Source organism: Heloderma suspectum, chromosome 6 (assembly GCF_057233095.1).
Source record: "Heloderma suspectum isolate Gila_16-S chromosome 6, 16-S_ref, whole genome shotgun sequence".
Taxonomy (NCBI): domain Eukaryota; kingdom Metazoa; phylum Chordata; class Lepidosauria; order Squamata; family Helodermatidae; genus Heloderma; species Heloderma suspectum.
In genome coordinates, this window is record NC_139463.1 from 112708311 (window position 1) to 112780399 (window position 72089).

Sequence of the window (72089 nt, forward strand, 5' to 3'; positions counted from 1 at the left end):
AAAATAAAAAATAAAATAAAATATTCTTATAATCAACTCTTGTCATTTATTCTTCCCTTCTCCTTTCACATGTAACTTGTAATCAGTTACACCACACTGGAAGTTTAGTTCATCCCTTCTTACCAGTATCATTTATCTAGGGATGTCTGAAAGTCACTTACCTTTTCGAAGGGGGTGATTTGCGGTGGGAGTAGGCGCTCCGTCCCTCCCCCCCCCAAATTCCAGCCAGGGGGGGAGGCACTCCGTCCCTCCCCCCCGAAATTCTGGCCGGGAAGGAGGCGCTCTGTCCCTCCCCCCCGAATCCTGGCCGGCCAGGTCTGCAAATGGTTTGCGTCCCTGCAGTCAGCAGTGATAGGCTACGTTAATGTTTACGTACCCTATCACGGATGATTTAAAAGAAAAAAAAATGCAAGTATGAAAATGGCGGCGCCCATGGGTGCCGTCATTTGCATTCCTTATTTTGACAAGTCTTAGTCTATGTAAACATTTATGAAGATGAAGACGACGAAAATAAGGGGAACGCAAATAGCGTAGCATCTACGCTATTTGCGTTCCCCTTATTTTCGCCGTCTTAGTCTACGTAAATCTTGACGTAGACTAAGACATATCAAAATAAGGAACACAAATGGCGGCGCCCATGGGCGCCGCCATTTGCGTACTTGCATTTTTTTCTTTTAAATCAGCCGTGATAGGCTACGTAAACATTTACATAGCCTATCATGGTATTTTTTAAAAATCTAGCCATGATATGCTATGTCAATCTTTACGTAGCCTATCACGTTTTTTTTTTTTTACTGGAAATGGCGGCAGCAGCAGCCGGTTGGAAGATCGGCCGCCGCCACCACCGCTGCGCCGCCGCCGCACCACTGCCGCCGCCGCCAGGAATATTCGCCCAAGGTAAGTCCCATCCTGGGGGGGGCGGGGGGGCAGACCGTTTCACCACCGATTTTGGGGGCCCGAATGTGCTGGCATTCGGCCTCCCCAAGATTCGTGGCGAAATTCTCTGACATCCCTACATTTATCTAGGGATGTCAGAGAATTCCGCCATGGATCTCGGTGAGGCCGAATGCCAAACTCCGTGGCAGAACGGCCTGCCATCCCCCCACCCCCCCGTGGATCCCCCCCGGGATGAGACTCACCTGGGGCGGATCTTCCGGGCAGCGGCGGCTCTGGTAGCGGCTCCAGCGGCGGCGGCCAGTCTTCTGACCAGCTGCCGCCACCGCCATTTCTAGGCTTGTGTAAAAAAAAAAAAAAAAGACGTGCTAGGCTACGTAAATTTTACATAGCCTATCATGGTTGGGTGGGTTTTAAAAAAACAACAACCGCGTACGCAAATGGCGGCGGCTATGGCCGCCGCCATTTGCATTCCTTCTTTTTACCATCTTAATCTATGTAAATATTTATGTAGACTATGATGGGGGAAATAAAGGGGAACACAAATAGCGTAGCAGGCGCTATTTGCATCCCCTTTTGATTCGCCATTTTAGCCTACGTAAAGATTTACGTAGGCTAAAACGGTGAATGAAAAAGGGATGCAAATAGTGCCCTTTATGCTATTTGCGTTCCCCTTTATTTTCGTCGTCATAGTCTATGTAAATATTTATGTAGATTAAGACGGCCAAAAAGAAGGAACGCAAATGGCAGCGGCCGTAGCCGCTGCCTTTGTGTATGCGGTTGGTTGTTTTTGTTTGTTTGTTTGTTTGTTTTACCCAGAGCCCTCCGCAGCTGGAAATCCGGCTGCGGACAGCTCTGGCCTGGCCAGGCTGGGCCTGGCCGGCTGCTCCGTGGAGCTGCCGCGGAGCACAGCCGGCCGTTCAAGGATTCCGGGGGGAGAAACGAAGAGCCTCCCCCCCACCATCAATATAATCCGCGAAAGGTAAGTCACTTTCGTACATCCTTACATTTATCCCATCTCTGCTGGAGGTTATACTACCCTACACCAGTTTCCATGGTGTGCATGGCCGCATGTATTACACAATTATGTCCCCACCCCATTCACACAATATGACAAAAGAAATATTCCTGAGTTTTTTAAAGAACAACATTAATCAACTCAATCCATACAAGGATATTGGATAGTAACTGAGCCAGCAGCCTGGCTCTGAATATCCTGACAGCTGAAGGAATACAATGGGTACCTTGACTGTATTAAAAACAAACAACTATAGGTGCAATGTAGTTTGCAGATTCAAGGGGATTTTTATATTGAGAGTTCCTTTTAATAGTGTATTGAAATGTAGCCATAAATAGTTGACTTCCTTAACCTGTGCCAAGGTATTCCCCCCTCAATTTCCAATGAAACTATTTCCACGACTATGAAAAAAAAAATCTTGAGATTTTATACAATTGTTGATTGATCTTTTTTTTAATCACAATACTCTGAGAAAGGCCACAATACTCATTTTAAATCCAGTTGGATTAAAGATAATAGCATATCATCATCTGCAAATAACAACAATGAGATCTGCCATAATCAAGGTTTTGTGTGGTGTCCTACCATCTGCAACCCTGGAACCAAGTTATATAGAAATACATTACATTTAAAAATAAAATCCTATTTTGTAGTGATGTATGAAAGTCACTTACCTGGTCCCGCAGCTTGCTTCGCGGTGGGGGGGAGGCGCTTCAGTTCTCCCCCTGAAGTTCAGGCCAGGGGGGGAGGCACCCCGCCTCGCCTGGCTGAAATTCAGGCCGGGGGGGAGGTGCCCCACCTCACCCGGCCAAAATTCAGGCCGGGGAGAAGCACCCCGTCTCCCCGGCCGCGAAATACAAAAGTGAATTAAAAAAAATAAACAAACACCCGTGATAGGCTACGTAACGATTTATGTAGCCTATGACGGCTAGATTTCCAAAGTCAGCCATGATAGGCTACGTTAATCGTTACGTAGCCTATCACGGGTGACCTTGAGAAAAAAAAAAGCGCGTACGCAAATTTGACTTTGACTTTGGAAATCTAGCCGTGATAGGCTACGTTAATCGTTATGTAGCCTATCACGGGTGTGGTTTTTTTTTTCATTCACTTTGTAATGGCGGCATCGGCAGCCAGTCGGAAGACTGGCCGCCGCCCCCACCCCCGCTGAAACGCTGCCGAAACACTGCCGGGACCCGCCGCCGAGAGGGACATTCAAGGGAGGTAAGTCCCATCCCCGGGGGGGGGGGCGGGGGGGGAGAATTTCACCAACAATTTCAGGGGGCCGAATGCATTGGCATTCGGCCTCCCCGAGATTCGTGGAGAAATTCATGGCCATCCCTACTATTTTGTCATGATCTCATTTGACAATTGGCCCTTTTGACCTCAGTGGGCTTGAAGACCTGTTTGCATTTACAAATTGTGATTCAGAGACAATGTTCATCTATCTATGTAGGTTTTCCCTAGTTTATCCAACAATAGTTTTCTAAAAAGAGAATCAAATGCCCCTTTCAAGTCAATAGACATGTTAACTATTTACCCTCCGCTTGGTTTAAGGTGTTTTGTTGTTAAATGGGCCAACACTATACAATGATTCAAGGTGGGTTTATTATGAAGAAATCCAATTTGTTCTTCCAAGATGTCATAATTCTCCATCCACATTAACCTGTTTTCAGACAAAAACCTTATACGATTAATGAACAAACAAACAAACAAACAAACAAAACAGCCAGGCAGGAAATTAAAAGCTGAGGCTGATGCCTTGGCTGACGTGCACTTTGATCAGAGATGATGTTGTGAAATGTAAGTATTTGTGCTTGCTTACAACTTAACCTTCATGCACTGACACTTTTCCTTGGTTCGTTAGGGTCAAATTCAATTGGAGAGGATGAGTGTCTGGGATTAGCAAGATGGACCACATTGTCCTGGATCTGTATTACCATATGAAGCATCTGAGCCTTACTGTTTTGCGAGTGGAATCCTCCCATGAGTTGACCCATACCACTTTGTTGCTTACATCATACACTAAATAGTGAGAAGGAGAAGGAGTCCTCTTCGAGCTGTAAGGCTAGGATGCTTCATAAGGCAATACAGGGCAGGACAATTTGGGGCATCTTTGCTGACCAAGGAAAATAGTGGGTGCATGAATAGGGCTAGATTCTTAAAACCATCTTAATGAGCGTGCCGAGTGTTTGAACACACATTCAGTATACTATGAGAACGTACCCCTAATTTGAGTCAAGATCCTCTCCTGTCCTTCCCCATCACACAGAAAGTAGAAGCAAGGATTATGACCCTCGTGCTACATTTCTGATTTCAGAAATATGGTGTGAGGCCTCAATCTCTATGCTGCCCCAACCTGTGCATTCTATTCCCATCCTTCTAAAAATATCTGATGGTAAAACTGAATGTTACTTTAAAGATGTAACTCGTTTTTTTTCCTTCTTTTTTTTTACTCAAATGTAAGCTCATAACATCTCATGTGATTCAGGACCCTAAAGTGGTGGGTAGGGGTCTTTGTCCTTTTGCCCTGTGCCAGCAATTTACATTTACAAATGGGTCTCCTTTTGGCAATGTAATTTGGAGGCATGAGCAGGGGCCTGATCCATATTGGGACAATAGTCCATGACAGACAAAGGGGAGTATCCCATGTTATTCCTTTGTAGTATAGACCCACTGAAATGAATTAGACTTAAGTTGGTCATGACTAACTAGAGTCCCATTCATTTCAATGGGTCTAATCTAGGTAGGACTAACATTGGATACTACCCAAATTCCCCCTACTTCTCCCACTCGATGTTATGGTCCTGCTCTCTGTAGTAACATGTATTCTGTCCTTTTGAGGTCACATTCCATCAATAAAGGGGGGGGGGGAGCTTTGCCCATAGAATACAGTTGAATTCTTCTCAGAACACTGGAGTACAGGCAGCATTTTTCATCAGAGTGAGACTGAGACTTGCTACTATAGGCTTTCAGAGGGCAGAGAAACCTTAATCACTTTTGAAGTGCTGCTCAATGTAGGGATGGACGAAAGTCCCTTACCTGGTCCTGCAGCTTGCTTCGCGGTGGGGGGGAGGTGCTCCGTCCATCCCCCCGAAATTCTGGGCAGGGGGGATGCGCCCCATCCCTCCCCGCCAAAATTCTGGCCTGGGGGGAGGCAGTCTGTCCCTCCGGCTGTGAATCCTGCTGTCCTGCCGGGACGCAAATGGCGGCGACAGTAGCCGCCGCCATTTGCGTCCCTGCAGTCAGCCGTGATAGGCTACATAAATGTTTACATAGCCTATCACGGCTGACTTTGGAAAAAAAAAAAGCACGTATGCAAATGGCGGCGCCCATGGGCGCCGCCATTTGCATTCCTTATTTGGGCATGTGCAGTCTACGTAGACATTTACGTAGACTACGGCGAAAATAAGGGCAACGCAAATAGCATTCCCCTTATTTTCGTCATAGTCTACGTAAATGTTTACGTAGACTACACGTGCCCAAATAAGGAACGCAAATGGCGGCGCCCATGGGCGCCGCCATTTGCGTACGTGCTTTTTTTTTTTTTCCAAAGTCAGCCGTGATAGGCTACGTAAACATTTACGTGGCCTATCATGGTGTTTTTTGAAAATCCAGCCGTGATAGGCTACGTAAATCTTTACGTAGCCTATCACGTTTGCTTGTGTGTTTGTTTTTACTTGGAAATGGTGGCGGCGGCAGCCGGTCAGAAGACTGGCTGTCGCCGCCACACCGCCGCTGCACTGCCGCCACGCCACCACCGAGCCGCCGCCGCACCGCCGCCGGGAGCTGCCGCCGCCAGGGACATTCGACCAAGGTAAGTCCCATCCCGGGGGTGGCAGGAGGGGTGGCGGACCATTTCTCCACCAATTTTGGGGGGCCGAATGCATTGGCATTCGGCCTCCCGGAGATTCATGGAGAAATTCTCCAACATCCCTACTGCTCAGAACTTCACCAAACCAATTAAAGGCACACCTCCTTGATAAACCTGAATAAAGTATATCCATAGTTTTCACCAACATTTGATAGAAATATATAGTATGTGGAGCTGCAGCTAAGAGTAAAAAGGACAAATGTGTCCATTTTAGGAATTTTTAAGTTGTTGTAGCTGTGGAAATTATTATTGGACCATGTTGATATTTTGTCCATTTGTAGACCTCATTGAATGAACTTGAGCACACTCTGGGAGAGAGCGGAGGACAGGAAGGCCTGGCATGCTATGGTCCATGGGGTCACAAAGAGTCGGACACAACTTAATGAATGAACAACAACAACAACAACAAGACCTCATTGATGCCAAGTTTCAAGTTATTAGCTCAACGGGTGTCATTTTTATAAGCATGGGAATTTTGAGACTCACGTTAACTAAAAGGGCACTCCCATGCCCTTTTAAGAAGTCTGGCCTCAATTAGAACTTTTCCCTGAAGTTTTCTCTAAGTTTTTGTATTAGATCATTCTTTCTTAAATGACTCTACTTTTTCTGAGATAGATTTTTTTTTTGGTCCTTCATTTCAACTTAATGTATCACTTGTTGTCCTACAGAGGACCAATAATATCATCTCATAGGCTGCAGAATGAATATAACTCTTGAGTAGATTATTATCAACTGTATAATTATCTAATTGACATGTTTATTTCTACCTTTCTCCTAAGCTCTTCGGAGATTCATTGCACTTCAGGAAAACAAGGAACCAAGAAAGAAGAACATTATTAATGTCTACCACCGCCACAACATTTAGAGTTAGAGCTAGAGATAAGCAAGGCTCTGTCAGTGGGATCATTGATACGTTATGCTGTATGGTCTGGGCTCCAAATCAACAAATGGTAATGTGGGAACTGGTCAACTGGTGTCTAGAAGGAAGATTTCTATCCAAGATGGTGGTCCTTATGGTGTCAGTATTAATGTTGCTGCTGCCTCAGGTAGCATACAATGCTTCATTTGGTAAATGTGCCATCAGTGACCACCTTCATGCTTTTCACAAGTATTATCAGCCAGGAGATCTCATCCTTGGTGGCATCATTTCTCAGATCTACACATTTTCAAGCCTGATAACCTTCAAAATACGTCCCTCCGAGGAACTCTTTGATGAGCTCGTGTAAGGATTTGATTTCCTATCCACATCATGCATCTCTCTCTCCAGATAATTTTTTCAAAGCCCACTTGCACTTTCATTTCAGGAGGCAGGGCCCTTTTCATATGCTAGTGGTCATAGAAGGAGCAGCAGTAACACTATCAGCAGCAGCAGGAAGGCAGTTCTCCCTCCCTGTGTGCATATTATTATAAGAAGTAGTAGCCACAGTACCACTACCATGATCATCCTCTGAATTAGTGGCTTTGGCTGCCTATTGCTGCCAGACATCCCTAGACTGGAGCAATATGAGCTGTGCATTACATATATAACAAACACGTTTAGTATGTATAAATGTTTAATATTCATATTTATGTTTAATCTATGTATTAAGCATGTATTAAATGTAAGAAACCAGTCATTCTGCATCAAGCTGCAAGCACCGCACTTAAACAGATATGTAGACTACTTTGTAGGGATTCAGAGGAGGGCAACAAAAAGGGCAGGACTGGATTTTATGGGCTTCTGTTATAGGAGGTACTATTGCATTGAACTTTAGGAGAAGATTCTTCACTGTAAGCAATGTTTAGCTATGGAGCCAATGACATAGTGGTGGTGAGTTCTCTTTCACTGGGTGCCTTCAAGTAGAGATTACACAGCCATCTGGTGGGGTGGGGATACATTAGTCTTGAATTCCCTGCACTGAGCACCTTGTAGTTGGCCTATAAGGTCCTTTGTATGATTTTGCATTGAACTGAAATATATCAAATGTCATATATAGACACGGATATAGTGTAATGCAGCACACATCTCTCAATGCAGGGTATTGATTCAGAACTACCAGCACATCCTGGCCTTAGTATTTGCAATGAGAGAGATCAATGGACACCCCCAGATCTTACCCAACATCACCCTAGGCTTCCACATCTATAACACCTATTTTCTGGCAAGCTGGACCTATCTTGCCTCAATAGAGCTTCTATCCACACAAGCAATGTTTGTTGCTAATTACAAGTGTAATGTTGAAAACAATCTAATAGCTGCCATTGGAGGACCTAACTCTGATGTCTCTGTCTTCATGGCAAGCATTCTGCGCATCTACAAGATCCCACAGGTAGGTTATGCATGTGGGACATGGGTGTTTAACAAACCATTTACACTTCCCTCGCTGATAAAGGTGGTCTTTCGGAGTTGCAGTTGTTCTGGAAATAGAAGGTGTTGTGATTTCAATTATAAGCATTTCTTTTTCTTTCTTTCTTTTTGCACATGTCTTTTTCTACCATAGGACAATATGTATTTACATGGTGCCCATGTTGTATGAGAAGAATTGAAGAGGGAAAGAGTGCCATGAATGACAGTGAAGAAGGGAGAGAGAAGCTCTGGTGTGCGAGACAGTAGAATTTACTGTGCTCAACGTGTCTCGGAATACTTCCTTCCTCAGGAGCCTATACAAACCATTTGATCTCTTGCTCTAAATACATGGATGTTCTTACTTTTGGTTGCTGGCAAATGCTGTAGTTGAAGTCTATTGCTCTCAATTAATTCCGTTTACCCGAGCGCCATAGCTTGCCTCTCCTTTCTTCACTGCCCATGTTCTATGAGCAGAACATACACATTATAGCTGAAGAATATTAATACTATTACATATACATAAGGGCTGATTTTGTTGTTGTTTCTCAAACACCACTTCCCCTGCCCAAAAGTCAAACTGCAGGCTTTTTATGAATCTGTGGAACATTTCAAAAGAAGTTCATGATATGGCATGTATTTATTTGTCTGTGCTTGTTGTTGTTGTTGTTGTTCAGTCGTTCAGTCGTGTCCGACTCTTCGTGACCCCATGGACCATAGCACGCCAGGCCTTCCTGTCCTGCGCTCTCTCCCGGAGCGTGCTCAAGTTCATATTCATTGCATCCGTGATGCTATCTAGCCATCTCATCCTCTGCCGTCCCCTTCTCCTTTTGCCTTCAGTCTTTCCCAGCATCAGGGTCTTTTCCAGGGAGTTTTCTCTTCGCATTAGGTGGCCAAAATATTGGAGCTTCAGCTTCATTATCTGTCCTTCCAATGAGCAGTCAGGGTTGATTTCCTTTAGGATTGACTGATTTGACCTCCTTGCAGTCCAGGGGACTCGTAAGAGTCTTCTCCAGCACCACAGTTCGAAAGCATCAATTCTTCGGCGCTCAGCCTTCCTTATAGTCCAGCTCTCACAGCCATACATTACTACTGGGAAAACCATAGCTTTGATTAGATGGACCTTTGTCGGCAAGGTGATGTCTCTGCTTCTTACTATGCTGTCTAGGTTGGCCATAGCTTTCCTCCCAAGGAGCAAGCGTCTTTTAATTTCATGGCTACAGTCACCATCTGCAGTGATCTTGGAGCCCAAGAAAGTAAAATCTGTCACTGCTTCCATTACTTCCCCTTCTGTATGCCAGGAAGTGATAGGGCCAGATGACATGATCTTCGTTTTTGTAATGTTGAGTTTCAAACCAGCTTTTGCACTCTCCTCTTTCACCCTCAACAAGAGGCTCTTGAGATCCTCTTCGCTTTCTGCCATTAGGGTGGTATCGTCTGCATATCGGAGGTTGTTGCTAATTCTCCCGGCAATCTTAATTCCGACCTCTGATTAATCCAATCTGGCATTTCTCATGATGTACTCTGCATATAAGTTAAATAAGCAGGGTGACAATATGCAGCCTTGTCGTACTCCTTTCCCAATTTTGAACCAATCGGTTGTTCCATGTCTGGTTCTTACTGTTGCTTCTTGACCCTCGTACAGGTTTCTCAGGAGACAGGTAAGGTGGTCTGGTACTCCCATCACTTTAAGAATTTGCCACAGTTTGTTGTGATCCACACAATCAAAGGCTTTAGCGTAGTCAATGAAGCAGAAATAGACATTTTTCTGGAATTCTCTTGCTTTCTCCATGATGCAGAGAATGTTGGCGATTTGATCTCTAGTTCCTCTGCCTCTTTGAAACCCAGCTTGTACTTCCGGTAGTTCTCGGTTCTCATACTGCTGAAGCCTAGCTTGTAGGATTTTGAGCATCACCTTGCTGGCATGTGAAATGAGCGCAATTGTGCGGTAGTTTGAACACTCTTTGGCGTTGCCCTTCTTTGGAATTGGAATGTAAACTGACCTTTTCCAGTCTTGTGGCCACTGTTGAGTGTTCCAGATTTGTTGGCATATTGAATGCAGCACTTTAACAGCATCATCTTTTAGGATTTGAAATAGCTCGGCTGGAATACTGTCATCTCCGCTAGCTTTGTTGTTACTAATGCTTCCTAAGGCCCACTTGACTTCACTCTCGAGGATGTCCGGCTCAAGTTCAGTGACCGCACTATCATGGCTATCAGGGACATTCAGATCTTTCCTGTATAGTTCTTCTGTGTATTCTTGCCACCTCTTCTTAATCTCATCTGCTTCTGTGAGGTCCCTGCCTTCTTTGTCCTTTGTCATGCCCGTCTTTGCACAAAACGTTCCCTTGAGGTCTCCAATTTTCTTGAAGAGATCTCTAGTCTTTCCCATTCTGTTGTTTTCCTCGATTTCTTTGCATTGTTCATTTAAGAAGGCCTTCTTGTCTCTCCTTGCTATTCTCTGGAACTCTGCATTCAGTTGGATATATCTTCCCCTTTCTCTCTTGCTTTTCGCTTCCCTTCTTTCCTCAGCTACTTGTAAACCCTCATCAGACAGCCACTTGTCTTTCTTGCATTTCTTTTTCTTTGGGACAGATTTCGTTGCTGCCTCCTGAACAATGTTACGGACCTCCGTCCATAGTTCCTCAGGCACTCTGTCTATCAGGTCTAATCCCTGAAATCTATTCCTCACCTCCACTGTATATTCATCAGGGATATGATTTAGGTCATACCTGAACGGTTTAGTGGTTTTCCCGACGTTCTTCAATTTAAGCCGAAATTTTGCAAGAAGCAGCTCATGATCTGAGCCACAGTCAGCTCCGGGTCTTGTTTTTACTGACTGTATGGAGCTTCTCCATCTTTGGCTGCAAAGGACATAATCAATCTGATTTCGATATTGACCATCTGGTGACGTCCATGTGTAGAGTCGCCTCTTGTGCTGTTGGAAAAGAGTGTTTGCTATGATCAGCGTGTTCTCTTGGCAAAACTCTATTAGCTTTTGTCCTGCTTCATTTTGTACACCAAGGCCATGCCTGCCTGTTATCCCGGTGATTTCTTGACTTCCTACTTTAGCATTCCAGTCCCCTGTGATGAAGAGGACATCTTTTTTTGGTGTTAGTTCTAGAAGGTGTTGTAGGTCTTCATAGAACCGATCAACCTCAGCTTCTTCGGCCTCAGTGGTTGGGGCATAGACTTGAATTACTGTGATGTTGAATGGTTTGCCTTGGATTCGTACTGAGATCATTCTATCATTTTTAAGATTGTACCCCAGTACTGCTTTTCCCACCCTTTTGTTGACTATGAGTGCTACTCCATTTCTTCTAAGGGATTCTTGCCCACAATAGTAGATATGATAGTCACCTGAATTAAATTCGCCCATGCTTGTCCATTTTAGTTCGCTGATTCCCAAGATGTCGATGTTCAATCTTGCCATCTCATGTTTGACCACCTCCAGCTTACCTTGATTCATTGATCTGACATTCCAGATTCCTAAACAATATTGTTCTTTACAGCATCGGATTTTCTTTTCACCGCCAGACACATCCACAGCTGAGTGTCCTTTCGGGTTTGGCCCAGCCGCTTCACTCTTTCTGGCTCTACTTGGAAATACCCTCTGCTCTTCCCCAGTAGCATATTGGACACCTTCCGACCTGAGGGGCTCATCTTCCGGCGTCTTATCTTTTAGCCTTGTGGTACGTTCCATGGGGTTTTCTTGGCAAGAATACTGGAGTGGGTTGCCATTTCCTTCTCCAGTGGACCACATTTTGTCAGAACTCTCTGCCATGACCTGTCCGTCTTGGGTGGCCCTGCACGGCATAGCTTATGGCTTCACTGAGTTACACAAGCCCCTTTGCCACAACAAGGCAGTGATCCATGAAGGGGATTTGTCTGTGCACATGCTATTTAAAGAGGGGTCAAAGATGGCCATGAACTGCCAACACTGTGGTTAGGGATGTACGAAAGTCACTTACCTTTTCGCAGCTTGGATTTGTGGTGGGGGGGAGGCGCTCCGTCCCTCCCCCCGGAATCCTCGCTGGGCCAGCTCCATTCCATGGCAGCTCCATGGAGCCGCCAGCCAGGGCCATCCGCAGTCAGAGTTCCAGCCATGGCCAGGCTGCTGAGGACCCAAATTGCGGCCACCATAGCAGCCGCCATTTGCGTCCAGCAAAGCTGCCATGATAGGCTACATAAGTATTTACGTAGCCTATCATGGCAAGCAAGAAACAAAAACAAAACAGTGGACGCAAATGGCAGCGGCTATAGCGGCCCCCATTTGCATTCCCTATTTTTCACCATTTTAGCCTACTTAAATATTTACGTAGGCTATTATGGTGAAAAAAAGGGGAACACCAATAGCATAGTGGGTGCTATTTGCATTCCTCCCCCCCCCCCGTAATAGCTTACGTAAATATTTACGTAGGCTAAAATGGCGAAAAATAGGGAACGCAAATGGCGGCCTCTGTAGCTGCCGCCATTTGCGTATGCTTTTTTTTTTGCTTGCTGTGATAGGCTACGTAAATACTTACATAGCCTATCACAGCTATGATGAAGAAGCGAATGGCAGCCGCAGATGCGGCTGCCATTCGCAAGTCAGCATGGACGGCAGCAGGTAAGTGCTGCGTTTCGCACCCATTTCGTGGGGTGGGGGGTGGGGGCTTCATTCCGCCACGGATTTCGGGGTCCCAAATGCACTGGCATTCAGCCTCACCATGATCTGTGGTGGAATTCTCTGACATCCCTCACTGTGGTTCATCGAAAGACGCATGTAGAAATACATAGCTTGAGTGGAGAGCCCACTTGGTATACAGCATTTCCTCCTTTGAGACAGATCTACAACCATCCTTGGACATTCCAATTCAACCACAGCAACTTCTTCCTTGTTTGATTCAAAGCTGGTTATCCTAGTGCTGATTTTATTGATCCTCATCCCAATGCCAGGTAAGGATTGATTGTCATCATGGCCTTGCATGGATCAAATAAAAAAGTAGGGGTTGGTGTTTGGATGACAACCTCCAGTGAGTGCATAAAAAGGTGGTGTGAAGGTTTGAGGCTTACAGAAGCAAGGAAAAGAAAAAGGTCAGACCTAGAGGACTAGAGGTTTTTTTGGGGGGAGGGGGTATCCCAGTGAGGAGGAGTTTCATTTCCTCGGTTAGGTTTCAGCTTCATTTCCCCAGTTAAGTTTCATTAATTCAGGTTTGAAACAGTACTTTTGGGTTTAAGAGAAAAGGGTATATAAAGAGAGTGAAAGAGCCAGTAAGAGCAGTCAGGAGACCAGAGCCTGAAGAGAGAGCAGGAAGAAGCATCCTAGAGGAGTCTAAGTACAGTTAGGGTAAAGGAACTTGCATTTTGCAGCTTTTATTTTCTTTTAGGGCCTTCTGTATCACTCAGATATATTTTGTAAATATCTATAGTATTATAGATTGGCTTCCTTTAGATTTACCAGTAAACTGTCATAATTAAACTCCAAGTGTCTGGTGTGCCAATCACCTCACGCCTACAGCATAAACCCCACATTATTGGGAAGTGTAAGTTTAAAAGCAGGAAGGTGGGACTCTTAAGGAGGCAAGAGATCCTTAAGGAGTTGCTCTTGGGGTCCAGGTCATAAGGGAAGCCCTTGACAGGTGGAAAAAACAGGGACATTCAAACAAACATTGGGTACTCCACTGGAAAACTGTAGTTCCTTAAATTATGGGATAGTCAAATAATAAATATGGCAGCTACTGCTTCACATGTTGAAAATGGAGCCTACTGGTCATGATAACAATATACTAAGTCCAAGATTCAGCATGGCTCTGCATAGGGATATTTGAGGAATTTCTAGCATTCCTTTCCCCATACAAATCTCCACCTCCTTGTCTATTGTGTGGATCAGTATGCAGTTCTTCTTAGGAAACTGGCCAGTGACAATTGTATGAGGTGGTCAGAAGGCTGCCTTTTAACATTTATTTTCTTCATTTGGGAAACTTGGAAATGTGACTGCTGCTATGAGCATTGAAAATGGACCCCCAGTGCCCTTGGAGGTGTCAGGATGTGATGATCCATCCTTCAAAGGGACAACATACAGAAAAGAAAAGAAAAGAAAGATTATTTATTTATTTATTTATTACATTTATATCCTGCCTTTTTTCCTCCTTAAGGAACCCAAGGTGGCATACATAGTCCTTCTCCTCCATGTTATCCTCACAACAACAGCCCTGTGAGGTGGGTTGGGCTGAGAGTCTGTGATGGGCTCAGAGTCACCCAGTGAGCTTCCATTGCTGAGTGGGGACTAGAATCTGGATCTTCTGACTCCCAGTCCAACACTCTAGCCACTACACTGCACTGGCTATCAGATGACTTCCCCTGTCACTCCCAAGGGTGTTTGAGGCTCCATTTTCAACATATGAAGCAGTAGCTGCCATATTTATTCTTTGACCATCCCATAATTTAAGGAACTACAGATTTCTTTTCCCTTGGTCATAACTTTGTGTAGAAATATGTTGCTGTTGTTGTTGTTTTGGTGGGGAGATGAAAACTAATGGGGAAACAGGACAGAACAAACTTAAGAATGAACTCATGTAAAAGTGACACCAACTGGAATTAGACTGAGTTTATACCTTATCTCTGAATACCAGTTGCTTGACAACAAGAGTGAGGGAGGGCTATTGCCTCCATTTCCCACTGGGAGCTTCCCAGAGGCATTTGGTTGGGCACTGTTGGGAAAAAAAATGATGCTGGACTAGATGGGCTTCTGGTCTGATCCAGCAGGTCCAATTATCACAACAATAATGTGGGTGGCGATCATAATATATTTGTCTAGAAAATGTAGGTATTTGATACAAATGAAATAGCTTTAAAGCATGTGCCAAATGTCACAACATATTTATATAATAGGAATCAGATTTAAAAATAAAAAAACAATTAAAAAAAAGCAGCAACTCAAAGCTACGTTCAAGCATGGGAATGGACAGAGGACATACTCACTGCATTTGGAGTAGGGATGTATAAGAAATTCCTTTCCGCTTGTGTTTGAGCAGAATTTACCCAGCTCACACCTCCTAGTACTGAGGCAAACCAGAATGCAATCTGTGGTGAGGGCCTTTACTTTTCTGAGCTTGTGATGGAATTTGTGGAACAAAACAAAATGCATTAAAATGTATACATTTCTTCAAAAGAGCATGAAAGAATGCATACTTTTGAAAAATCCACACATATGCTTTAATCAATGGGATAAAATGTTTACATTTCAATAATGCACACAACAACGCTCTTTTCGGGGGCAGAACACAAATCTTCATGCAAAAAGGGGAAACACACACACAATCTGATACGAACTCAGAATGAAATTTGAGATGGAATACGGAGAACCTCATCAGCTCAAGTTTTGCTAATGTGCACATCCCTAGCTTGGAAGGAGTGAGGTAGGTGTAAAATTAGAATAAAATACATCTTGGTGTGCAGCCCCAAAGATATTTGCTCAGCCACTCTTATGCAACAGAGTCAAGGCAAATATATTGGGGTTAGATCTTTGAATCTGGACTAGAGTGTTTAATGCTGGTGATTAGGAGCTGGCTACCATGTCAAAACTTTATTAAAGACTTGAAAACACAAATTAATATTATTGACAAGTTGTGAAAATGGGGGGGAAATATTAAGACTAAAGAGATGTAGTATGTCCTTCTATTAAAGGAAATATGTCCCTCTGTGCAATCTTTTTGGCAAGCGAGTCATGGTGAACTCTAGAATATAAAAGAGAATCATTGAACTGCATGCTACACCATTGCACAATCGATTTTCCTCTTTTATTTTGGGCTCTGGAGAAGATAGCAATGGACCACTAAGGAGGGAATGAGAAAGGAAGATGCAGTTCTATGCCTTGCCCAGTTCCAAGAGCTTTCCAGCTCTTGCCCAAGTATGTGTCAAATTCCCAGTTCCTGTGCCAGTGGTGGAAATTTATCGCAGGTTAGCTGTCCATAGAGAATAGCCAGCTGCCTATACATAATTTCTAGGTCAGTGTCTTTGAGATGCTATCACATTAATATAAATTGATTTTTCAAATGCTTTGTCCTTGTTTCATAAATTCTCATTGAAGACACACATTTGATTTCAATGAATGGATCAAACTTGAAGTTTACAGTAAAGGGGGGGGGAAAGTAATTCAGCAATTCACACATCAGAGTAGAACAATAAACTACGTGTTGAATTTTTGCAATTTATTTCCCCATCTCATGTTCCTTTCCTTAGATCATATATGGTTCTTCTCCAGTCATTACCAGCAGAACCCGAGGAGTTTTCTTTCATCAGATGTTTCCAAGTGGAACCTTGCAGTATAGGGGGATTCTTCAGTTACTGCTGTTTTTTGGGTGGAAATGGATTGGGTTGATGTTTGTAAATGATGACAATGGAGAGAGTTTTGCACAGAATGTGATTCCAATATTTTATGACAGTGGAATCTGCTTTGACTTCAAAGAAGCCTTACCAAGAACAACTTTTTCCAGTGACATTGCTGAAACGGTGGCGGGATGGCTTGAAAAACACAAGCTTATCATGAGAAGCACAGCCAGTGTTGTGCTCTTACACGGTGAAATTCAGACCATGATATTTTTGAGAATATTTTCCCATATCCCAGAATTTGAGTACATTCCCATGAAGACCAAAGGCAAAGTCTGGATTTTGACAGCTCAGATGGATTTTACATCACTTCCCTTTCAAAGAAGTTGGGACATAAAGTTCATTCATGGTGCTATCTCCTTCACAGTTCACTCAGAGGATGTCTCTGGATTCCAGAAATTCCTTCAGGTTAGAAACCCTGCCTCAGAAAATGAAGATGGTTTTATCAGCGAAGTCTGGCAAAATGCATTTGAATGTTCTTTCCCTAGCACCCTTAATTTAGACAAAAAGTTTGAGAAAATCTGCACTGGAGAGGAGAAGCTGGAAACTCTTCCAGGGTCTGTTTTTGAAATGAGCATGACTGCTCACAGTTACAGCATCTACAATGCCGTCTATGCTGTGTCACATGCTTTGCAATCCATGCGGTCATCCAAATTTAAACATAGAACAATGGTGGATGGTGGGACACAGAAGCCTTTGGATCTACACCCATGGCAGGTAACTTCCTGAACACACAAATGCAGGAATTCTCACCATATCATGAAGAGCTCACCTTAGAGCCTACTTTGAGGCTGTAAAACACCATGAAGAAAATTCTGTCTTTGTCAAGATTGCTGCATTAGCATTTATGGTCTGGGCCCCATAGATGCCCTTTTCAGCCAATTTTCTGACTCTCCTGCTCATAAAACACCTAGATTTGAATATTTTGGTCAACAACTTATAGCAACAACTCCGTATTACCAGTTTTGTAAGACTCAATAATGTTTCTGGCCATGCCCATTGTTTTTAGCGGCATGGACAAGTATTCATCCTTTTGATGTGTGTGTGTGTGTGTTTCAGGACCAGAGGAAACCAGGTAAAATTCCACCGCTGTACCTATTTTGAAACTTATTATAATCACACACACACACACACACCCCTGCCACCTCCAGAGACTGTCATATGCATTTTAAAAATTATTGTTAAATGCATAGACACATTTAATGCAACATCTAGTTTGGACTTGGTCCTCTAGATTGTGACCTAGTGAAAAGGAATCCATTTTAAAATTAAATTAACAAACCAACAAACAAACAAAAATCCAAACTCAAACCCCTTCCAGTTTAACACATTGTGTTAAGGGATTTCCATTTTCACTCAAGCTCCAAATTGCTAAGAAACTGCAGCTGCCTATATCATACTGCCCTTGTACAAAGTTATGGTGCAACCACACTTAGAATAGCATTACAGTTCCAGTCACTGCACCTAAAAAAAAAAAAGTTATACTAGAGCTGGAAAGAGTGCAGAAAAGGGCAACTAAAATGATCAAAGAGGTGGAGCAACTCCCCTATGAGGGAAGGTTACTAAAGTTGGGATTGTTTAGCTTGGAAAAAGGGTGAGTAAGGGGAAACATAATAGAGCTGTACAAAATTATGCACAGAGAATGTGATAGGGAGACATTTTTCTCCTTCTCTCACAATACTAGACCTCGAGGTCATCCCATGAAGCTGACTGGTGAGAGATTCAGGGCAGATAAAGGAAGTACTTCTTCACACAGTGTATTGTTAAACTGTGGAATTTGCTACCACAAAACATAGTGATGGAAACCAATTTGGATGGCTTAAAAATGAGTTAGGCGAATTCCTGGAGGAGAAGGCTATCAATGGCTACTAGTTGTGATGGCCATATGCTACCTCCAGTATCAGAGACAGTATGGTTATGTACACCAGTTGCTTGGGAACATGGGTGGGAGAGTGCTGTTGCACTCATGTCCTGCTTGTGGGTTTCCCATGGGCAGCTGGTTGGTCACTGTGTGAACAGAATGCTGGTCCTGCATGGCCCTTATGTTCTTATGATGGCTGTCAGTGGCAGTGGTAGATCTAAGTCCTAGATTTGTCTGTTCACTGGAATAGACACATGGAATCTATGCAACTGAACCTATTATGTAACTGAAGTGACCATTCCATGGTACAGACACCCAACTGACAACAAAACAAATGCCTCCCCTATGCTGTCAAGTTCCAGGTAGAACCTACTGGCCCCTGATTTCTGGTTATAATGGTGGAATGTGAGTCCTCAAACTCAGTCTTAATGTAGTGGCTCAACTGTGGCCATGTAATCATGCCCATATACAGTTCAATCTATGAACGAACTATGTGAAAAAACAATGTCTTCCTCCCTCCCCTTTTCTCCTCCTTCCTCTGTTAATACATTCAGTTTCAAGCCTGCAGGAAAGGCATTGCTTTTACTTTTCCCCTTGTGTTTATTTATTTATTTATTTTATTGCATTTATACCCCGCCTTTTTTCCTCTTGCAAGGAACCCAAGGCGGCTTACATTATCATCCTCCTCTCCATTTTATCCTCACAACAACAACCCTGTGAGGTGGGTTGGGCTGAGAGTCTGTGACTGGCCCAAAATCACCCAGTGAGCTTCCATGGCCAAGTGGGGACTAGAACCCAGATCTCCCAGCTCCTAGTCCAACACTCTTGCCACTATACCACACTGGCTCTCTGTGTTCTCTTCCTCATTGTATTCCTCATACAAGCTTCCTCATCATAGCTTGACCACGGTGGTACAGGCATAAGTAACCTCAAGACTGGATTACTGCAATGAGCTCTATGAGGGGCTGCCCTTAAGGCTGGTCCGGAAGCTGGAGCTAGTGCAGAATGCAGCAGCTCGGCTGTTGTCGTGAGCTGCACCTTTTCAGCGTGTAACTCCTTTGCTGAGGGAACTGCATTGGCTGCCTATTAACTACCAGGCCAGGTTTAAGGTATTAGTACTAGTGTACAAAGCCCTAAACAACTTGGGACCAGGATACCTGAGAGAGTGCCTCCTTCCCTACCAACCTGCCCGGTCACTGAGGTCATCAGAGCGCATGTTCCTGGTGGTTCCACATGGACCTATGGCCCGGTTGGAGTCCACCAGGAGAAGAGCCTTCAGTCTGGTGGCCCCCTTCCTATGGAATTCCCTGCCTTTAGAGGTCAGGCAGGCACAAACATTGTGTTCTTTCCGGTGCCTTCTGAAGACGTTGTTCTTTCAAGAGGCCTTCCGTGCATGACCAGCCACGTGGGTTGTTGAATTCCACTGGTTTGGGATTTGCCTTTTTAAAAATGTTTTAACTTTTTAAACTCTTTTAACCATTGTTTTATTCTTATGCTGTTCACCGCTCTGAAATCTTCTGATGAGGAGCAGTATATAAATATTGTAAATAAATACAAATAAATAATTGTGTTTCACTATAGTGCATGACATGCTTATGGTGGTGTCATGTTGGTGTAGTAGTAGTAGTAATAAACATGCTTACCATAGATCCATTGAATTCAATGGCACAAGTTTGTCATGATTAACTTCCATCTCATTGAATTCAGTTGATCTATTCTAAGCATGAGCAATCGGGAAAAAGGCAGCCCAATAATATTTATTTGTTCAGCCCTGAAAAACAAAACGTCACTGTGTATTATATTTGCACTTTATCATTTATCCTCATTACTGCCTTTGTTTCAATTAAGCTCCATAACTATCTGAGAAGTGTCTCCTTTAACAACAGTGCTGGGGAAAAGATTTCCTTTGACCAAGATGGGGAATTGGAAGCTGGATTTGATATTATCAATTGGGTCACTTTCCCAAACCAGTCCTTTCTTAGAGTAAAAGTTGGAGTAATACAACCACAGGTATCCCCAGAAGAAATGTTCACCATTAATGAAGATGCCATTGTGTGGCCCAGCATGTTTAACCAGGTACAGAACTTCTACATTTTGGGATATATCCATGCATTTCAAAATTTTTCAGGAAACAGTTCACAGCTCAGTCACTGGAATAGCTCTATCAGTGTGTGATGTCAAATAGATAAGGGCCATTCAAACCAATGGTGCTTCCAGATGGAGGGCTCCTAGGGTTACCAATCAAAAATGCCCTCACCCCGGTGCCATCTTGTCTGGCTGAAAAAGGGGGGACCATTGTGGGCGGGTGGGGTGACAAGATGTAAGGGCCTCTGATTGGTGCACCCCAATGGCACCACCATGCTGGGAGGGGCAGGCTGAGCTGCCTTAAAGCTCAGCTCCCCCTCCCAATCTCAGCTCTCTGGCTCAACGCAGCTAGAGAGAGTTACAGCTCCGCCTGAAAACAAATGAAGGACACCTGCCTGCTGGAGATCGGCTTCGTCGTCATTGGACTCTGCGTGCAATCAGCGTGCCTAAACCGCTCCACATTGACGCTTGCCTTGACTCCAGCATTGCCGGTGCTCGCGGCGGGGCGCTCATGCTCCGGCGCAGTTTCCTCGGGCCCGCCGCCTGCCCTGTTGGTGGGAAGTGCTGGAATTGGTGGCGGTAGGGGGCGCAGCGCCTGTCGCCGCAGGCGGTTGCGGGTCCCGCAGGCCCCGGCGCTTGCGGTGGAGGCCCGCCCCCCCTTCCTTCTTACAGCCTTTACTCGGCGTGCCTACCCGGCCCTGGGTCTGCTGGTGCGCTCGTGCCTGGGCGCCGCCCCCTCCTCGACCGGCTCTTATTGGGTCGGCGGGTGGTCCAGTGGTTGCGCCTGTGGCGTGCGCCCGGGAGCGACACCCATTGTCCTGCTCCCATATGGGGGCGCCACCTCTTGCAGCTGCGGTGACGGCGTGCCCGCCCTCCCTCGTCTTTCTCCTCCTCAGGCTGCGCCCCCGGGGTTGTTGTCACTCAAGGGTGCGGCGACTGTGTCCCGCTCCCCTGTGGGGGCGTCGGTGTCGGCGGCGCGCCTGCCTCCTCCCTGGGGTCGCGGCGTGCGAATGCCGCTGCGCCCCTGGGGCGCTGCTGCTCGCGGCGGGGCACGCGGGCTCGGGCGCCGCTCCATCCTCGCGTGTCTTGCCTTGCTGGCAGGTACGCCTCTGTCAGCGCCGGCGGTGGGCATCAGGGGGCAGCGCCTGTGTCTTGCTCTCCTGCGGGGGGGGCGCTGGTGCTTTCGGTGGTGGCGCGCCCCCCCCTCCGTTGCGCCTCCGGCGGTTGCGGCGTGCCCACGGGCCCCACAATTGCCTCGCTCGGGGCGGGCGTGCCTCTGCCCCCCCCCCGGGCCATGGATTGCCGCACCGCCGGGAGCGCCGGCCTTTCTCGCCTGCCCCCCCCCCGATTGCCAGCTCTTGTGCTGCCTGGGGAGCGCAGAGCGCTCGCAGCGGCGGCACGTTCACCCCCCCTCCAAGACAAGCAAACACACACACACCAAACAAAACAAAACCTAATAATAATAATAATAACAGTAGTAGTAGTAGTAATAATAATAATAATAATAACAACAACAACAACAACAACAACAACAAATTAAACAATTGGGGAAGAAGAGGGGGGGAGAGAGGGGAAAAAAACGGAAAGGAAAGGAAAGAGAAAGAGAAAGAGAAAGAGAAAGAGAAAGAGAAAGAGAAAGAGAAAGAAAAGGGAGCAAGGCAATGCCCGCGTTCAGGCCCGGCTCCCGCGCCTTATGGGTACCAATTTTTTGCAATAGGCGACAATCGCCCCCTCCCTTTGCACCACTCACATCTTTAGTCATTATTGGCCACGGAGTATGGCCCTCCTATCTAGAGGCGCTCCCCACTCCCATCCCAGGACTCTCCGCCTTAGCTTATCTGCAGTTCTCGAGGCCTGTGTGGTGTTGTCTGTTGCCCTCGATGCCCAGTGTGTAGCCTCCTGCTGCATTTACTTATAGATGTGCTGGTTGGAGTGTTGGACTTGGTCTGGCATCCGGGCTATTGCTTCTTTCTGACAACCAGCAGAGGGCTAGAGGTGCCAGCCATTGTCTGATCTGGGAAGTTAAGCGGGGTCAGCCTTGGTCAGAATTTTCCAACATCATGCCAAGCCTAACCCACCTTATTCATTTGCCCCCCCAGGAAAGGCCAAGGTAGAAAGAAAGGATAGGGTAGGGCCCCACCTCCCCTCCCCAAGAAACCACTGCCATGGCCCCATTATGAGTCTAATAAGGAGGCAGACCCGGTACTGGCATCAACTCTTGCTCGCTTAGAAACCGATGAGAGTTCCTCGTGGATCTCTCCTAGGGATGTACGAAAGTCACCTACCTGGTCTCGCAGCTTGCTTCGCGGTGGGCGGGAGGTGCTTCGCTTCTCCCCCCGAAGTTCAGGCCGGGGGAGGAGGCTTCCCGCCTCGCCCGGCCGAAATTCAGGCCGCGGAGAAGCGCCCCGTCTCCCCGGCCGCGGACTTCAAAAGAAAAAAAAAGCCCCGTGATAGGCTATGTAGCGATTTACGTAGCCTATCACGGCTAGATCTGCAAGGTCAGCCATGATAGGCTACGTTAATTGTCACGTAGCCTATCACGGGTGACTTTAAAAAAAATAAATAAAAGCGCGTACGCAAATGGTGGCCCCCATAGGGAGCCGCCATTTGCGTTCCTTATTTATTTATTTATTTATTTATTAAATTTATTAATCGCCCATCTGACTGGTCACCCAGCCACTCTGGGCGATGTACAACCCACCATAAACAATTTAAAACAATAAAATTTTACCATAATTTTTTTTTAAAAAAATACCCTAACCCACCCCAAATGCCTGCCTGAACAATCACGTTTTTAATGCACAACGGAAGCTCATTAAAGAGGGGGCATGACGGAGTTCCCTAGGGAGGGAGTTCCACAGAGTGGGGGCCACCACAGAGAAGGCCCTCTCCCTCGTCCCCACCAGTCTAGCTGTCCTGGCTGATGGGACAGAGAGAAGGCCATCCGAGGCTGATCTTGTTAAGCGGCCTGTCTGGTGTTGCTGGAGGCGCTCCTTAAGATAGGCTGGGCCGGAACCATATAGGGTTTTAAAGGTCAAAACCAACACCTTGAATTTGGCCCGGAAAACAACTGGTAACCAGTGCAACTCCTTCAGCACTGGAGTGATGTGATCTCGCCGGCGGCTGCCTTTAATCAGGCGAGCCGCCGCGTTCTGTACCAGCTGCAGTTTCCGAACCATCTTCAAGGGTAACCCCATGTAGAGCACATTACAGTAGTCTAAACGAGGGGAGACCAGGGCATGTACTACCAATGGGAGCAGATGGTCGGGAAGGTAGGGGCACAGCCGCCGTATCAGATGGAGTTGATACAGAGCTGTCCAGCTCACAGCTGACACCTGAGCCTCCATGGACAGCTGGGAGTCCAAAATGACCCCCAGGCTGCGGACCTGGTCTTTCAAGGGTAGCTGTACCCCATTCAACACCAGGTCAACATCCCCCAGCCTCCTCTTGTCTCCCACCAGAAGTACCTCGGTCTTGTCAGGGTTGAGCTTCAGCTTATTCCTCCCCATCCAGCCACTCGCCGTCTCCAGACATTTGGACAGGGATTCTACGGCCAACCTTGGTGAAGATTTGAATGAGAGGTAGAGCTCTCCCTGTATTTGGTCCCCGTAGTCTATGTAAAATTTACGTAGACTACGGCGAAAACAAGGGCAATGCTATTTGCGTTGCCCTTATTTTCACCGTAGTCTACATAAATCTTTACGTAGACTACAGGGACCAAATAAGGAACGTGAATGGCGGCCCTATGGGGGCCGCCATTAGCGTATGCGCTTTTTTTTTTTTTTAAGTCACCCGTGATAGGCTATGTTACGATTAACGTAGCCTATGCCTATCACGGCTGACGTTGCAAATCTAGCCATGATAGGCTACGTTAATTGTTACGTAGCCTATCACAGGAGCGTGGTTTTTTTTTTACTTTTCTTGTAATGGCGGCGGTGGTGGCAGCCGGTCGAAAGACCGGCTGCCGCCCCCGCCCCTGATGAAGACCTGCCGAACTGCCGCTGGGACCCGCTGCCGGGAGCAACATTCGTAAAAGGTAAGTCCCATCCCGGGGGGGGGGGGGCAGAGAATTTCTCCCCAAACCTTCGGAGGACCGAATGTGTTGGCACTCGGCCCCCCGAAGTTTCAGGGAGAAATTCTCCCCTATCCCTAATCTCTCCTCCTCCCCTGGTCAGGCCTTAGAAGCCCTCGGCTGTCCAGCCCAAATGAACATGACAGCAGACCCAACGCTCGTTACTACTTTTTCTTTCAGCTCGTCCGGATGCTCTTGAAGCCTCCACTTCTTCTTCATTAGCTCTTCTGGATGGCTCACCGCCCACGGTTGAGCTCCTCCCTTCTCCAACCTCCTCTTTCCCGAGTGCCCAAGCATCAACATCTAAGTTTCCAGTCAAGGATCAGAGCACGGTCACAATGGGTGCAGCTCGTCAGGATACTGTTGAAGCCTCCATCTCCTTCCTTGTGGTTTCACCCAGGCGACACACCACAGCTGGGGTGGTCTGCCCTCCTGTGGCATCTCCGTCAGGAGCACTGCAGGTGGCATCATCTTCCTTGCTCCCAGGGACCCGGATGCGGCTGCCTTGGATATGGGTGAGATGACTTCACCTTGCCCCACTTGTCCAGATGGGCGACCTGCAAGGCCGTGGGGTTGCCGCCTTAGCTTACCTCCCTGGGGCAGCTGGCCCTCCCAATGTCACCGGCAACTCAGTAAGTCACACCCCACGGTAGCCCCAGCCGCTCAACTCAGCATCTTACAGGGTTCTGCTGGATTAATTTACGATCCCTCGCCCTGCCCCCGCCCGCTTGGGCATCCACGTAGGTGGCATATCAGATCCCTACGCTAACCTGGCAAGTTGGGATGCCACCAGGGCTTCTCCTCCTCCTAATGGCTTTCACCTGAGGATGTGTGTGACTGGATTACGTTGAGGCCTTTCACAGGAGGGCTGCCATTGGCCCTTCTCTGCGCAGGAACCTGTTGGACCAGGACCTTTCGCGCCTCTTTTGACTCCTTCCCGGACTGTTCTGCGACAGATCTGGCCATAGCCACAATCACCAGGCTGTCTCCCGCAATGGCCTTTTGCCTATGGCAGATCCGCTGCTTCAGCTCCGCTGTCTGTGCTGGGAATACAGCCCCAAGGGTGCATACTCCCAGAACCCATGCCTTTTTTTCGTCATGAGTGCTCCCAAGTAGCAGTCAGTGCTCGTCCTCCCCTTGCCCAATGCCTGGGGATGGTAGGGTCCCCCCCCCCTTGGAAAGGCCAAGGCAGTAGGAAGCTCTCATGGGCCCATGCCCGGTTAGGTTGGTGCTGCTACTGCGACTTTAAGTTGCTACCCCAACGGAGGGAACACGTTTTAACTTGGAACATGGTTTTATGCTAGGTTCTAGGACCTCACCCCCTTTTCTAGGTCAACACATGCCATCCTTACCTCGTAAGCAACATTACTCCTAGCCAGGTGTCGACAGGTTCCTGACAGGTTAACATGGCAGTACTGGCAAAAGGATTATAGCCCCCCCCCCTTTTTTCCACACCCCGTTATCTACTCTATGGATCTCCCTTCTGGAAATGGTGCCCACGAAATCATCTAGGGAGTTTATCCTGATTCGTAACCTCTCTTCCCTGGCGGCCTGCCTGTTAATCAAGAGATTCCTGTTCATCTGTGTTCAGTGCGACACACCTAGTCAACGGGGCAGTTGTCTTGGTTTAGGATTCCGTCCACGGGTCCCTGGTGGGCATACTCTACATGGAGTCCGAAGACGGTGGTCAATGTTCTGACCTAACGCGAGCATTGCTTCCCTTTCCTGTTACCTCGGTGTCCCATAGCTCACAAAGGTTCAGGGCCTGTTGCCCACATCAACATTTGGTAAGCCAATCTGATACCCTTAGGCATTATTCTAGCCTCCCCCAGGACAACTTTCAGGTCCTTTGAGCACAGCTTCAAGCAGTTATACATCTTCCTATGGTTTTCCTTTGGGGGGACCATGTGAGATATTGTAGGGCATCTTCTTTTCACAGTTCAGGTAGCTGCCCCTGTACGTGCCTTCTTGCGCCTGCCCAGTCTGGACAACGTAGGGTCGGCGGCTTCCACACCATCAAAATAGGGTTACTTCTGCTGTGCGCAAATATCCATAGGCATGGCTTCTACTTGGTAGGGCTTTAACGGCACCTCTTTGCAGAGGCGTGAGCCGCTCCTCAAAGCCAGACTGCGGATTCATTTGGTTCTGCCGCTGCTCAAGGTGGTTTCGGGCTCTTAGGGCAGGTACGATTGTGCTGAGGGTAGTGGCCTGTAGAGTTGTGGCCGCACACTCCGAGCACACCTTCAATGACCTTATAGTAAAGTCAGTAACACCCCCTTCAGTATGACAATGTGACCACGTGATTCATTCTCCATCCTCCTGAAATTAGAGGGTCATGTCATGTGTCAATGTGCCCGCACTCCAGTGTCGGTGTTATAACATTTGGTTCTGGGTCTACCATGTGCCGGGTTGGACAAACCCAATGGTCGACGCTTTGTCATGAAATTAAGTAAGGGACTTCCGGGCTTTAGCCCCGCGGGTGCTCCATTCCCAGATCACATCCTTGCAGAGACTGGGAGACTGAAGCCAGGCATGCCATCCTGCATTACAGGGCTCTCCGCACAGGAGCCACCTGCGACAGAGCAGGTAGGGTGTGCCGTGCATTAGGCAAAGCTTCAGTGCTAGGATCATGACCTTACCTATAGATCATCGGCTGCAATTTTGCGCCTCCTTAGGAACAACAGACTATATGGGTCTATAAGTCGCATCCTGGCCACTTAGCTTTCTGGCCCACAATGGTGGGATGTTCTGACTCTAAGTCAGATTTTGGGTGCGGCAGGCAATATAGGATTGGGCATAGATGTTGCCTGCTTTTAGTAAATTTAGTCACCCTCTCTCCCCAGATACCCCTTTTGGGTTCCTGGGATAATGGCACTCCATTTGCGCTTTCCAGAAAGACATTTCCCTGTCCACGCAGCAGCCTTAATGGCCTTCGTCAACCCCCCCCCATTAGGAATTCAGGGTGGGTCTGGGCTCCCAAGTACGACTTGTCCTGGAGGGCCTTGATACAGTTCAAGGTGCATGTCTGGCCCAATGTAACCCACTTATGCATTTGGTGATCAAAAGTGATCGGTATAGCAAAGGCACAGCAGTGGCCCATGGCCAAACGCAAGTCAATGCGTAGTGCCCCGTCGGGACCTTAGGGTTCTATGGAATACCGTGGGTCTGAGGAAGGGCCTCCCTTGTATCAATCCAACGGCTTACTGTTGACATAAGGGCAATTTGGGCAGTTTCTACATTAGCTCTACCCCGCTAGGCCTAGGTAATTACGCAGTTTAGAACCCACAATCGCTGCATTGAAGCAGTCTCCAGGATAGTTGCTGGAGGTTTCTCTCTCAGGCACATTATGGCAGTTTAAAAAGGGGCTTCACAGCGCTCCGGCCTGCGTTAGCGAGTCGTCTGCTTATTCCTGACATAACTCTCACTTTGCTTGCCCCAATGTGTTTATGCCCTAGACCAGCAGACTTGTCGTACGCTGGAACGGGAGCCCTTACATGGGCATGTTATGACATCTGGAGCTGCACGAAGGGATTGTACATCGATTTCAGACTTCAGCATCTGTCACACTGTCACATTAAGATCCAGAGGCTTCCCAGACGAGACATGCGGTGGGAGTCCCCTCCTCACTCTGTTCCACGAAAGTTCGTCAGTCTTCCTCCACAGGTCCAGCTGCTGCACATTGAGAGGAAGGACTTTGGCTGTAAGCCAGGTGAGGACCTGATTGAACAGGCCTTGGTTGAGATGCAGGTGGTCCGGCATACCTGGCTGGAAGTACCCTATTGCAGCCCTCACTGCTCCCATGGATCAATGGGAAGGAATGGAATGACGTTGCCAGTGGCAGGGCACGTCCGAAAGTGCACAGAGAAATGGCTTATGGCTTATGCGAATGAGGTGATGGATGCACCACCCGCCAGGGAATTCTGTGGACATGGAGGGAGCGTTGCAGGACGGACAGTGTCCGCCTGTCTCATGTAGTGTATAACTGATTTCTTTCTGATCTGCAAAGGGGCCTGCAGGAAGTTCTTCTGTGCAGGTGGGGGGAGTTTCACAAGCTCTAGGCTTGTGACTCCTGTGGCGGTTAGGACGGGCAAAAACAGGAAAGTAGGGATGGTGTGCATGCAGAGGCACCTTATGGTGACAGGTGATGCCTGAGGCCCCCCGAACAGGTTGTGCAGCTTGGCAGGGGGATAAGGGTTGCCTGGGAGACCAACCCTACTCACTCACCCAGCTGTTGCGCAGCACCGGGTTGGGGGTGACACCGGAAGGTCTACCTCCCCCAGAAGGGGCAGTCCAGAGGGATGGCGAGATCACCGCCACCCCTTAGGCTGGGTGTGTTTTCGCCCAAGAAGTGCCAGCTAGCCGCTGACACAGTTAGATGCCCGTCCTAATTACCCCTTTGCAGCTATTTCAATAAATGTGGCCCAATTTTCAACCCAAGCTTGTTGTCTGCGTCTTCTTTAACCCATCTCTGCTCGCAAGTGTTGTGCAGCTACTTTGCCCTTTCTTCCTTAATGATTCTTCTTCTTTTCCTGGGCGGGGGGGATGAAGAAATGATGGGAAAACCCAGGAGAGCTACAAATATAATCTGGATACCCACATCCACAATAAAATTCTATAATCGAAGCAGTGCAATTGCATTTTTTTAAAAGCCTCATCTGGAAACACCCCATGATTTTATATCTCAAATCATCACATTGCAAAATACTGAAGCCAAAATAAGTTACATAGTTTTGGCCTTCAAGGTTATGCAATTTTAGGTACAGAGGAGTAAGTAAATCTCATTGAATACTGTAGAAATTACTTCCATGTAATCATGTTTAGGATGTTTTCATCATAGCAATGTGATGAAGACTAAGCAATATATACAGAAGCACACTGGAAAAAAATGCACTAAAAGGTAGGGAAATAAGTCAAGCCACACTTCAAAGTGTTTGATTCAAGAATGTCTTGGACAATTGTTAGAGGCACTGGCAGTGGAAATATTTCCTAGACAACGTTACCATATCTTCAAAATGTCAGTAAAAGCAAAGGTTCCAAGTTCCAACACAATATCAAAAGCCAAGACGACATGACAATACAGCAGAACTGTATCCTACTCTAAGCACCAGAGTTCCATGGGGATTATTCCCAAGTACGTGGCACAATACTTTCCTAAAACTGTTTATATGAACAATTCCAGGAATAGGTTCCAATAGCATTTTGCATTCCCAATACTCTCTAGGAACACTGCCATTTTGTCAAAGCAATTTCAATCCATTTAAAACTCTTTGTGAGAAATACAAATGTTTGCAAAAGAAATTCTGAAAATATTCTCTGCTTTCAATTATGAACAGTCACAGCCCCTTTCTCTGTGCAATGACTATTGCCAACCAGGATATAGTAGAAATAAGGTGGAAGGGAAGCCATTTTGCTGCTATGATTGCCTTCCGTGTCCAGAAGGGAAGATTTCAAATCAGACTGGTAAGTGAGCCTATGTATAGAAATTCTGAAATGTTTCGCTATGATCCATGTGCAGAACAGGATACATTTTTCTAAGTGGTCCTAAGATCTGGATTGCTCCTTGATCATTGTTGCTTATAGGTTCTTGCAAAGGTGATTGCTTGAGAATGCTGCAAACTGTCTCCCAGATTTCGGGCTAGCTGCCCTCATTCAGAGATTTAACAAAATTCCCCATTATGCTATAATATGTAACATTTGGCTAATGCTTTGGGATATTTGGATAGTGCTTCCAAGTGTTCTATGATCATTCCATGTATTATCTACTTGTATCCTGTGATGAACCAAATCCCCCACTCCCACTTCTGGAAGGGCTGCTGAACCAAAAATATGGCAATGGAGCATGGATGCCAAAATGTACATCTCAAGACATTTGAGGTTGACTATTTCCAGTTGCCTCCTCTCCCTGACTCAGACTTATGCTAACTAGTTACTGGAGGACACGTGATCAGATTCTTCCAGGCTATCAATTGATCAGTTTGATTTCCCTCCATCACAGGGCAATGCGTTAGAGTATGTGTTGGCTTCTCAGTAGGGATGGCCGAATAAGTGACGTTCAAGTTCACCAAGGCTCTCTGAAGCTTGCTGCTTGTCTCTCCTCAATTTATCTTGCTTGCTTTTGCTGTTTGTTTGTGTGATAGGGAACCCTGCCAAAAAGCTATCAAAAATGGAAGTTTTTGGGGGGGAAATCAGTATTTGTGTACACTTCCCTATAGACTAAATCGTAGGTGAATTAAAAATTTGTGCAAAACTCCAATATGTGCACAGGCTCAAGAATTCTCTGCAGACATGATATCCTGCTCACACTCATGTTCAGGGCTGAGAACAAGGCACGCTCACATGTTTTGCAAGCAGAAACAAAATGCTCATACGACCTTAGCAGAACAAGTATGGCCAGGGAACAGAGACAGCAAAATTAACATCTCAGCACATCCCAGGCTAACTATCCCCAATCACCTCCTGTCCCTGACTCATACTTATGTGAACTACTTACCGGGAGGACACATTAGGAGGTCCTTCCAGGCTATTGACAGGTCAGTTTGAAGTACCCTCCTTCAGAGCTGCCTAGCCTTGCAGAGAAATACATTGGGTAGTAAAATAAAACTTTCCCTTTGAGTCTGTCTGTCTGTCTGTCTGTCTAACTAAGAGTGAAGACAATACAAAGCAGGCTTTGAGCCCATGTGTGCCTCAACCCATCCCACCGCAAGCTTCTTTGGTGAGTTATTCTTAGGATCCTGATAAGTTTATTTAGCTAATTTTCTATGTTCATTTTATCTTTGAAAAGCAACTATTACTGAACATCCTTATTCTCAGTTCTTTAATAAATACACTCAATTGGAACATGGAATTGATTTAATTATTTGCCTAGCCTGGAGCTGGCCTTGCCCATGAGCTGGACTGCTTGACAAGCACACTAACTGGAGCCTTAATGAGTTCAAAGTAGGGCTGTGTGCAGAACCCCCACTTTGTCTCAGATGCCGCTTTGGAACTTCTGAAGCAGCCCCCTTCACCTCGGACCAATTTAGATCCCATCCACTTCACTTTGGATTTGGATCCCAAGCAAGATTTGGATAGTCAAATCATTCTGATATGATGCTTTCCCATTGCCCTGCATTGGAAAATAGAAATGGCCATAACTTCTTTGGTTTTCTAGGTGAACATAAGAAAGTTGAAGACCTGCCAGCCCCCATGGAGGGGATTTCACCTGCCAAGTTTCAGACAGTTTGGCCCAGTAGTTTTTGTGCTAGGTGGAGTGGGGGTTTTGAGCAAAAAGTCTCAAAGCAAAGAGCGATACCTTTTCACTGTTTCCACAGCAGTGCATGAAATCTGGGCATCTAGCCCCCCCCTAGGACAGGACTGAACTTGCCAAATTTCAGGCAGTTTGGCCCAGTAGTTTTTGTGCTAGTCTCAGATAAAACATGCTGTTCTCAGAAACTCAAACCAAAGGGCATATTTTATTTTATTTTGTTATTTAATTTATTTATTTTAGGAAAAAGATATCAAAAACAGGAATGGTAGGAATTGAGGCATTCTCAACAGGAATTGAGAAGGGTGGGGTGGGGGTGGAGGAGAGTGAAGAACAACTAAAGTTAAGTTAATCTGGACAGGAAATAAGGGAAAACTAATGGTTGAGAATTGAGAAGGGGGGAGCTAAAGAACAAGGCAAGAGAAGGAAAACCACAGTACTTTTTAAAGCTTTTTTTTTAAAAAATAAACAATCGAGAAAGGAATGAAAGGTAAATCCTATTAGAAAAGGGTGGTGGGGGGCAAAGAACCAGGCAAAGAAAGGGAGAAACTCAGACTAAGTACTTCAATGTTGTTGTTGTTGTTGTTGTTGTTGTTTTTAAATAAAGGATCTACAAAAGAAAGAAAGGAAATAGTTGAATTGGGAAGGAAGAAGAAAGACAAAGCTGCAATACAAACACACACACACACCACAGATCTAGTCAGCTCTCTATAACAACAACCACCTCCAACTCTAACCAGCACTCTTGCATGCCCAATGAAATGAAAGCAGGCTGATCTCTTCAATATATCCACTATCCCCCTCCCTCCTCCAGCACTGTCACTGATCGAAGTCTGCTGGGTTGAGTTCAGCCCTAATTTGGCAACCAGAGTTGCTATTCACCAAGAATCAGCATTTCTCCCTCCCTTCTCCCCTCTTCTCCCCTTCCCCCTGCCATTCTCCTCCTTGCCCCTCCCTGATCTTTCACAAGTTGATTTATTGAGACACAGGCTGTCTGGGAATGGCTTCAGTAGCTCCAAGCTACTTGGCAACGAGCTGCTTGCCCCCGGAGTGCCTTGGTGCTGTTCTGATCCATTTCAGATCATGCCAAAGCACCATTTTGAAGCAGACCAATTCACTTTGTTATTTGGGATTCGGACTGAAGTGGTGCACAGCCCTAGTTTAAACAAAGCTCTGGTTAAAAGGCCATATACAAAAGCCATAGCCCTGCACTCCTACATATCCAGTTTATGAGTTATAAAATGTTAATATCCCATAAAATATATAAAAATGTGTGGTGGCAGTGAGATCTGAGGAATATAGAGAAAAGGGTCATTGCAGCCTGTCCTACACTGGAGGATTGTCAGTGTAGGCATAACAGTTTGCCACAATTCCTTACACCAAACATATTATCACTCATATTCCAGATGGGGGCTGAAACCGGGATAGACTTCTTTGTGTAAGATTCCCTAACATATTCATTGTAGAAGTGAGATATGAACCAGGGACTACCTGATTCACAGCTTTATTCCTTAGCCTTCAGTCTTATACCCACTTACTTGAACTCAGTGGCACTTCTAATTACAGATATACAGGACTCCAGTGTTAGTTACTGTGCTACACCAGTTCTCTCTCTCTCTCTCTCTTTTTCTGTGTGATTGTGTATGCCCCCTTAGATAAGGTGAGCCATGAAAAAAAAAAGTTCCTCCATTATAAGCCTCAAAATTATACTGCCTATAAAAAATAACAACTCTTGAACTGATAGTTGAAACTGGACTTCTGTGTTCTACCTTATGAGGTCTACAACTGTTCAAAATCTCAAACTGATCCAATAGGAATTGCCAAAGGGACAGCATGTTAATATTGCTGAAAATTTACTTGATTGTCCTTTTTACTCCTAGCTGTGGCTCAGCATATCTTATACTTCTTTCAAATCTTGGTGAAAACTATTGATGTACCTTATTCAGGCTCGTTGAGGAGGTGTGCCTTTCATTGGTTTGGTGAAGTTCTGAGCAGTGGTTCAAACATTATTAAGGTTTTTTCTGTGCCATAAATCCAACAGCAGCAACTGCTGGTTAAGTCATGTCAGGCACCTCAGTTTAATTCTGAAGCTAGAATGGTGCCAGCACTAGGGATGTTAGAGAATTTTGCCACGGATCCCAGGGATGCCGAATTCCAGTGAATTCGGCCCCCCAGAATCCGTGGTGGAATGGAGCAACCCGTCCCACCACCCAGCGAAAGCCTCATGAAACGGAGCCTACCTGGCTGCAGCTCCGGCAGTGGCGGCAGCGGCTCCAGTGGTGGCGGCAGCTCCGGCGGCTCCAGCTGCTGCCGGGCTGTGGCTGCAAATGGCGGCTGCTACGCCGGCCACCATTTGTGTCCCCGCTTTTGCTGTGATAGGCTATGTAAGTATCTATATAGCCTATCATGGCTTGGAGCAGGGACGCAAATGGCATAGAAGCCGCCATTTTCGTCCCCGCTTTTGCCGTGATAGGCTACATAAATATTTACGTAGCCTATCACAGCAAAAGCGGGGACACAAATGGCGGCCGCTAAGGCATTTGCGTCCGCAGACCTGCTGAGCGGATGCACCCGGCCATTGGCTCCGCAGAGTCGGCCAGCGTAGGATTTTGGGGGGAGGTACGGAGCACCTTCCCCCCCCACGAATGTCACCCTTTGAAAAGGTAAGTGACTTTCATACATCCCTAGCCAGTACTGCAGTGTTTTCAAAGGAATTCTATTACAGAGGGCGTCTATCTGTAATGCCTATTCAGTTATGAAATGTGGCCCTACAAAATGAGACTATACAGGCTGGGATCATACCATAGGAGTAGGAAGACTTATCCTTTGACACACACAAACCCTACAGGGGTCCCAATCTGGATCAAGCCTGCCATGTCTCCTACTTACATTGTCAAACAACAACAACAACAACAACAACAACGTTCACTTGTAGTAGAAACTGCAAGTATAGGGCAAAGGGTTAAGATACCCAGTCACCACTACGAAACACCCTAGGGACCTAATCTATATGAGGTCCCATGAGCTTATGTTTTATGAGAGAAATAACTATAACATTAAAGCAACATGCAGTTTGAACCCCCGATAATTTGGGTGGGGTAGGGATGGACTGCACAGCTGGAGGCAGCATAAGGAAGATGGCCTCACACCACCTTTTTACAATCGCAAATGTCGCACAAGGATTCAAATCCTTACTATTACTTTCTGGGTGGTGAGAAGAGGACTGCTTATCACTGTTTAACCCAGCTACTAATGTAAGCAACAAACTGCCCAGGGTCAACTCACAAGAGGATTCCTCTAGCAATACAGTAAGGCTCAGATGCTTCATAATACAGAACCAGAATAACGTGGGGCATTTTTTATGGTCCCAGCTCTCTATCCTTCCATTTGGATTTTGGCCTGAGAGATGAAGGATAACTGTGTATATAGGGAGGGTAAGTTGTAAGCAAGCACAATTTATGACACAACATCATCAGTGATCACAGGGCATGTCATTTAAGGCATCAGCCTTTAACTTTCAATATTCTGGCTTTGTGGAGTTTGAAGCAAGCTTTAACTCTGGTCTTAAACTGGCAGATTTTTGATCTCTGAATATATATCTATTCACCATTTCCTTTTTCAGACTTGGATGACTGTTTTCAATGTCCAGAAGACCACTATCAAAACAAGCACCAGGATATTTGCATACCAAAAAATATAATTTTCCTGTCATATGAGGAGCCTTTGGGGATCGCTTTGGCCAGTTTTGCAATTTCATTTTCTTTCATCACAGCTTTAGCCCTTTGGATCTTCATTAAGCATCGGGACACTCCCATAGTCAAAGCCAACAACCGGAATCTTACCTTCACTCTCCTCATCTCCCTCTTGCTCTCCTTCCTGTGCACTTTGCTGTTCACTGGTCGACCTGAGAAGATAACATGTCTTTTTCAACAAACTGCATTTGGCATCATCTTCTCTGTGGCTGTTTCTTGCATTTTGGCCAAAACCACCATTGTGGTTCTGGCCTTCATGGCCATCAAGCCTGGGTCCAGAATGAGAAAATGGGTGGGGAAACCGTTGGCTAACTCCATTGTACTTTCCTGCTCATTTATTCAATCCATTATATGTGCATTGTGGTTGTCAACCTCTCCCCCTTTCCCAGATTTTGATATGCTCTCAATGGCTGAAGAAATTATACTAGAATGTAATGAAGGTTCAGCTGCCATGCTGTACTGTGTCCTGGGCTTTATGGGCTTCTTGGCCATTGTGAGCTTCTCTATGGCTTTCCTTGCTAGGAAGTTGCCTGATACTTTCAATGAAGCCAAGTTCATCACCTTCAGCATGCTGGTCTTCTTCAGTGTGTGGCTGTCCTTTGTTCCAACCTACCTTAGTACCAAGGGGAAATACATGGTGGCTGTGGAGGTCTTCTCCATCTTAGCCTCAAGTTTTGGGTTACTGGGCTGCATCTTTTTCACCAAATGCTACATCATTTTGATGAGGCCAGAACTGAACACTCGGGGCCAGTTCATAACAAGAAAGAACTGAAATTTATTATTTCATATTCCTTCCGTTCAGCAGAGGTTAACTGGTGATTGTTGTTCCTGATGTAATATATATGCCAGTCAGGACTGACTACATGCATTCATTTCACTGGGACTTAATCAAGATGGATCAGGGAAGCATGTTCTGCTTTGATGGAGGTCCCTGTCAGGAGTGCTCCTGAGCGCAAGGAGTGGGAGAGTAGGGATGTACGAAAGGCACTTACCTGGTCCCGCAGCTTGCTTCGTGGTGGGGGGGAGGTGCTTTGGTTCTCCCCCCGAAGTTCAGGCCAGGGGGGGAGGCACCACGCCCTGGAAAAAAACCCAAAAAACATACCTGTGATAGGCTACATAACAATTTACGTAGCCTATCACGCTAGATTTCCAAAGTCAGCCATGATAGGCTACGTAAATCGTTACGTAGCCTATCACGGGTGACTTTGAAAAAAAAAAAAGCGCATACGCAAATGGCATAGGGATGGGTGAAAGTCCCTTACCTGTCCTCGAAGCTTGCTTCGCGGTGGGGGGGAGGCACTTTGGTTCTCCCCCTGAAGTTCAGGCGAGGGGGGGAGGCACCCCACCTCGCCCAGCCAAAATTCAGGCTGGGGGGGAGGCGCCCCATCCCTTGCCGATGAAATTCAGGCCGGATAGAAGCGCCCCATCTACCTGGCCATGAAAAAAAAAGTAAACAAAAAACCAAAAACCCCACACACCCGTGATAGGCTACGTAACGATTTACGTAGCCTATCACGGCTGACTTTGGAAATCTAGCCGTGATAGGCTACGTAAATCGTTACATAGCCTATCACGTTTTTTTTTTACTTTATTTTGTAATGGCGGCAGCGGCAGCCGGTCAGAAGACCGGCCGCCCCCCCCGCCCCCACGAACCACCGCCGAACCGCCGCCGGGACCCGCCGCCAAGAGGGACATTCGCACGAGGTAAGTCCCATCCCGGGAGGGTGCGGGGGGTGGCGGAGATTTTCACCGCCAATTTCGGGGGGCTGAATGCATTGGCATTCGGCCTCCCCAAGATTCGTGGAGAAATTCTCCACCATCCCTAGTGGGAGTGTAGTTCAGATTCTGAAGAAGAACCACCAGACATGGGGGGGGAGGAGTTTGAAGTCACTGACATCCTGGACTCGCACCTTTCCCAGGGGTGCCCACAATACTTGAAAGACTGGAAGGGGTATAGACCAGACAAATGTTCCTGGGAAGTGGCCGAACATTTGCATGCACCTTTGGTGCTATGCCATTTCCACTGGCAGTACTCCCACAAGCCCAGGGCCCCAGGGGCGAGCAGGTGGGGGGTGCTCATGGCAGCGGGGATGATGTCAGGAGTGCTCCTGAGATTAGGGAGTGGGAGAGTAGTTCAGATTCTGAAGAAGAACCACCAGACATGGGGGAGGAGGTTTCCCAGGCTAGTTCAGACATGGCGAGGCAGGCTCCTCCGGTTTCAAAGGTCCAGCTGGAGGGGAAGGTCCCTCTTCACACACACACCCCGAGAGACAGTGAACAGGGAGAGGCGGTGTTTGGCAAGTCTGAATTAATAGATGCAAGTTGCAGATGAAGAGCCAAGAGGGAGAACGCTGGGCAGAACTTAGGAGGTCTACCTGATTGGCCCTGCATGAACAGCAGTGCTTAGAAGTCTCGTGAGAGAGAGAGAGAGAGAGAGAGAGAGAGAGAGAGCTCCCCCCGACCCCTTAAGTTAGGCTAGTGAGCCCACCTTCCTTTCAAATGGTGGGCAACTTTTGTAGCTACCTTTTAAACCCCCTGAAAGCTTTTCCTTGCAGACTGAGAGACACTGAGAATTTGCATCTGTATGACCCTTTGTGGTAATGGATTAAAAGCTGTAGACTGAAGTCTATTCTCTGTGTTTGATTCGGCATTTGAAGATCAGTGGGAGCAAAGGGAATCTTGTCTGTCCTGGTATTCGAGTATTTGGAAACAATGGACTTGGCTTAGGTGCATACCCATACGAACATGGAGAACTTTCATGCATTTATCCTCATGCCTTCTAAGCAGCTTCATTTCTCCTCATTCCTTCTAAGTGTATTTGTCAAATTCATTAGATTTTTGTTTTTGTTGGAGAGCTCCAGTAATGTGTTTAAAAGTAGCTGTGATATGTGGATAAGTATTCAATAAACAAATTCCTACAGCTTACTAAAAAACAAAAACAAACCCCCTTAAGGCAATATAGTTTTCAACCAAGGACCAATTGGTAATTGTGAGTTATGGCTCACAAGCCTTAAAAACACATCCTCCCTAAGAAGGCAGAAAGTGCCATTGAAATCCTCATTTTCTAAAAGCAGATAAACCACGTGAACAGATCAAGAATATGATATTCAGAGGAGACTGTGGGGTTGTGGAAAACTGATGCCAAACAACTGATGGTGATCAGTGATGGTAACTGTATCCCCACACCCCTCTTCACTGGACCCATCACCTATTCAACTGTCCAGTCACTCCATCACTGTTCTATTCTAATTCTGGGGGAAAAAAGGGGATGCTCTAGTACAGCTTCCCAAATTTGGTGTCATCCAAGGGCCATGCTAGCTGGCAATGATGGGAGTTGCAGTCCAAAACCTCCAGAAGACACCCGATTGGGGATGGCTGCTCTGAAAAAGAGAGAAAAGTTCAAACAGACTTCTGTTGCCTGATTTCCAAATGTCAATCCTCCTATCCCCCTCCCTGTAGAAAAGTGGACTACTAGCCCCTCCACAATAATATGGAGAGGAGAAAATGAGAGAGGTATAGACCTCCCCCATGCAAATTCCACTAAGAATGTAAAATCTGATCATCATGTAATTGTACCTCCCACATTTTATCCCTAAACTTTTTGCCTTAAGTTGAGGATAAGGAGGAATTGTTTGTCCATTCTGGATGACAAAAGTGGATCTCTTTCCTTCCTTCCTTCCTTCCTTCCTTCCTTCCTTCCTTCCTTTCTTTCTCTTTCTGTGTCCCACACACTAAACAGGTAGTCAACAAGTATTCATGCTCTTGTGCTGCCATTTAAACTTGCCACCTATTCCCCAAAGTCAGCTCTTCGATAATCAGCTCCTGCCCATCTCTGGGAACTTCCATTCAGTTTCCATGCAAGCATTAATGCATCAATTCCTCATTTGAGGTCAAAATGCCCAACTCTCCTCCTTCTCCACAACCACCAGGAAATTATCCTACATGAGCCTAGGGATGGCAGAGAATTTCTCCCTGAAACTTCAGGGGGCTGAGCGCCAACGTGTTCGGCCCCCCGAACAAGTTTCGGGGAGAAATCCTCCAAACCCCCCCGCACCCCGCACCCCCCCCGGGACGGGACTTACCTTCGCCGAATGTCCCTCCCGGCGGCAGGTCTGGGTGGCGGTTCGGCGGGTGTTCGAGTGGGGCGGGAGCGGCAGCCAGTCTTTCGACCAGCTGCCGCTGCTGCCATTGCAATAAAAGAAAAAAAAAAAACAACGCCCCCTGATAGGCTACGTGACGATTAACGTAGCCTATCACGGCTAGATTTGCAAAGTCAGCCGTGATAGGCTACGTCAATCGTCACGTAGCCTATCACGGGTGACTTTAAAAAAAATAAATAAAAGCGCGTACGGATAATGGCGGCCCCCATAGGGAGCCGCCATTCCCATTCCTTATTTGGTCGCTGTAGTCTACATAAAGATTTACGTAGACTACGGCGAAAATAAGGGCAACGCTATTTGCATTGCCCTTATTTTCGCCGTAGTCTAAGGTAAAGAATTACGTAGACTACAGCGACCAAATAAGGAACGTGAATGGCGGCTCCCTATGGGGGCCGCCATTAGCGTACGCGCTTTTTTTTTTTAAAAGTCACCCGTGATAGGCTACGTGACGATTGATGTAGCCTATCACGGCTGACTTTGCAGATCTAGCCGTGATAGGCTACGTTAATCGTCACGTAGCCTATCAGGGGGTGCTTTTTTTTTTTTTTTTAAACTTCCGCGTTCGCGGCTGGGCAAGGCGGGAAGCCTCCTCCCCGGCCTGAATTTCAGCCGGGGCGAGGCGGGAAGCCTCCCCCCCCGGCCTGAACTTCACGGGGGGAGCAGCAAAGCACCTCCCCCCCACCGCGAACATCCTTCGAGGACAGGTAAGGGACTTTCGTCCACCCCTACATGAGCCCGAAGCAGGAGAGAGAAATTAGTATCTCCCCACCCTCACCCCACCCATATCTAGGGGAGATCTATATTGGGGCTCTATATTTTTCCTTTTATACTTTATTCTGCTTCTTACTGTCTAATTGAGCAGGGCTTTTCTTCTGTTCCTATGACCAACAAACAGACACCAAAAAACAAAAGTTAGGGAGCATACCTACTTTGAGTTGTGGGAAAGGGAAGTACTTCATTAAACAGTTAATGCCTTTTCAGATCTGCAGTTCTAAAACTTAATTAAAAAGTGCCCCTTTGTTCAACCCATCTATCACATCTCATGCCTCCAAGGATGTCAGATGGGAAATCCATTTGAAAGGAAAAACGGCTAGGGATGGGCAAAGAAGCAATTTGCACAATCACTAAGATTCTCCAAACACCACCTTGAAGCTCATCTCGTCTCATTTCCCATGCTTGAGTGTAACTCTGTTTTCATTTGATTCAAATGGGAAATGTGCACATTTCAAATGCAGAAAATGAACACTTAAAAAATACCTCAGGGTGGGGTAGGAGGTGGGGAGCTTGGATGCTGACAAGTATGGCGGTGTAGAGAAGGAGCTCCTCAGCCTGGAAGAAAAACTAACAAAACACAAAATGGCTCAACAGATAATATAAACACTCTCCCCTCTGCCTAAGAACGATGTAAGAAAGAAGGAGGAAGTCTAGCGAAGAAGGGAAGTGTAAAGCAAAAGATATAACATTGTACTTCTTCCAGAAAGAACAGAGAACTCTGAAGCCCCACAAGGAACAATTTATAGCCTCTGAAATGGCACCTGGAATGACTCAACAATTTCAACAGGGGCAAGAGCAGGGAGAGAAATGCACCTCCCGGCTGGAACAAGACAGAGGATTAAAAGAAATTAAAGAACAACTTAAATCACTCAAATTAGAGCTAAAGGAATATCGGACTGCAATACTCGATGATAGACTGGGGGACCTAGGGATAAAGGTTGACAAAGTGGAAAATATAGCCAAGGCAACGGAAGAGAAAGTAGAAGTGCAAGAGGCTTTAAAATGTTCAGTTTTAAAATCCATTTGAGGAAACTAACTCAAAGCTGGCCGATCTTCAGAACCATATGCACAGATCTAACCTGAGACCACGTGGTCTGCCTGAATTAGAGCAGGAAACGAACATAAGAGGTATGGTGGTGGCATGGCTACCCTCTTTGCTCCCTGATTTTCCAGTTTCTGTGGATGATTCAGAAAGAGCCCATAGGACAGTGGGACTGAGGAGAAGAGACACTGAAAATCTTTGGGATATTATAATATGTTTTAACTGATAAAATAAAAAAAGAGGAGCTATTGAATAAACTGAGAAATCTGCATGACATCACATACAGGGGGAGTTATGATATGGCTGATCTGGCAGCTGAAACACTTCAGAAATGATGACAACTTCACCCATTCACTGTAAAACTGCAGGAGACAGGGATCAAGTATCACTGGGGGTTCCCTTTTCATTTAATGGTCCCTTTAAAAGGCAAAACATATACAGCAACAATAATAAAAAAAGAGGCTGAACTTTTACAAGCTATTCAAGTGGAGATGCCGGAGGGTCTTATATTGGAACAGGCTGAGGATGATCTAGGCATAGCACAATGGAAAACATATCACAGGAGAAAACGATAGACAGTTGAATTTAGCAATTAGGTGAGGTCTCAGAGCATTTCTACACCAGCCTAAAATCCTGCATTTAAAACAGGGCTTTCTGCTTCCATTTTAAATGCTGCTGGATCACAACTGACTCCCTTTGCACGTGCTTCCTCCCCCCACCCCCACCCCCACCCCCACCCCCACCCCCACCCCCACCCTCACCTCTGCCCCCGCCTGAGTCTTCCATTAACTTTCATTGATCTCGCTCCTCTTCTTGCTGCTTTAACTCTTTTGATGGTGGGAACTGAAGTGGAACACAACAGGGTAATTTCATTGCTCATTATCTGCAATCTATTTAAACACAGAACAAATGGCATTTAGTGCAGGAGATGGCTGGGATGATCACTGTGTCATGTAAAGAGCCCACAAACTTCTGTGAAGGAGTAATCTCAATTGCAGGATAAAAGCTCTGTGTGAAGGAGCCCTCAGAGATCTTCTTAACAGAAGGAAACTTTGACTGGCAGAAGACCTCCAAATATAACACTCCATGGATGTGGAGTAGTAGTGTAAAACTTTGTATCCTGTATCTGAATACAAATTGGTATGCAAATAACTAAAGTGGTAGTGGGGAGAGGGTAAACCATAAAGGGAAGTAGGTTAATGTTACAATGAACCTGTTAAATGGGAAAGAATGAGAGGCTGAGGAGGTGATCTCTACATGGCTGCCTTATGAATTAAATAGGGCAGCAGTCTGTCTAGGTTCAAATTCTTAGTTATATCTTGAAGGTGTTTAAAAAATTCAATTAAAAGGGTTTTAGAAATAGGTAATAGAATGGGAGAATGTTAAGTGGAAACACCCACTTAGGGACCGTGATAGTTTAGTGGTTAAGACGCTGAACTGCAGACTGGAAGGTCAGCAGGTCAGCAGTTCGAGACCTGAGTGCTGTGTGATGGAGTGAGCTCCCATCTTCAGTCCCAGCTTCTGCCAACCTAGCAGTTCGAAAGCAAGAAATTGCAAGTAGATAAATAGGTACCGCCCCGGCGGGAAAGGTAACAGCGTTCCGTGCACCTTGGTGTTCAGTCATGCCGGCCACATGACCACGGAAGCGTCTTCGGACAGCGCTGGCTCTTTGGCTTAGAAACGGGGATAAGCACCACACGCTAGAGTCGGACACGACTGGTTGGGGACATCTTTACCTTTATAATAGAATGGGAGAATGTTAAGTGGAAACATCACCGTTTTGTTGCAACATTCTATACTAGATAGAATGTCAAGCCAACAGGTGCATTGGGGGAGGGAATATATAGGAGGAAAAGGAGCTGGGAATTGTAATAAAATCATTAGGAAAGCAGGGGGAGCCATATGGGGAAATGATATCTCAACTTTACTCTTAAACTATGGATGAATTAAGATGTGTGGCATTGAACCTGTAATTAAATCTGTAATTAAAAGGTTCAGATTGTGTAAACCTTTTAAGGAATTACAACATGAGTGCTCTTTTTACAAGAAACACACGAAACAAGTATACGAGACAATATATTTAAAAATAAGGTCTGGAAATATATATATTTTTTGTAAACCTAGGAGGAAGTAATTCCAGAGGAGTGGCAATATTAATTCATAAGAAGATAGATTTCACACCACAGATAATATCTAAAGATGCTGAAGGAAGAAATATATTTACTGAAAGAATTTTGGAGCGAGATAAGAAATTAGTTTTGGGTTCTTTTTACAGCCCAAATATAAAGCAGTTAGGTTTTTTGATTTTTTTTTAATGCACTTTCTCTAAAGCAGACAGAACTTTGGGTGGTGATACAAACTGGAATTTACAGGGTGCTTCCCCAATAAAAGGCAAATGCAGAAACAAAAATAAAAAAATTTCAGCAAGGAAAACAAAGTATAACCCGTACAGACAAGTTTTTAGATATTATAGATAAATAAAAGTTATATGAAGTTTGGGCTGAATTTCATAGGAATGATAATAGCCATTCCTTTTTCAGTAGGCCGCATGGGTTATTTTCCATTCAGTTTCCCATTCATTTAAAAACTTTTTCACCCAGCCTTCAAAAACAATGCAAAACATTGCAGGGTATTTGATATGATATTGCAGATTCATTTCTCTTGCCTGATTTCTCGCCTTGGTAAGTTGCCTTCTTTTGTCAGCAATTTCTTTAGTGTAATCCAGAAATAACATAACTTTGTTTTGTGTTGGCTAGGGATGTACGAAACTCACATACCTTTGCTCCATCCCTCCCCCCGGAATCCTTGATGGGGGGGGGAGGCAATCTGGTCCTCCCCCCCAGAATCCTGCCCAGCCGGCTCCGCTCTGCAGCAGCTCTGCAAGCAGCTGGCCAGGGCTGTTCACAGCCAGAGTTCTGGCCGTGGACGGGCTGCTGCAGACGCAAATGGGGCTGCCATAGTGGCTGCCATTTGCGTCCAGCCAGGCTGCCGTGATAGGCTACGTAAGTATTTACCTAGCCTATCACGGCAGGAAAAAAAAAAGGCGTATGCAAATGGCAGTGGCTACGGCGGCCGCCATTTGCGTTCCCTATTTTTCGCCATTTTATCCTACGTAAATATTTACGTCGGCTATTATGATAAAAAAGAGGGAACACAAATAGCATAGTGGGCGCCATTTGCATTCCTTTTCCCCTCCGCCGTTTTATCCTACGAAAATATTTATGTAAGTTATTACGGTGAAAAAAAAAGGAACACAAACAGCGCCCACTATGCTATTTGCATTCCCTCTTTTTCGCCGTAGTAGCTTACGTAAATATTTACGTAGGCTAAAACAGCGGGAAAAAAGGGAACGCAAATGGCGGCCGTTGTAGCCACCACCATTTGCATACGCTGTGGTTTTTGTTTGTTTGTTTGTTTGTTTTTTCCTTGCTGTGATAGGCTACGTAAATGTTTACATAGCCTATCACGGCAAACAGCAGACACAAATGGCGGCCGCAGCAGCCAGTTAAAAGACCAGCCGCCGGCGGAGCTGGAGCCGCCGCCAGAGCTGCCGCTGCCGGAACATCCATCCCAGGTAAGCTTTGTCCCAGGGGGAATCCACAGGGGGGCAGGGCGTGGGAGGCCGTTCCGCCATGGGTTTCAGGGGGCTGAATGCCAGTGTATTCGGCCTCACTGACATCCGTGGTGGAATTCTCTGCCATCCCTAGTGTTGCCCCCCCAAAAGTTCTCCCACTTCCCTTGCCAAGCACAAAATATGATTTTTTGTAGAAACTCTTGCAAATTGAACTATAACACTATAGGCAGTCCCTTTGATTCCACAAACTGGACCTGGAACATGGTATGCATGCTCAATACCGAGTAAATCAGATGGCAGAGTGAGTAGCTCATGCAGAAATTTATCTAAGAATTTAGACAGACTTATATCAGCAGGCAGATCTTTGATACCAAGGATATGCAGATTCGCTCTACGAGTATGTGCCTCCAGTTGGGAAATTCTCACAGACAGGATATTATGGGAGGCATACATAGCCTCTCTTGCGCAGACACCTGGTCTTGGAGAGCATTAATTTTCAATTTCATCTTTTGCAAAGAGCTATTAATTAAATCCACAGCACCTTGAAGGTTAGTAATAGAATCTTGGATTGTACCCAGCCTCTTAGCCTGTTCTGCTAATTGGGAAGACAAAGTTTGTGAATTTCCAGTTCAGAGCCATGTCGCCCTGGCAGCGTTCTGTGGAGGCTCCACAGGATGCTATCTCAAACAGCTTTTAAAAGGTTGAAAAACCTTTTCATCTTCCCCTGAAATTAAAAGGGGAAGCAATAGCAGCATCTGGATGAAATCTTAAAGCTTATTTTAAGAAGAGCAGCTTATTTTGCGAAGCAGCAGAAACGTTGAACTCCAAGGTACTCTACCAGAGCTTAGACATTGCTCAAAGTTGTTTTGAAACTCCTATCTAATTAGGACTTCTGGTCGGGAGCAATGTCACTCTGGTAGCTTCCCACGGTGCTCCATGGGAGCTTTCTCAAACAGCTTTTTAAAAGGTTGAAAAACCTTTTCATCTCCTCCCTGGAATTGAAAGGGGGGGCAAGGCATCAGCTCTGGGCAACATCTTGGAGAAAGGCAACTCCCATGTGATAGTGTGGGGGGGCTGGATTCCAGGATTATCTCCCCAGAGCTTTACCAATGCAAAACTGTACTGAGACTCCTATTTTATAGGAGAAAACAGGGGTGAGGTGTTCCATATAATATATGCTTTAAGAAGTATCTTAAATATATAATATATGCTTTAAGAAATATCTTATATCAGGGCCATCCACAGCTGGACTTCCGGCCAATGCCAGGCTGCGGCCGCAAATGGCAGCTGCTACGCCAGCCTCCATTTGTGTGGCTGCCAAACCGTGATAGGCTACGTAGATACTTACATAGCCTATCACGGCAAAGAGCAGGGGCACAAATGGCATAGAGGCCACCATTTGTGTCCCTGCCTTTTGCTGTGATAGACTACGTATGTATCTACATAACCTATCACGGCAATAGGCAGGGACACAAATGGCGGCCGCTATGTCATTTGCGTCCCTGCCTTTTGCCGTGATAGGCTACGTAGGTACTTACATAGCCTATCACGGCTTTGCAGGGACACAAGTGGCGGCCGGCGTAGTGGCCACCATTTGTGGCCACAGCCTGGCAGTGGCTGGAAAACTACACAGAGCCGCCGCTGCCAGGTAGGCTCTGTCCTGGGGGGATTCCTCAGGGTGGCGATTGCCCCATTCCGCCATGGACTTTGGGGGGCCAGATTCTAAAGAATCCAGCCTTACTGGAGTCCTTGGCAGAATTCTCCAACATCCCTAGACTCCACAAAGAATTTTATCCTGCATCTGGCTAGAGAGGCTCAAAGCCTTTCCTGGAAACAAGATAAAGTTATGTTGTTTCCAGACTGCATCAAAGAGGTGGTGAATAAAAGAAGGCAATTGATCAAAGCAGAGAACTTGGCTAAACAGATGAATTTACAATACTACTTAAAATATCCTGCTACTCTTTGTATTGTGTCTGAAGATCAGATGAAGAAGTTTCAAAATCATGAAATGGAGGAGGCTTGGCTGAACGTAAAAAAGCATGAGAATTTTGTTACAACCCCATCAACTGGAATCTTTAAACAAGGTTTGTTAATTGTTTCTATTTAGCCTATATGATCCAGGCTAACTCAGAAGATAAATGATTATATATATATGCTTACTTCCTTTCATTTCCTATTTTTTCTTGTTTTTTCTTGCTTTTATCTTAAAATAGAGAATATATCTAGTATGAAATATATTACTGAATGTTGAAGGTTTATATTAAGTTTTATTATTATATAATATTATGTATGTATGTATGTATGTTACTAATAATACTAGGCTTTTGGGAATAAATTTTAGACCCCTTTCTTTGATATAAGATTGATGATATGATATAGAAATGTAAGGTTGTTTATTAAATTGTAAGATTTAATAAACTGCCCCCTGAAATCCGTGGCAGAACGAAGCCCCCATCCCCCAACCCACAAAAGGTGCGCAGAGCTAAGCCCCCAACCCATGAAAGGCGTGCAAAATGGAACACTTACCTGCTGCCATCCGTGCTGACTTGCAAATGGTGGCCACCCTGCAGCCGCCATTCGCTTCTCCATCATTGTAGCCATGATAGGCTACATAAGTATTGTGTATATAGACATAGCCTATCACGGCTGGCAAAAAAACCCAAACCACGTACGCAAATGGCAACCACCATTTGCGTTCCCTATTTTTTCACCATTTTAACCTACGTACATCAATTCCACGAAAATGTAGGTGAGTTTCATACATCCCTACATTGGAGACCAGGGGGTATTGGAGCTTAAACTCAATTTGTTAGGGGACAGGGAGAGGGAGGGAGGGGGAGCAAGGGGGAAGGAATTTTCTTCTTTTTTCCTTCACGTCCTTTCCTCCTCCCTTTTCCCTTTATCTTTTTCTTTTTTCTTCTCTATTTGTTATTGTGGTGTCCTCATCAGAATATTGTATTACTGAGAAATTGAAGCATTGATGAGGTTGTTGGTAATTTTGGTACTGTTTATTTCATTCATATAAAATAAATAAAAATATATTCAAAAAGAAAAGAAAAGAAACTCCTATCTAATTAGGAGAATACAGGGGTGACGAGTTCCAAATGTAGTTATTAGTGTTTATGGACTAAGAAATACTAACAATATTTGAGGACCTGCAAGATCTGTTTGAAGAGAAGGATGGCAACATCAAGGAGGAAAAAAGGAGCAGTATCTCCTCCGACCCCCCCCCCCATACCTCCTGTGGAAAAGGCTCCAAGAAGCGATGGAAATACAGGGGAGTTGCTTGCTCTGATAAAAGCTTTGTCTTCACAATTTGCTGAACAGGCCAAGAGTAGGGATGGACGAAAGGGACTTACCTGGTCCCGCAGCTTGCTTCGCGGTGGGGGGAGGCACCTCGGTTCTCCCCCCGAAGTTCAGGTGAGGGGGGGAGGCGCCCCGCCTCGCCCGGCTGAAACTCAGGCCGGGGGGGAGGCGCCCCATCCCTTGCCACCGAAATTCAGGCCGGGGAGGAGCGCCCCATCTACCCGGCTGTGAAAAAAAAAGTAAAGTAAAAAAAACCCCACACACACCCATGATAGGCTACGTAATGATTTACGTAGCCTATCACGGCTAGATTTCCAAAGTCAGCCATGATAGGCTATGTAAATCGTCAGGTAGTGTATCACAGGTGACTTTGAAAAAAAAAAAAGCGCGTACGCAAATGACGGCACCCATGGGGCAATGCCATTTGCGTTCCTTAGTTTGGCACGTCTAGTCTACGTAAAGATTTATGTAGACTACGGCGAAAATAAGGGAACGCTATTTGCGTTGCCCTTATTTTCGCCATAATCTACGTAAATCTTTACGTAGACTAGACGTGCCAAAATAAGGAACGCAAATGTAGGGATGGGGGAGAATTTCTCCCCGAAACTTCGGGGGGCGGAGTGCCAACGCATTCGGTCCTCCGAAGGTTGTTTGGGGAGAAATTCTCCGCCACCCCCCCGCCACCCCGGGATGGGACTTACCTTTCAATAATGTCACTCCCGGCGGCGGCGGGTCCCGGCGGCGGTTCGGCAGGTCTTCATCAGGGGTGGGGGCGGCAGCCGGTCTTTTGTAGCCTATCACGGGGTGGTTTTTTTTACTTTTCTTTTGAAGTTCGCGGCCGGGGAGACGGGGCGCTTCTCCCCGGCCTGAATTTCGGCCGGGCGAGGTGGAAAGCCTCCCGCCTGGCCTGAATTTCGGCCGGGCGAGGCGGGAAGCCTCCCCCCCCGGCCTGAACTTCGGGGGGAGAAGCAAAGTGCCTCCCCCCCACCGCGAAGCAAGCTGCGAGACCAGGTAAGTGACTTTCGTACATCCCTACGTACGCGCTTTTTTTTTTTCCGAAGTCACCCGTGATAGGCTACATGACAATTTACGTAGCCTATCACAGCTGACTTTGGAAATTTAGCCATGGTAGGCTACGTAAATCGTTACGGGGCCTGTCACGGGTGTTTTGTTTTTTTTTACTTTCCTTTTTTATTTTGCAATGGCGGCGGCGGCAGCCGGTCAGAAGACCGGCTGCCGCCCCCGCTGAAACACCACCGAAATACTGCCGGGACCCTCTGCCGAGAGGGACATTCGCACAAGGTAAGTCCCATCCCGGGGGGGGCGGGGGGCCGGCGGAGAATTTCACCACCAATTTCGGGGGGCTGAATGCGTTGGTATTTGGCCTCCCGGAGATTCGTGGAGAAATTCTCCACCATCCCTAGCCAAGAGGCTGGATACAATTCAAAATTCCATCACTTCCCTGCAAGGGACTGTGGACTTAATTAACACTTCTTGGCAAAAGATGGAGGCGAAGGTTAACGAGCTGAAAGTTCAGGTGGCAGTGCAGGAGACTGTGTTACAAGCTTTTTACAACAATTTGTCAGAATCTCCCAACTTGAGGCTTTCATGTGCAGGGCAAATGTATGTATTACTGGTATCAAAGATCTACCTACTGATGTAAATTTGTCTACTTTTGTAGATAAGCTTCTGCATGAGATACTCCCTGTGTCATCTGATTATTTACTTGATACTGAGCAGGCATTTTGTTTGCCAAATGCCAAAGGGACTGATTATATGATTATAGTCCAATTTACAAGAATTTCCACAAAAAAATATATCCTGCGTTTGGCAAGAGGGGGCAGAAATCTTTTTTGGGGATCAAAACAAGATAGAGTTATGTTATTTCTGGATTACACCAAAAAAGTTGCTGATAAAAGAAGGCAATTTACCAAGGTGAAAAACCTGGCAAAACAAATGAACTTACAATATCATTTAAAATATCCTGCTACATTTCACATTTTTTTCTGAAGGTCAGATGAAGACGTTTCTAAATCACGAAATGGTGGAGGTGTGGCTAATCGGAAAAACATGTGAGACTTCTGTTCCAGCCCCATGAACTGGAATTTATAAACATGTTTTATCAATTGGCTACGTTTAGTCTGTAAGATCCAGGCTAGGCCAAAGATAATTGCTCATATATATCTGTCTTTTTTTCTCTCATTTTTTTTTCTTTTCTTTTAAATTCTTTCTCTTTAAAATGGATATGATATACTGTACTTAAATCTCCTGTCTGAGGGTGTATAGAAATGTGCACACTCATTTATATTTTTGGAAATGATACTATTTAAAATATTGATAGTACAAAATACATTAGTGATTGTATTTTTCCTTCTTTTTTATTCTTTATAATTATTTTCTTTTTAATTATTATTATTAATATTATCAATATTACTAGGATTAGTAATATTTTTGGCTGGTTGATTTTAAGCTTTATTATTATATAACAGCATAAAATTTATTAATGATTTGTTATTATTATTACTTATCCTTTCTAATTTTCTTCCTTTTTATTATTATTATTAGTATTACTATCATCATTATGAGACTTATATTTTTGGCTGGTTAAATTCTTAAGCTCTACTTTTATATGTTAACTGAAGGGCAATACATGGTTATTGGAAATGAATTGTAGGCCTGCTCCCTTCCTATAAGACTGATGATATGATATTGAAATGTAAGGTTGATTATCTATGCTGTACTGAATTGTAATATTGGCAATGTTATAGGTATAACCTTTAAGTAGAATGGTATTTGAAGTTTGTGTGTAATAGAGTTTAAATTTAATCCTTTTAAGTAACTTCTTTATATATTTTTTTCATTTTCTTTCTTGCTTTCTTCTTCCTTTTCCTTCTTCTGTTTTCTTCTTCTTTTCTTCTTCTTTTTTTCCCGTTATTGCTGTGTCCTCCTAAGAATACTGTATTGTTGGGAAACTGTAGATAATGATTAGGTTGTTGGTACTGTTTATTTCATTTATAAAGATAAAAAATAGAATAAAAAGTATTTTCAAAAAGAAAAGAAAAGAGAGAAGACAAAGTTTTTATCAGAGCCAGCAACTCCTCTACATCTCCGGCATCTCTAGAAACCTTTGCTAAGGGAGGGGATGGGGGAGTTGGCGGTGGTCCCATGGCTTTTTTCCTTCCCCTTGCTGCTGCCATCCTCCTCTTCCATAAAGAAAGCAAGTAAGTATAATTACAAACGAACAGTCACTTCAACAGATTTTGCAGGTCCTCAGATATTGTTGGTATTTTTAATTCATAAATACTTCTGGAACTCGTCAGCTCTGAAATCTCCTAATTACATAGAAGTTTCAAAACAGCTCTGAGTAGATGACGCTCTGGGCAACTGATCTTAGAGTCCAGCCCTTCTGCTGCTCTGCAAAAGGAGTTGTTCTTCTAAGATCTGATCCAGATGGTGCTCTAGCTTCCCCTTTTAATTCCAGGGGAAGATGAAAAGGTTTTTCAACCTTTTAAAAGCTGTTTGAGGAGGCGACCTGTGGAGCCTCCTCAGGACGCTTGCCAGGGCGACATGGCTCCTAATGGAAGTGTCCTGCTTCATCTTGAATGCTTCCAACTTGGGAGAAAATTTATTTCTAAATAATGGAACATGAAACAAATGCATCCCAATTTCTACAAGAAATTCATGAAAATATATAAAAAATGAAAATCCTTTTCTTTTACGTTCTGGATGAATTTGCTAGGGATGTCAGAGAATTCTGCAATGGATCTTGGTGAGACCAAATGCCAGTGCATTTGGTCCCCTGAAATCCATCGTGGAATGGCCTGCCACCCCGCAGCCCCCTGCGGATCCCCCTCGAGACGAGACTTACCTGGGGTGGATGTTTCGGATGGCGGCGGCTCCAGCTGTGGCTTCGGCAGTGGCGGTGGTGGCGGATGGTCTTCCGACTGGCTGCTGCCGCTGCCATTTGCAGTCTCTGTTTTTTTTCTCCCCCCCCCCCATAGACGTGATAGGCTACGTAAAGACTTATGTAGCCTATCAAGTCTGGGTAAAAAAAAAGAAAAAGAAAAAATTCATACGCAAATGGCAGTGGCTATGGCTGCTGCCATTTGCGTTCCTTATTTTTTGCCATCTTAGTCTACGTAAATATTTACGTAGACTAAGACGAAGACAAGAAAGGGGAACACAAATAGCGCCCACTATGCTATTTGCGTTCTCCTTTCTTTTCTTCATCTTAGTCTACGTAAATATTTACGTAGACTAAGAAAAATAAGGAACGCAAATGGCGGTGGCCATAGCCGCCGCCATTTGTGTACGCATTTGTTTTGTTTTGGTTTTTTTTACCCAGAGCCCTCCACGGCTGAAAATCTGGCTGCAGACGGCCCTGGCCTGGGCCTGGCTGGCTGCTCCATGGAGCTGCCACAGAGCACAGCCGGCCGTCAAGGATTCCGGGGGGGAGGACCGAATCACCTCCCCCCCTTTCGAGGATGCCTGGGGGAGGAATGGAACGCCTCCCCCTCCACCATGAACAGAATCCACAAAAAGGTAAGTGACTTCCGTACATCCCTAGAATTTGCCCTAGGAGAGATTCCTGAAATGAACTAGAGGCATTGCACTGGTTAGCAAATTAATTCAAATAGACACACCCAGAGGGCTTTCTGTAGAGAAAAGGGATCTTAGAGTACATTGAAAATGACAAGACATGGGCTCATCTCCACATGCTATTTGCATAAAGGAGGCATGACATGAGCAAAAGGACATTTGTGCTTCTGGCTCCACACACAGCCCTGGTCATGCTGATAGCCTTGCCTATAGGTATCCACACAAAATAATGATTGTCTCCAGGGAAAAGGCCTATGTGGAAACAACTCCTCACACTTAGGCTTTTAAACAATTGAGAAACTTTGTTTTTGATATTGAGAGAAGACAGTTCAGTGATAGGTCAGAGCTACTCCTGGTGGCACAGCTGACAAGCAATTATACATCACTTACATGGTAGCTCTATTTGCTGTGGTAGCTAAGCTGTTACACTCCTGCTTATTTTAAAAAAATAAGAATAAAATAAACCCAAATATATAAACTCAGGATTTCTATATGATCAAGGACTTGTTCCTTTTTTCTCTTTAGTTTATGCACTGTGACAGTTATTCAGTTCTTCTATATTGTGTTTTGTTTATGTAATTGTATTCTATTGGAGTGGCCTTTACCTATATACGCTTATGGGTCACATCATGGAACCTAAGATCGGCATTATTGCTGGATCATTACTGCATGTGGTTTCTTGACAATATAACAGCATGCCTATAAATATGGATATGTCTTTCAGATACTGACCCCTCAGCCCTCTTTCAGGGCTTTATAGGGCTTCCATGCATCAAAACACTTCCCCCTCCTTTTTTTCAGACATGGATGACTGTTTCCAGTGTCCAGAAGATCAGTACCCAAACCATGACCAAGATTTGTGCATTCCTAAAAGTATAAGCTTCTTGACCTATAAGGAACTTCTGGGGATAAGTTTGACCACTCTTGCTCTTAAATTTTCTTTCATCTCAGCTTTGGTGCTTGCGATCTTCATTAAGCAACAGGATACTCCCACAGTCAAAGCTATCAACCAGAGCCTCACCTTCACTCTCCTCACCTCCCTTCTGCTCTCATTCCCTTGTGTTTTGTTATTTATTGGCCAACCAGAAAAGCTTTCATGCCTCTTTCAGCAAATGTATTTTGGCATAATTTTCTCTGTGGCTGTTTCTTGTGTGTTGTCCAAAACCATCACAGAGGTTCTAGTTTTTATGGCCACCAAGCCTAGTTCAGGCATGAGGAAGTGTCTGAGGAAAAGGTTGGGAAGCTACATTGTTCTTTACTTCTCCTCTTCTTTCCAGGCCTGTATTTGGACTGCATGGGTGGCAATCTCTCCCCATTTCCAAATTTTGACCTGCACTCAGTGGCTGAAGAAATTGTACTGGAATGTAAAGAAGGTTCAACTATCATGTTCTACTGTGTCCTGGCCTTTATGGGATACCTGGACATTGGCAGCTTCATTGTGGCTTTACTAGCCAGGACATTACCTGACAGTTTTAATGATGCCAAGTTTATCACCTTCAGCAAGTTGTTCTTCTGCACTGTTTGGCTGTCATTTGTTCCAAGCTACACGAGTACCAAATGGAAATATATGGTGGCTGTTGAGATCTTCTCCACCCTGGCTTCCAGTTGCATCTTTTTCCCCAAATGCTTTATCATTTTGGTCTGGCTTGAACTGAACAATGTTGTTGTGGTTGTTCAGTCATTAAGTCATGTCCGACTCTTCGTGACCCCATGGACCATAGCACGCCAGGCCTTCCTGTCCTCCACTCCACTCTCTCCAGGACCGTGCTCAAGTTCATATTCATTACATCAGTGATGCTATCTAGCCATCTCATCCTCTGTCGTCCCCTTCTCCTTTTGCCTTCAATCTTTCCCAGCATCAGGGTCTTTTTCAGGGAGTTTTCTCTTCGCATTAGGTGGCCAAAATATTTGAGCTTCAGCTTTAGTATCTGTCCTTCCAATGAGCAGTCAGGGTTGATTTCCTTTAGGATTGACTGATTTGACCTCCTTGCATTCCAGGGGACTCGTGAGAGTCTTCTCCAGCACCACAGTCCAAAAGCATCAATTCTTCAGCACTCAGCCTTCCTTATAGTCCAGCTCTCACAGCCATAGGTTGCTACTGGGAAAACCATTAGGGATGTATGAAAGTGACTTACCTTTCACGGATGATGTTGATGGTGGGGGGGCATTCCGTCCCTCCCCCTGGAATCCTGGATGGGGGGGAGGCGATCCGTTCCTCCCCCCTGGAATCCTCAATGGCCGGCTGTGCTCAGCGGCAGCTCTGCGGAGCAGCCGGCCAGGCCCAGCCCAGCCCAGCCCAGAGCCATCCGCAGACAGATTTCCGGCCGCAGAGGGCTCTGGGGGGAAAAAGCAACAACAACCGCATATGCAAGTGGTGGCGGCTACAGCCACCGCCATTTGCATTCCTTATTTTTGGCCATCGGAATCTACGTAAATATTTAGATAGACTTTGACGGTGAAAATAAAGCGGAACGCAAATAGCGTAGCGGGCGCTATTTGCGTCCCTTTTTGATTCACCGTTTTAGCCTCTGTAAATCTTTACGTAGGCTAAAATGGTGAATCAAAAAGGAATGCAAATGGTGGCGGCCGTAGCCGCTGCCATTTTCGTACGCGTTTTTTTTTTTTAAACCCACCCAGCCATGATAGGCTATGTAAAGATTTACATAGCCTATCACGTCGTGTGTTTTTTTAAAACCTAGCCATGATAGGCTACGTAAATTTTTACGTAGCCTATCATGTCTTTTTTTTTTTTTAACAAGACTGGAATGGCGGCAGTGGCAGCCGGTCGGAAGACCAGCCGCCGCCGCCGCTGCCGCCACAGCTGCCCCCGCAGCCGCTGCCACCCGGAAGATCCGCCCCAGGTAAGTCTCGTCCCAGGGGGGATCTGCGGGGTGGCGGGGGGTGGCAGGCCATTCCACCACGGAGTTCGGGGGGCCAAATGCACTGGCATTCGGCCTCTCCGAGATCCGTGGCAGAATTCTCTGCCATCCCTAAAAACGAAAGCTTTGATTAGATGGACCTTTGTCGGCAAGGTGGTGTCTCTGCTTCTTACTATGCTGTTTAGGTTTGCCATAGCTTTCCTCCCAAGGAGCAAGCGTCTTTTAATTTCATGGCTACAGTCACCGTCTGCGGTGATCTTGGAGCCCAAGAAAGTAAAATCTGTCACTGCTTCCATTTCTTCCCCTTCTATATGCCAGGAAGTGATGAGGCCAGATGTCATGATCTTCATTTTTTAATGTTGCGTTTCAAACCAGCTTTTGCACTCTCTACTTTCACCCTCAACAAGAGGCTCTTGAGATCCTCTTCGCTTTCTGCCATTAGGGTGATATTGTCTGTGTATCTGAGGTTGTTGATGATTCTCCCGGCAATCTTAATTCTGACCTGTGCTTCATCCAACCCGGCGTTTCTCATGATGTACTCTGCATATAAGTTAAATAAGCAGGGTGACAATATGCAGCCTTGTCATACTCCTTTCCCAATTTTGAAACAATCGGTTCCAGGTCTAGTTCTTACTGTTGCTTCTTGGTCCTCGTACAGATTTCTCAGGAGACAGGTCAGGTGGTCTGGTACTCCGATCTCTTGAAGAATTTGCCACAGTTTGTTGTGATCCACACAATCAAAGGCTTTAGCATAGTCAATGAAGCAGAAATAGATGTTTTTCTGGAATTCTCTTGCTTTCTCCATGATCCAGAGAATGTTGGCGATTTGATCTCTAGTTCCTCTGCCTCTTTGAAACCCAGCTTGTACTTCCGGTACTTCTCGGTTCACATACTGCTGAAGCCTAGCTTGTAGGATTTTGAGCATCACCTTGCTGGCATGTAAAATGAGCACAATTGTGCAGTAGTTTGAACACTCTTTGGCATTGCCCTTCTTTGGTATTGGAATGTAAACTGACCTTATCCAGTCTTGTGGCCACTGTTGAGAGTTCCAAATTTGTTGGCATATTGAGTGTAGCACTTTAACAGCATCATCTTTTAGGATTTTAAATAGCTCCGCTGGAATACTGTCATCTCCGCTAGCTTTGTTGTTACTAATGCTTCCTAAGGCCCACTTGACTTCACTCTCTTGGATGTCTCTGGCTCAAGTTCAGTGACTGCACTATCATGGCTATCAGGGACATTAAGATCTTTCCTGTATAGTTCTTCTGTGTATTCTTTCCACCTCTTCTGAATCTCATCTGCTTCTGTTAGGTCCCTGCCTTTTTTGTTCTTTATCTTGCCCGTCTTTGCACAAAACGTTGCCTTGATATCTTGATATAGCGGAGCCGGCCAGGCAGGATTCCAGGGAGAGACACAGAGCACCTCCCCCCCTCCAAGGATTCTGGGGGGAGGGATGGAGCACCTCCCCCCTACCACAGATGTCCCTCAGCGGAGCAAGGTAAGGGATTTGTACATCCCTACAAAAACACTAAAACCACCAAAAAATTGGTGGTGGGGGGAAAGGAGGTGAGGCCACAGAAAAGTGACATTGCCTTCTGGTGAACACTTGAGGACTTTATTGGGACACCTGGAAGCCTGGATTTGGCCTCTGAGCCAAAGGTTCTGCACCTCTGCTTTAAAACAAGGCTTACAGGGAGCAGACACCTTGTTCTAAAGCAAAAATGTGCTTTCAGGGGCTTCTTCGAAGCACAGTTGCCTTTAGGAATGTCGGAGAATTCTGCCTCAGACTGAAATGGGATCAGATTCCCTTCAGTCCATGCCATGGACTCCTCTGTGGAACGGTATCACGAGGTCCTGCGGAGCCAGCGGTCATGCAGGTTTTTTTTCGTGTTCAACAAAGAGTCACAAAATTTTTGTAAATAAAAATGCAGTGTAGTGTATTACGATAATAAATACATATGTTTTTTAAAAAATGAATTGTGCTCACCGCCTTGTTTGTGGGTGTTCTTTTTAAATTGAAATCCTCCATCTCCATTTACTTTCAGCCAAAACACTTCCTCTTCCTAGGGGCTTGCCAAAAGAAGGCTGTCTTAGGTGTGCCTGAGCAAGAAACTCTTTGTTTAAAGCAATGCTGTTTTAAAGAAAGACAAACCTTTTAAAATGACCATGCCGGTCCTGGAGCAAATTCAGAAACATTTGCACAAATTCAGAAACATTTGCGCAAATTCAGAAACAAAAAAATCCGATTCCATCAATGGGCAGATGATGGAACAAAACAATCTGTGAAATACAGACAGAAGAATGTCACGCAATCCACAGATTCCTATGAACATCCAAGGCTTATTAGCATTCCCAACCCAAGCGCCCTCTCCTTCTGAGCAGAGCCCAGCCAGCTCCTTGGTATACACCTGAGCTGAGGGCAATGAAGCAAGAGGGGAGACAGCTAGAATGCAGGTGGAGGAAAACTCGTGCTGAGTCTGACCGAACACAGGTAAGAGCCCACTATCGAGCCTACTCTGTGGCGGTGAGGGTGGCAAAGAGGCAGTTCTTTTCCACCAGCATTGCATCTTCTCAGTGTCATCCAGCGGAGCTTTTCCAAGTGGTTCATGGCCTGTTACATTCTGGGCCAGGGAGAGAGACGGTGGAACCCTCAGTAGCACGCTGTGACAAGTTTGCGTGGCACTTTGAGGATAAAGTCGCTCAGATTCGTCATGAATTGGACACCACCATTAATGCAGTTCCATTGGTAGAGGCGTTCAGAGCACCGTCTGGTCCAGTTTTATTGGATGAGTTTCAGTTACTGAGGCCTGAGGATGCGGACAAGGTGCTTGGCCAAGTCCGATCGACCACTTGTGTGCTTGACCCTTGCCCTTCATGGCTTATTAAATCAAACAAGGAGGGGTTGTCCGGCTGGGTCCAGGAGGTTGTAAATTCCTCCTTGAGAGAGGGAGTGGTGCCTGCTGCTTTAAAAGAGGCAGTAATTAGACCACTCCTGAAAAAGCCTAACCTGGACCCAGAGGATGTTAACAATTATAGGCCAGTGGCCAACATCCCCTTCCTGGGCAAGGTGCTTGAGTGGGTGGTGATAGGACAGCTCCAGGCACTCTTGAATGAAATGGATTATCTAGATCCATTTCAATCGGGCTTCAGGCCTGGTTTTGGAATGGAAACTGCCTTGGTCGCCCTGTGGGATGACCTCTGCTGGGAGAGGGACAGGGGGAGTGCGACCCTGTTGATTCTCCTGGACCTCTCGGCGGCTTTCGATACCATCGACCATGGTATCCTTCTGGATAGGTTGTCTGGGTTGGGAGTTGGAGGCACTGCACTACAGTGGTTCCGCTCCTACTTGGATGGCCGATTCCAGAAGGTGGTGCTGGGTGATTATTGCTCTGTGCCATGGCAATTGTGCCATGGGGTTCCACAGGGCTCTATTTTATCCCCCATGCTGTTTAATATCTACATGAAACTGCTGGGGGAGGTTATCCGGAGGTGTGGGCTGAGGTGCCATCAATATGCAGATGACACCCAGCTCTACCTCTCTTTTTCATCAAAACCAGGTGAGGCAGTGGCTGTTCTGAACCACTGCCCAGGCACGGTAATGGACTGGATGAGGGCTAATAAACTGAAACTCAATCCAGACAAGACGGAGGTACTGTTAGTGGGTGGTTCGTCTGCCCGGCTAGGTGATATTCAACCTGTTCTGGAGGGGGTTGCACTCCCCCTAAAGGATCAGGTTCGTAGTTTGGGGGTGCTCTTCGATCCAGAACTGTCATTTGAGGCACAGGTGAACTCAGTGGCACGGAGCACTTTTTATCAGCTTAGGCTGGTATACCAACTACGCCCTTATCTGGACAGAGATAGCCTAGCTACAGTTATCCATGCTCTGATAACTTCTCCTCTGGATTACTGCAATGCGTTATACGTGGGGCTGCCTTTGAAAATGGTCCGGAAACTTCAGCTGGTCCAAAATAGGGCAGCAAGATTGTTAACAGGGACTGGCCTGCGAGCTCATATTATGCCAGTACTTTTCCAGCTGCACTGGCTGCCAGTCCATTTCCGGGCCCGATTCAAAGTGCTGGTGTTAACATTCAAAGCCCTTAACGGCTTGGGGCCAGGTTACCTGAAGGATCGCCTCCTCCCATATGTGCCTGCCCGGACCTTAAGATCATCATCATCAGCCCTTCTCCGTGAGCCCCTGCCAAAGGAAGTGAGGCGGGTGGCTACTAGGAGGAGGGCTTTTTCTGCTGTGGCACCCCGGCTCTGGAATGAGCTCCCTAGTGAGGTTCGCCTGGCGCCTACATTGTACCCCTTTCGGTGCCAGGTGAAGACCTTTTTATTTTCCCAGGCATTTTAGCTTTCTAAATTTTTATCTTTGCTGTTTTAAATCTGTATTTTAAACTCCTGTACTGCTGCTAGGTTTTATTGTGGTTGTATTGTTATATTGTGGTTTTAATGTTCTATATATTTTAAATTGTTTTATTTTGTGTTGTTTGGTTTTAGTTTTTGTGAACCGCCCAGAGAGCTTTGGCTATTGGGCGGTATAGAAATGAAATAAAGAAAGAAATAAATAAGATTGGCCTTTTACATGCACTTCGCTCCCCCCACCTCTTTTTCTATGAGTTCTATATGTTTCATTATAAAGCCACTAGATGGTGCTGTTGTTATAATGCCACTTCCTCTTTATATGGACAAATTAAAACTAATTATTTTTGTATTAGCTCATTATTTCTGTTTCAAATTAAGCTGCAGAAATGGTCGGAGAGGCACTGGAGGTTGATGACGTCATGTAAAGGACCCACAAATCCCCATGACTAACCAATCTCAATCACAGAATAAAAGCCCCATGTGGAGAAGCCCTATATGAATGCTAGAGTTTTGGCCTTTATGTGATAGATCTTGCACACCTTTCATTTTACAAATAGTTCAGTGACTTCTGCTTATATTAAGACCATACCAGACTTGACTCTTTTGATCTTTCATGATGACTGTTGGTGTAGTCTCCTGTGTCTGTTTGTGAACTTTCTATAGGTAAATGTTGATAGAAATAGCTAGTCATGTGACTTTTGGGGGGTATTTATTTATTTCTGGAGTAATTTTATTCAATGAACACAAATACCAACCAGTTTTACACCAGAGTAAAGGCTATCTCATGTTGGTCAAGTTCCACAAAGTCAGGAAATGGGATGCTAACGGTGATTGTGCAAAGTCACAAATTTGTTCACAAATTACCCTTCCTTGGACTTTCAGGCCCAAATCCAGATGGGAAGGATGGATTGCCTGTAATCCAATGTCCTGGTCCTGTATTGCCTTAAAAAGCAATTAAGGATGCAATCCTATGGCCATTAGACAGCATCTAGATGGCCATAGGACTTTGGTTTCCCAGAAATCCAACTCCCCACCCCCTCTCCCACTGTCTCATAGGAGTTGTGAGACATCCCCTGGTCTGCGCTCAGAAGAGCAGCACAGAGCTGCTGAAAAGGAGGCGTTCCTGGGTGTGGGGAGGGGAGGGGACCACGGAACTGCTGTTATGATGCTTCCCATGCTCCTTCTGGCCTCCCCCCTAGGGTTGTACGAAAGTCACTTACCTTTTCGTGGATGTGATTCGCAGTGGGGGGGAGGCGCTCCATCCCTCCCTCCAGAATCCTCGATGGGGTGGAGGAGATCCGGTCCTCCCCCCCAGAATCCTGCCTGGCCGACTCCACTCCACGGCGGCTCCACACAGCAGCCGGCCAGGGCCGTTCACAGCCGGAGTTCTGGCCACAGACTGGCTGCTGTGGACGCAAATGGCGGCCACTGTAGCAGCCGCCATTTGCATCCAGTCAGGCTGCCGTGATAGGCTACATAAGTATTTACATAGCCTATCACGGCAGGCAAAACAACAACAACAACAAAAACAGCGTACACAAATCGTGGCAGCTACGGCCGCTGCCATTTGCATTCCCTATTTTTCACCGTTTTAGCCTATGTAAATATTTATGTAGGCTATTACAGCGAAAAATAGGGAACACAAATGGCAGACGCCATAGCCACCACCATTTGCATACGCTGATTTTGTGGGGGGGTTGCTTGCCATGATAGGCTACGTAAATACTTACATAGCCTATCACGGCAAACAGCAGATGCTAATGGCAGCCGCAGCAGCCAGTCGAAAGACCAGCCATTGCTGCCGCTGCCGCCGGAGCCACTGCCGGAGCGCCGCCGCCGGAACCGCTGCCGGAGCAGCTGCCGCCGGAGCAGCCGCCACCGGAGCAGCCACCACCAGAACATCCGCCCCAGGTAAACTTTGTCCCGAGGAGGAATCCACAGGGGGGGCCGGGGGGAGGCCGTTCCACCACAGATTTCGTGGGGCTGAATGCCAGTGCATTCAGCCTCACTGAAATCCATGGCGGAATTCTCCGCCATCCCTACTCCCCCCTGCCTTCTGCTCTGAGGTGCCTTAATTAGACAGCCAAAATTGGCTGTCTAGCTGCAAATGCAGGGCAGCCGGTGTGCAGAGAGAAGATCCCCTCCACGTTCCACCCACCGTTAGGGATGGCGGAGAATTTCTCCACGAATCTCCGGGAGCCGAATGCCAATGCATTCGGCCTCCCGAAAAAGGTGGTGAAATTCTCCGCCCCCCCACCCCCCCCCCCCGGGATGGGACTTACCTCCTTCGAATGTCCCTCTCGGCGGCGGGTCCCGGCGGTGTTTCGGCGGCGTTTCGGCGGGGGCGGGGGTGGCAGCCGGTATTCCGACCGGCTGCCGCTGCCGCCATTACAAAGTAAATTTAAAACACACACACACACACACGTGATAGGCTACATAACGATTTACGTAGCCTATCACGGCTAGATTTCCAAAGTCAGCCGTGATAGGCTACGTAAATCGTCACGTAGCCTATCACGGGTGACTTTGAAAAAAAAAAGCACGTACGCAAATGGCGGCGCCCATGGGTGCTGCCATTTGTGTTCCTTATTTGTGCCCGGGTAGGCTACGTAAAGATTTACGTGGACTACGGCGAAAATAAGGGCAATGCTATTTGTGTTGCCCTTATTTTCGCTGTAGTCTACGTAAATCTTTACGTAGACTACCCCTGCCCAAACAAGGAACGTAAATGGCAGCGCCCGTGGGCGCTGCCATTTGCATATGCACTTTTTTTTTCAAAGTCACCCGTGATAGGCTACGTAACTATTTGCATAGCCTATCATGGCTGACTTTGGAAATCTAGCCGTGATAGGCTACGTAAATCGTTACGTAGCCTATTACGTCTGTGTGGGTTTTTTTTTTAAATTTCCTTTTTTTTTCGCGGCCGGAGAGACGGGGCACTCCTCCCCGTCCTGAATTTCGGCGACAAGGGATGGGGCGCCTCACCTTAGCTTTCTAAATTTTTATCTTTGCTGTTTTAAATCTGTATTTTAAACTCCTATACTGCTGCTAGGTTTTATTGTGGTTGTATTGTTATATTGTGGTTTTAATGTTCTATATATTTTAAATTGTTTTATTGTATGTTGTTTGGTTTTAGTTTTTGTGAACCACCCAGAGAGCTTCGGCTATTGGGTGGTATAGAAATGAAATAAATAAAATAAAATAAAATAATAAAGTTGAATTGGCAAAATCATGTGATTGATCATTATTACTTCCACTTTGACAGCCATGAGGGTTTATATCTGCCATCTCCAGAAATATACTTCATAATGGTTGTGATGGAGCTGAGACATTAGAGTCATTTGCAGAGCCTTGCAGTTTGCAAATAGGAATTGTAAAATTACCCCGTACTAGAACCTAGAGATGAGCTGGCATCCTCTACACCCCACCCTGCCACCATGTTGCCACTTCATTGAGAAGTTTGGGAGGGGGGACATTCCAGTGACTTGGCAAGAGGGGAGGGGACTCCTGTTGATGCCATTTTCTGGCTGCCACCATCAGCCCCCTCCAGCATTATCCCCATTCTGAATGCCATTAGGTTTATGCTTCCTCTTCTTGCCCTCACTCTAGGAGGCAGCAGGGTAAACTATAGGGATGTTAGAGAATTCCACCACAGACTCCAGTGAGGCTGGATGGTTTAGAATCTGGCCCCCCAGGGTCCATGGCAGAATGGAGCAATCCCCATCACCACCCCACGAAACCTTCCCGGGATGGACCCTACCTTTTGTCAGCTGTCCGCTGCCCTTGTCTGCTGGTGTGAATGGCAGCCCTGGTCTGCGGCCGCCATTTCCTCGCTACATTAGCCATGATAGGCTACATAAGTATTTACGTAGCCTATCACGGCAAAGAGCAGGGACACAAATGGCATAGCATCAGCTATTTGCATTCCTGCTCTTTGCCATGATAGGCTACGTAAATATATACGTAGCATATTGGCAATGCAGGGATGCAAATGGCAGCCACTACGGCAGCCGCCATTTGCGGCCACAGCCTGGCAGCAGAGGGAGGTCCGGCTGCGGGTGGCCCTGGCCAGCGGCTCTGCAGACTTGCCACGGAGCAGAGCAGGCCGGGGAGGATTCCGGGGGGAGGGACAGATTGCCTCCCCCCCACTGCGGATCCCCGGAACGGAGACAGGTAAGGGATTTGTACATCCCTAGTAAACTAAACAGCAGGATCCAAGACTGGCAGTGGCAGCAAGATGAGATAAGCCAGGGGCAAATGACAAGGCCACACTCTCCTGAGCACACCTTTAAGGTGTGAGGACAGTGAAAAGCTAAAGACAACCAGTTTTACTGGCTTGTGTGTAAAGCCCTAATAAGTAACATGAAGTCCATTACCCTTTCCTGCCCCCTTATTCAAACCACTATCTGCACTGTGTGATTGGTGACTGTTCCTCCTTTCCCGGACATGACATAACCTCGGGAACTAAAAACAAACAGTCACATGGGAATGTAATGAGAGGTTGATTATCACTTTCACTGTACCTTGGGCTACAAATGTGACTTGGGCTTTCTGGCAACTGTGAAGTTCACTGTGGCTTTACTAGATAGGAAATTAACCTGACAGATGTCCTGCAGCATTGCAGTGTTTTATAGTGTTGGGTTGCCCTTTTATGCAGCCAAGTTAGCAGGAGTGGATGGCAGTTCCAGTTTTGGTGGGACAGTGATTCCATTGTGGGTTTTAGTTAGACTCAGCCAGAACTCTAAAGAAGCTATACAAGGTTTGGGATAGGGTTCAACACCTTGGATAGCTCCTTTGGAGTTCTGGCTGATTCTGACTAAAACCCTGAATGGAATCAGAGCCCTACCATAATTAGAGCCACCAGCTTCCACTGTCACTTACTGAAGCACAAGTAGGATGGAAGGGTTGCCACACCATTGAAAGGAGGCCTTGGCTGAGGTTTAGCTGCCCTATTATGTATGTATGTATGTATGTATGTATGTATTTATTTCTATACCGCCTAATAGCCGAAGCTCTCTGGGCGGTTCACAAAAATTAAAACCAAACAGCACACAATAAAACAACTTAAAATATATAGAACATTAAAACCACAATATAACAATACAACCACAATAAAACCTAGCAGCAGTGCAGGAATTTAAAATACAGATTTAAAACAGCAAAGCTAAAAATTTAGAAAGCTAAAATGCTAAAATGCCTGGGAAAATAAAAAGGTCTTCACCTGGTGCCAAAAGGAATACAATGTAGGTGCCAGGTGAACCTCACTAGGGAGCTCATTCCAGAGCTGGGGTGCCACAGCAGAAAAAGCCCTCCTCCTAGTAGCCACCTGCCTCACTTCCTTTGGCAGGGGCTCACAGAGAAGGGCTGCTGAAGATGATCTTAAGGTCCGGGCAGGCACATATGGCACTATAAGTGGCTAGTTATCTCCCTCCCCATTGACCTGCCCCCATTCCATGGAGGTTTCCACCTCCATCTTCCTTCCAAAGGGGGAAGGGCAAAATCACCCTGGCCTGAATATGTCTAGACATTCAATTTTCTAATTGTTTACTGAAGTGATGATGCTAATGCGGCTGAGGGCCATTACACAGAATTTGTGGAAATCGTCTCTAACTTAACCTGCAGTGAAATAATCTCTAAATTATCCAACAGTGCTGGGTTACTGGTGGCATCCCCCCACCCCCTGCATGCACACACACACACACACCAGTGCAATGATACATCACACTGATGGATGGTCTTACCAAGCCTGTTGGTTTTTGAGGTCCAGCTTATTCTATATGATTTCTTGCACACATTTGTAATTTGATTTTTTTTTCAAAGATCTGTCCAGAACTATATTCATTTTTTGCAGGGTATGCATTAATGTACACATTTCTGTGTGCACTTTTAAGTACATAAAGTTTTGGACTCATGCACTCATTGACTAAAGTGTGCTTGTGTGTATTTTGGAAATACACACATTTGTCAACTATGCACATTTCTCAAAGATGTGCATGTTGTTGAATGTGTTTGTGATTCTCCCCCCACACACACACACACACACCAATCACAAGCTCAGAAATGCATAATTTCTTGATGCAAATTGTGTGTGGGTCCACATTTGGGTCTGGCAGGTGCAGATTGGCAAATCCATTAAAAATAAAGCAAAACAACAACAACGAACCAGTGGAGCAGATTTTTCATGCATTACTAATCTGTATGAGAAGAAAAAGCTGATAAAGGAGAAAGTAAAGCAAATACCTGTATCTTCATCATATCATACACTATTGTTACGCAGCCTCGGCGTTGTGCAAAGTGCAATGCTAAGTGCGTATTCAGTGTCACACTAGGAGACGCATGCAGGAGTGCACAGCAGAATCCCCCCTCCACCTTGGAAGATGCAGGTACAACAGCAAAATTGGCAGCAGGAACATCTACTCCTGATGGGAGGTATTACCACCTAACCTCCTCCTGTGTGCCAATCCGTAGTACGGGAGAGTGTCATCAGCTAACCATAACCTCGAATGTGGTTTTAGTGGGCCTGAAATGTGTTTACAGTGGAGGAAGTTGGAGGAAGTTGGGGCCACTATAGCTGGGCAGAAGGTGGTGGGAGGCGATGACATCGGAAGAGGGGAAGGTGACTGAGACACCTGCATGCCCTATCCCCTTCCAGTCTGCCTTCCAACCTCAATAATTCTGGTGGCTTGTCCACAGTCTCCTCTAGCCTGAAGGCGCTGCTGATGAATGCCAGATCAGCTACTCAAAAAGGTAATATCATTTCTCTGAGTGTATAGCTGAAGAACATTGCTTGTGTTACCAAAACCTGGTTGGTTGGGGAGGAGTCAGTCTCTCCCAAATGTTTGGGGTGGGTTAGGGTATTTTAGAAAATGTTTTTATTGTAGAATTTTATTGTTTTAAACTGTTTTATTATATGTTGTACATCGCCCAGAGTGGCTGGGTGACCAGCCAGATGGGCGATTAAGAAATTAAATAAATAAATGTGTCCGCCAGGATGTCTTGTGCAGCACCAAGCTCAGTTGAGGGGTGGGGAGGGTGGGGTAGCCTTGGCCTATAGGGATTCTATCCCCCTGGTCAGATCCCCTATCCAACAGTCAGCCAGCTTTGAGTGTCTATAACTGGTGTTGGGCACCCAAGACAGGATAGGGATTCTGTTGGTGTACTGCCCACCCCTCTGCCCAACAGTCTCCCTGCCTGAGCTGACTGAGGTGATCTCGAATGTGATGTTGAGGACCCCAAAGCTTATGGTCTTAGGGGACTTCAATATTCATGTCGAGGCTACTTTGTCAGGAGCGGCTCAGGATTTCATGGCCGCCATGGGCCTGTCTCAAATAATATCTCACCCAATACATGTGGCAAGACACACTTTGGACCTGGTTTTCTGTGCTGGATTGGGAGAAATTGATCTGCAGGTGGAAGAGCCAGTAGTGACTCTTTGGCATAGACAGATGATTCTCTGATCAATTTTGACCTTCAGGCCACCTGTAACCTCCACAGGGGTGGGGAAACAAATCTGATGGTCCGCCCCAGGAGGCTGATGAATCTGCATAGGTTTCTGAGGTCTCATGGGGATTTTCCTACAGGCTTAGCCAGCGGTCCTACTGAAGTCCTGGTCACTGCTTGGAAGGAGGAGATGACCCGGGCTATTGACATGATTGCTCCCAAACGTCCTTGACCTAATTATAGAACCATGTCAGCTCCTTGGTATTCTGAGGAGCTGAAGACAATGAAATGATTGTGTTGACAATTAGAGCACAAATGGCAGAAGACTTGGAATGAATATGATTGAACACAGGTAAGAATCCACTTGTAATCTTATTCTGTGGCAGTGATGGTGGCAAAGAAATCCTACTTCTCCACCACCATTGCATCTGCTCGGTGTTGTACAGTGGAGCTCTTTCATGTGGTTAAAGGCCTCTTGAGTGCAGGGCTGAGAACGCAAGAACTTGAAGCCTGAAAGGCCCACTGTGAACAATTTGCCAGCCACTTTGCAGATAAAATTGCTTGTATTCGTGCTGACTTGGATGCCATAGTTTTGACAGAGTCTGATATGGATGGGGCTGGAGCACCATCTAGTCATGTTATGGATACCTTCCAGCTTGTGCAACCTGAGGATGTGGACAAACTGCTTGGACGACTGAGGCCTACTACTTGCCCTTTAGATCTTTGCCCATCCTGGCTTATGAAATCTCACAGAACTGGGCTGGATATCTGGACCTCTGAGGTGGTAAATGCCTCCTTGAGGGATGGTGAGGTCCCTGCAGCTTTGAAGTAAGCTGTGATGAGGCCCTTCCTGAAGGAACCAAATTTAGATCCTGTGGTTCCAGATAATTACTAACCTGTGTCAAATCTGCCATTCTTGGGCAAGGTGCTGGAGCATGTGGTAGCCCCTCAACTCCAAGCCGTTTGGGATGAAACTGTTGATTTAGATCAATTCCAATCAGGTTTCAGGCCTGATTATGGGATGGAAACGCCTTGGTCACCCTGGCTGATGACTTACACTGGGGAATGGATGGGGGGAGTGCAACTCTGTTGGTTCTTCTGGAGTTCTCATCAGCTTTCTATACCATCAACCATGGTCATTTATCTGGATTGGGCTTCGGAGGCACAGTTTTAAAGTGGTTCTGGTTCTTTCTGGAGGAGCAGCCTCAAAAGGTGGTGCTGGGGGACTTCGGTTTCACCCCATGGCCATTAGCCCATGAGGTGCTCCAAGGTTCTACATGAAACCACTGGGGGAAGTCATCAGGAGGTTTGGGCTGAAATATCATCAGTATGCAGATGATATGCAGCTCTGCCTCTTGTTTCCATCTGCACATCCCAGGGAGGCTGTGGAACTCTTGAACCAGTGTCTGGAGGCTGTTTTGCCCTTGGGATGGTTGAGGGTACTGTGGGCTGGGAAACCAAGTACTTCAGATGGAGGTTTACAACTGGTCTTAGATGGGGTTGCACTCCCCCTGAAAGACCAAGTGCGCAGTCTGGGAGTCCTCCAGGACTCTGAACTAACTGGGGAAGCCCAGATGGCTGCGGTGTCCAGGAGGGCTTTTCCCCAGCTTATGCTGGTAAGCCAACTGTGGCCCTATCTGGAGAGGATGGACCTTGCCTCAGTTATCCATGCACTATTCATGCCCAGGCTGGACAACTGCAATGTGCTATATGTGGGGCTGCCTTTGAAGACAGTTCAGAAACTTCAGCTTGTGCAGAATGTGGCCACCCAAGTATTAGTGGGAGCAAGGTGATTCAATCACATAATGCCTATACTGTGCCAGGTGCACAGGTTACCGGTGCATTTCTGAGTCCAATTCAAAGTGCTGGTTTTAACCTTTGAAACCTTAAACGGTTTGGGATGAAGTTATTTGAAGGACTGCTTTCATCCATATCAGCTTGCCCACACTTTACGATCAGAAAGAGAGGCCCTTCTCATTTGCTCACCTGTGAGAGCAGTCAGGCGGGTGATCACACATGAGAAGCCCTTCTCTGCAGTGGCCCCATGCCTTTGGAAAAAGCTGCCTTCAGAGGTCCATCATGCTCCGTCATTGCAGACTTTTAAGAAGGACTTGAAAACTTGCTGCTCTCACTGCTGTTAACATTGCTGCTGGTTTTATTGTTGGCTTTTATTTTTTTAATTGCTTTTATGTTTGTATCACTTTTAATATTTTAACTGTTTTTATGTATTTTATTGCTGTAAGCCACTTTGGAAGGGCTTCTGTCCTGAAAGGCAGGCAAGAAATATTAAAAATAAAAATAAGAATATGATAACACAAAAAAATGAGAAGGGGAGATGAAGGTTTTTTGTTTGTTTGTTTGTTTGGTCTTGGTAAACGAAAGGCCTTAGCAAAACATCAGTATATGTTAATTTAGAATAAAGTATATTGGCCCAAACAGCATTTGACCATTTTTTTTTATTTTGAATAAACTAGTATTTGCACACTTCAATTACCAATATGATAATTAAATAGTTAACTATACTGCAGATCTGGTACATAAAACATTGATAGAGTTTTCTCCTTTAGTTCAATCCAGCATCTCTGATTTCTCATGTATCTATTGTGGGATGTAAGTAGGGATGTACGAAAGTCACTCACCTTTTCGCAGGGGTGATTCGCGGTGGTGGGGAGTTGCTCCGCACCTCCCCCCGAAATCCTAACACGGCCGGCTCTGCTCAGCGGCAACTCTGCGGAGCCACCTGCTGGGTGCATTCACAGGCGTCTGGAGCCTGCAGACGCAAATGGTGGCGGCTACGGCGGCCGCCATTTGTGTTCAAGTTTTTGGACATGATAGGCTACATAAATATTTACATAGCCTATCACAACGAAAAAACTGGAACGCAAATGGCAGCAGCTACAGCAGCCGCCATTTGCATTCCCTTTTTTTGCTGTGATAGGCTACGTAAATACTTACGTAGCCTATCACGGCCTCCACAGGGACGCAAATGGCATCCCTGCATTAGCTGTGATAGGTCACGTAAGTATTTACGTAGCCTATCACGGCCTAAATGGGGAAGCGAATGGCGGCCACAGATGCGGCCGCCTTTCACAAAGCAGCGCGAACGGCACCAGGTAAGTGCTCCGTTTCGCACACCTTTCGCAGGGTGGTGGGGCAGGGGGCTTCATTCTGCCACGGATTTCGGGGGGGCAAATGCACTGGCATTCGGCTTCACTGAGATCTGTGGTGGAATTCTCTGACATCCCTAGATGTAAGCAATCAAACTAAAAAGGAGAAGAAGAAGATATCAACAAGTTTAATGTAGGAGAATTGAAGCAAAAAGATGCAGTCCTCTGGAATTGAAAATACAACATGGGGGGGGGAATCCCATGATATTTGATTTTTGCGTTTGGATTTGGATTATTTCAATGTGGACACTAGCCCAAACTGAAATTTGTGCTACCTTTACAAATACAGAAGCTACACACATGTCATTATTTTGTAACTTTGTTGTTTTGGTTTCTTAAGCCATTTTTTATGGAACATTTTTGCTTTTAATTACAATCCTGTATGACCTTGAAATTGCTGTCCCACAGGGGACCAGAGAATCCTCCTGCTGAGATGTAATAAATAAGTTTTCCACTGCTGTGTTGCAAAGAACCTTTCATTTTGAATAGACCATTACTTCTCCTGTAATATCAACTTCACTGTGGTTCCTCCTCTCCCTCTGCAAGTCCTTGGAGCATTCGGATAGCCACTGGCAAAAACAGGAACCAAGACAGAAAGGTTCTATTTATATCTCCTGTGCCATTCAAACTGGGGCTAAAGACAGATGTCCATTAGTCTGGATGCTGATCAATGAAACTCTATTATCCTGGTTTTGAATAACTGAAAGGGTGTCTATTCAAGTGAGAGTGTGCCACCCAGGGACTTTTGAGTGCTAATGGGGGAACTGGTCAATTTGTGTCTAAAAGGAAGATTTTCATTCAAGATTGTTCTTTTCATCGTGCCAGTATTAGCAATGTTACCTCAGATGGAGTTCAGTTATCGGAGTGTTAATTGTGCCATTGAGGATCTTTTTCCTATTCTTCGTATGTATTATCGATCAGGAGACATCATCCTTGGTGGCGTTATTTCTCAGAGCTACACATTTGCCAATCCTGTGACATTCAGTACTCATCCCTCTAATGAACTCTTTGCACAGCTTGTGTAAGGAACTGTTGTCTCACCCATAAAATGCGTCTCTGCAGATAACATGCTCAGGCTTTAAGTTCACAGGAGTGGTGGATAACTAGCATTATATACTTCTCTTTCTTTTTTCAAGAAGGCAGTTTTCTCCTCCCTATGCCATGTTCTTGTCGCCATTTTGTGCAGGATTTCAGAAGGTTAGGTGCAGGGGTTAGGATATTATGATGAATGAAAACAGTGTGAGGATTTTGTGTAGTGGTGGGTGGTGGAGAGAGAACTGATCAGACAACCTTT

At 45.9% G+C, this 72089-nt stretch overlaps 1 protein-coding gene and 1 long non-coding RNA gene across 2 annotated transcripts; both read left to right on the plus strand.

The window, feature by feature from the left end:
• The first annotated feature begins 6892 nt into the window (after positions 1 to 6892).
• Positions 6893 to 36261, plus strand: LOC146342564 (vomeronasal type-2 receptor 26-like). The gene is made up of 6 exons (XM_084808598.1): positions 6893 to 7005; positions 7915 to 8092; positions 16330 to 17193; positions 20186 to 20413; positions 29828 to 29954; positions 35360 to 36261. Exons 2-6 carry the CDS (start codon positions 7973 to 7975, stop codon positions 36259 to 36261), a joined length of 2241 nt encoding a protein of 746 aa, XP_084664724.1. The 5' UTR covers positions 6893 to 7005; positions 7915 to 7972.
• LOC146342565 (uncharacterized) lies at positions 24312 to 28929 on the plus strand. The gene is made up of 3 exons (XR_014784143.1): positions 24312 to 24458; positions 24675 to 25009; positions 27950 to 28929. It is a non-coding gene; the product is annotated as an uncharacterized LOC146342565 (long non-coding RNA).
• Positions 36262 to 72089: the final 35828 nt, after the last annotated feature.

What these genes read in the sequence shown, in the direction of transcription:
- LOC146342564 (XM_084808598.1), top strand. Translation starts at nt 7,973, where the DNA reads ATGTTTGTTGCTAATTACAAGTGTAATGTTGAAAACAATCTAATAGCT. An exon ending in GGCCCAGCATGTTTAACCAG is followed by an intron (nt 20,414 to 29,827) that starts GTACAGAACTTC and finishes AATTATGAACAG; the next exon opens with TCACAGCCCCTTTCTCTGTG. An exon ending in GAAGATTTCAAATCAGACTG is followed by an intron (nt 29,955 to 35,359) that starts GTAAGTGAGCCT and finishes TTCCTTTTTCAG; the next exon opens with ACTTGGATGACTGTTTTCAA.